The sequence below is a fragment of the Bombina bombina genome, chromosome 6, assembly GCF_027579735.1.
Source record: "Bombina bombina isolate aBomBom1 chromosome 6, aBomBom1.pri, whole genome shotgun sequence".
NCBI lineage: Eukaryota > Metazoa > Chordata > Amphibia > Anura > Bombinatoridae > Bombina > Bombina bombina.
Genome location: NC_069504.1, coordinates 734452670 through 734524758, shown reverse-complemented (window position 1 = coordinate 734524758; position 72089 = coordinate 734452670).

Below are 72089 nucleotides of genomic sequence, written 5' to 3'. Positions count from 1 at the left end.
GGGAACAGGGTCATAAGACACCCTGTCACTATAGTTAGGCTGACCATATTGCCGCTTTAAGAAGGAACACATATGAAAAATACATATGTCAGGGTTCTTATACAAAACATTTCTTTAAACAGCCCTGAAAACAGCCCTGACATATGTATTTTTCATATGTGTCCCTTTTTAAAGCGGCAATATGGTCAGCCTAACTATAGTGGATCTGCCAACTGATCGTTTAATTATTGGTAGTGATCTCCTGAAGTGATTAAGCACCATAATTGATTGCATAAATAATGTAATTTGGTCACAAGTAAAACGGCCAATAAATTATGAGCAATCCGGTATATCTCGCACCCGACATAACTGTCACGTGGTGGAAGAGAAACCAGATGCTGTGAAGATTCATTTCAGGAATAACTCTGTACCTGAAATCACCATTTTACAAATAGATGATCAGACTCCTTTAAGTGGCTCTGATGGTAATACTTTTAAAATTTCACCTGGAAAGATAGCGAATATTTCCTTAGACAGCGAGGTATTAACCATATCTCTCCACAAGGGGGATCATAAAATCCCTAAGGGGGGGGCACGCTCAATACCTCGCAGGAATTGAGAGAGTTAAAGAGGATCTATTTATCCCTATACAAATGCATGACCTTGGGAAAACCAAATATGCCAAATTGAGCTTAAAACGGGAAGCTAGCTATATAAGCGAAGGCTTGTTAGCGCAGATAGCTGAACCTAAAGTGATTAAATATCTTTCTACCCAAGACCACTGTGTCCACAGCCTGGATGACAGGTTTGAAAGCTATAACATCACAGCTAAGTGCTTATTATCTGTCTCTATAGGTAATAAGTCAGTGAAGCACCTGTTTTTAATTCTAAATACTCCCCATAATCAAATATACATTGGCAATGATATCTTACATAGATATGCCATACAAGTAGATTTGATTAACTCTTGCCTCTGGAGCAGGTTAAAGGGGGACCCTGAAGTATTTCAGGATGAAAATGCAGCCCTGAAATCAAACCAGCTATTGCCATATGCTGTAAATGTGCAGGTGTCTAACAATATTATAATTCCTGCTGGGGCTGATAAATTTCTTTTACCCTTACAGGTAAAAAGAGGTTAGAAATTAAAAACTTCTGAAACACTAATTTGCCTTTCCCATAGAATACAAAATCTGGGTATAACAATGGCCCACACTCCTTTGGTAAATATTGGAACTATTCCAATTCATGTTATTGTGCATAACACGAACCCACAGGATATAACATTATCCAAGGGAACTACCATAGGATATGCCCTAGAATCAAGTTATTATACTTTTGGATTCCAGAATAATGTAATTGGGCTAATACCTGAAGCCTCTCTAGTATTTGATCAGCCGATCAAACAGCAAGAATGCCCCAATACCCAGAGTCATGGGGGCAATGTAAATTATAATCAAAGGGATCTCACCTCTAGATTCGAAGAAGCCTATGAAATAGGACAGCCTGAAATCTTTCCAGGATTTCAGCAAATAGTTGAAGAGCAAATATCTTTAGCTAATGGCTGTTCCAGCGATGGTGAACGCCAACAGCTGCGAGAACTCCTGATGGAATACAAGGATATATTTGCTAGGGATTCTTATGACTGTGGGATCCCAATGCGCCACCTGTTTTTGTTAAACAATACAGACTTCCTTTAGCCTCATATGATTCTTTTGCAGAAATCATAAGGAACCTGGAAGAAAGGGGTATTATACGACAGGTGCACAGCTCTTATAACAATCTTATTCTAGGTGTTCTTAAGCCCAATGGACAATGGCGTTTGTGTGCTAATTTAAGACAGCTAAACAAACAAGTGTACATGTCTGGCTGGCCTGTGCCATATATTGACCAGTGCCTAGCACAAATGCAGGGATCCAAAATATTCACTGTCATTGATTGTGCACAGGGATATTGGACCATAAAGGTACATGAGGAGGACCAGTATAAGCTGGCATTCTCATTCCAAAAGGTCCAGTATGCTTTCCAGAGACTTCCTTTTGGATACATAAATTCTGGACATGAATTTGCTGTATTCATGCATAAGGCTATGCCTGATGCACTGGAAAGGGGGACCTTATCTTATGTCGATGTTTTAATCAAAAGCACAGACTTTGAAAAACACATTGCAGAGCTTAAACATGTCCTCAGCCAACTTAAAAGGGCAGGTGTCAAATTATCCCTACAAAAAGCTCAATGGTGCCGCACTCGTGCAAACTACTTGGGACATGAAGTTACTTCTGAAGAGCTAAATCCTCAGAAGAAAAAAGTGGAAGCTATAGTAAATTCTAAAAACCCAACTAACTTAAAGGAATTGAGATCATTCCTGGGTATGACTAATTATTCTTGCAAATTCATTTATAATTATGCAGAATTAGCTAAACCACTGCTACTTCTTCTAAAGAAGGATGTGAAATGGCACTAGAGTGAGTCTCAAGAGACAGCCATCAAGGAGCTGAAGAGAAAACTCACTCAAGCACCTTGCTTAGCGTAACCTGAAGGTGGTAAAACTTTCTTCTTAGAGACAGGTTACACAGATATAAGCATGAGTGCTGTTTTATACCAAAAGCATGATCATTTAAACAAAGTCATTGCTTATGCGAGCAAAACTCTATCCCCAGTAGAAATAAAATTTAGCGATTGCGAAAAAGCCCTCTTATCCACTGTATGGGCTCTACAAAATTTCCGCAGCTATATACAGGGCGAGAAAATTATTGTAGAAATGGCCCACCAGCCTTTGCTATATTTGCAAAGTGAGAGAATAAGAGATGGGAATTTGTCTAATAGCCGCATAACAGCATGGACCCTTTCCTTACAAGGCTGGCCTTTAGAAATTCGCTACAAGCAGAATAAAGAGAATCCAGTCGCACAGGGGCTTGGTGAGCTCCACGATTGTACTGCTAAGGATCCTGGGGAAGAATTATCAGAAGATGATTTCCTGGAGGAACAATTGCTTTCCCCATATAAAATGTACAATGAGGACCATTGTCAAACATTACCTTGGGTATATGTTGATGGTTGTTCTTACCATGCCACTATTGATAATGAGCGCAGATTAGTCGCTGGCATTGGTGTAACTTGGGCAAATGGATTCCAAAATATATCTATAGGTTTCAACATTAGACCAAGATCCAGTCAAGTTGCAGAACTCACTGTTGTTCTAAAAACCATTGAAATGGCTATTGAACGTGGTATTCATGAATTTGTGATCATAACTGACTCAAATTATGTACGTGACAGCTTTGTTGAATACCTGCCAACTTGGAAAAGAAATGGCATGCAGAAAAGCAATAACAAACCAGTCAAGCATGGCAAGTTGTTCTGCCAGATTGATAATCTAGTGGTATCCAATTATTTAACCATACACTGGAAGAAGACCAAGGGTCATTCCAGAGTGCTAGGTCCTGATAAGGAAGGCAATGATCTTGCGGATTCATTAGCCAAACAAGGAGCCATAACTTGTGAACTCTTTAATATTGACCACTTAATGGGTGCAATTCAGGTAGAAGCCATTACCAGAAACCAGGCAAAACAACAGAGTGAGCCTAACCTGGTGCAATGGAGTCAGGATTCTCCTAGTGAGGACCTGATCACTAGTCAAAAAGAAGACCCCATTGTAGACATCTTCTATAAACACATAGAAGATCCTGAAAGCAACCCCACCTCAAAAGATGATTGTATTGGCAAAGAAGATCTTAGAATCTTAATGAAGTCCAGATCACAATTCAAGTTACAGGATGGTTTGTTAATTAGAACCTCCAAAACTGGCATCCAGCAATGGGTAGTACCCACCAAGTTCAGAGGTCTAATGCTTCAACATGCCCATGATGCTCCCACATCTGGTCATCGTGGTGCCAAACTCACGTATGAAATATTGCATGATTATGCCTTTTGGCCACACATGTTGAAAGATGTTCAAACCTACTGTCAATGGTGTTTAATCTGTCCACAGTTCCAACCCACTACACCAACGCATAGAGCGCCATTGCAGAAAAGGGGGATGGTAATGCCATGGTCAGATATACAAATTGATTTCTTTTACAAGATATGAAGAGTCCACGGATTTCATCCTTACTTGTGGGATTTAACCTCCTGCTAGCAGGAAGTGGCAAAAAGCACCACAGCAGAGCTGCATATATATAGCTCCTCCCTTCCTCTCCCCCTCTAGTCATTCTCTTTGCCTGTGTTAGTGATAGGAAAAGGCAGAGTGAGGTGTTAGTTATAGATTCTTCAATCAAGATTTTTTTTTTTTTTAAATGAATTTTTATTGAGGATCTTTAAAAAAATATAACAAAGAGAAATGATAACATTACACATATTATAGAGCAACCTTGTACTGGTACAAGGTTATATAAAGACAATAAAGATAGTAATACACTTTTGCACTGACACCTCTAAACACATATAAGATAACGTCTCTTAAGATACAGTGCAGATTGGTACTTCTAAAGGTGAGCAAAAACGCAAAAGTGGGCAGTCCTCAACACACTGGTAGTGGGGTCAACAATTTCAGGCTACTAGGGTATGTGGAGCTCATTCCATTTACTCCATATTTCATAATATAGTTCAAGTTTGTTAATATGTCGGAAAGCAAATTCCTCCATATTTTTTATGTGCTCAATGATATTTATTATTTTTTTGGGAGACGGAGATGAGGGCTGTTTCCAATCCCTGGCAATAGCCAGCTTAGTGGCCATGAGTATATACAAGGACAGATTCCTCTCCGCCTCAGACAATTCTGGGAAGCCATGATGCAGGAGACCCACGGGAGGAGAAAATCGTAAATCAATGTTGAGGTCACGTAGGATCCCAAAAACAAATCTCCAGAGGTCTTTAATTAAGGGACAGTCCCACCATATATGGATTTGTGTACCCAAACTCCCACATTGTCTCCAGCACAAGGGAGAGGTTGTCTGGTAGAATTTGTGGAGCGCAACCGGGACAAAATGCCAGCGAGTTGATATTTTGTAGTAAAGCTCCCACAGTGTCGCGCTATGTAGATTTTTTTTAGCTCTTACCAGCTCCCCTAGCCAAATTGAAGTATCTCAAGTGGTTTTGAAATCTCTCTCCCAAGCTTTATATTGACTATGTTTGGTCGGAAGCGGGGGTGAGATCAGCAAACTGTAGTGATATGAGAGGGAGCCTTTGATTGGCTTACCTAATTCTTCAATCAAGATTTTACAGGGAGTGCAGAATTATTAGGCAAATGAGTATTTTTACCACATCATCCTCTTTATGCATGTTGTCTTACTCCAAGCTGTATAGGCTCGAAAGCCTACTACCAATTAAGCATATTAGGTGATGTGCATCTCTGTAATGAGAAGGGGTGTGGTCTAATGACATCAACACCCTATATCAGGTGTGCATAATTATTAGGCAACTTCCTTTCCTTTGGCAAAATGGGTCAAAAGAAGGACTTGACAGGCTCAGAAAAGTCAAAAATAGTGAGATATCTTGAAGAGGGATGCAGCACTCTTAAAATTGCAAAGCTTCTGAAGCGTCATCATCGAACAATCAAGCGTTTCATTCAAAATAGTCAACAGGGTCGCAAGAAGCGTGTGGAAAAACCAAGGCGCAAAATAACTGCCCATGAACTGAGAAAAGTCAAGCGTGCAGCTGCCAAGATGCCACTTGCCACCAGTTTGGCCATATTTCAGAGCTGCAACATCACTGGAGTGCCCAAAAGCACAAGGTGTGCAATACTCAGAGACATGGCCAAGGTAAGAAAGGCTGAAAGACGACCACCACTGAACAAGACACACAAGCTGAAACGTCAAGACTGGGCCAAGAAATATCTCAAGACTGATTTTTCTAAGGTTTTATGGACTGATGAAATGAGAGTGAGTCTTGATGGGCCAGATGGATGGGCCCGTGGCTAGATTGGTAAAGGGCAGAGAGCTCCAGTCCGACTCAGACGCCAGCAAGGTGGAGGTGGAGTACTGGTTTGGGCTGGTATCATCAAAGATGAGCTTGTGGGGCCTTTTCGGGTTGAGGATGGAGTCAAGCTCAACTCCCAGTCCTACTGCCAGTTTCTGGAAGACACCTTCTTCAAGCAGTGGTACAGGAAGAAGTCTGCATCCTTCAAGAAAAACATGATTTTCATGCAGGACAATGCTCCATCACACGCGTCCAAGTACTCCACAGTGTGGCTGGCAAGAAAGGGTATAAAAGAAGAAAATCTAATGACATGGCCTCCTTGTTCACCTGATCTGAACCCCATTGAGAACCTATGGTCCATCATCAAATGTGAGATTTACAAGGAGGGAAAAACAGTACACCTCTCTGAACAGTGTCTGGGAGGCTGTGGTTGCTGCTGCACGCAATGTTGATGGTGAACAGATCAAAACACTGACAGAATCCATGGATGGCAGGCTTTTGAGTGTCCTTGCAAAGAAAGGTGGCTATATTGGTCACTGATTTGTTTTTGTTTTGTTTTTGAATGTCAGAAATGTATATTTGTGAATGTTGAGATGTTATATTGGTTTCACTGGTAAAAATAAATATTTAAAAATAAAAATAAATAATTGAAATGGGTATATATTTGTTTTTTGTTAAGTTGCCTAATAATTATGCACAGTAATAGTCACCTGCACACACAGATATCCCCCTAAAATAGCTAAAACTAAAAACAAACTAAAAACTAGTTCCAAAAATATTCAGCTTTGATATTAATGAGTTTTTTGGGTTCATTGAGAACATGGTTGTTGTTCAATAATAAAATTAATCCTCAAAAATACAACTTGCCTAATAATTCTGCACTCCCTGTATTGTTTTTTAAGTAGTGCCTCAGTGTGCTACTTTGTTCTGGGGTATAGCCTAGACCAAATCCCTCTCTTTACTGCAAAAAGAGAAGCATTTGGTGGCTTCAAAGCAACGGGAACTTGTGGGATATAATTCTCACTGCGCCTTCCAGAGTGTTGCCGCCCTGCTTGTAAAGTCTGAGGGAAGGAAATAAACTCAGTACTTTTTTATGTCCATAGGTAAAATGTGAGGAGAGAATTTAGGACCTCGCAAGCCGGGTGGAATGCCTTTGCTGTCAGGCAACATGAGGTAAGTGCTGTCTTTATTTCTGGGGGGAAAGCATCTCAGAAGAAGGCTTGGGCACTTTGTCAATATTCCTCATGGTAGTACATGTAAGTTTCTCCTAGCTGTTAGGAGACTTAAGGCAACTGGGACACTGGGGTTTACATGTGTCTTATTTACCGGTGGTTTTATATTTTATATTCAGAATGACCGGGTGAGATTATAATGAGCTCTGGGATTTTTAATATCATGCTCATAGTAACGCAGTATGTGTATTGGAACGCCCTATGTTGTTCACATTTATTAAGGGCAGTATACAGGTGTTTTTTTTTTTATATGTCTCCCGGTGCCTATATTTAAAGCAGGGGTGTCCGGGAGATTGCACAGAAAACAGTTTCTCTCTATATTTTATGATAACTGCGTTATACACTTTTTCTATTTGTCCCCGGCGCCTATACTTAAAACAAAAGATGGCGACCAGGAGCTGACTAAGGTACCGCCCACGAGGGGTTGCGTTCGTCAAATGGCGCTCTGCGGTATCAGGCTATCTCTGACGACGGCCAGGGGCTTAGACAGTAACAGTCTTTGCTTCCAAAGGCGTTATTACGTGATTTGCACAAACATTATAATATACAAGTTTTTTTTATCTGTGCTGCCTCCCATCGGCTTGTATTAACAGGTCTTACGGCCGACAGGGAGGTTTATTTTATGGCATATGTAAAAAGGACATTTATGTCTTGTTTCCTGCTGTGTGGTTTTAAACCGACAGGGAGGTTTGTTTCATTAGGCATAACAGTCTTGCTCCTAGACCAGATAAAAAGAGAGGCGTTCTTACGTTGTGTAAAATATCTCTCTACTATGGGAGTAATTCGTCCCGTTCCAAGACTGGAACAGGGGCAGGGGTTTTACTCAAATCTTTTCGTGTTCCCCAAAAAAGAGGGCACGTTTCGACCTATTTTAGATCTAAAAAGTCTAAACAAGTTTCTCAGAGTCCCATCCTTCAAAATGGAGACTATTCAAACAATTCTGCCATTGATCCAAGAAGGTCAATATATGACTACCGTGGACTTGAAGGATGCCTATCTTCATATTCCTATCCACAAGGATCATCACCAGTTTCTAAGGTTTGTCTTCCTGGACAAGCATTTTTAGTTTGTGCCTCTTCCCTTCGGGTTGGCCACAGCACCTAGGATCTTCACAAAGGTTCTCAGGCCGCGGGGCTTTGCAATGGCGCCTTATCTGGACGATATTCTGATCCAGGCGTCGTCTTACCATCTGACAAAATCTCATACAGACATGGTTTTGTATTTTCTGAGGACTCGTGGATGGAAGGTGAATCTAGAAAAGAGTTCACTAATTACACAGACAAGGGTTCCCTTCTTGGGAACTCTGATAGACTCTATATCCATGAAAATTTTCCTGACAGAGGTCAGAAAGTCAAAAATTCTGAATGCATGCTGAGCCCTTCAGTCCAATCCTCGGCCATCAGTGGCTCAATGCATGTAGGTAATTGGATCGATGGTGGCAGCAATGGACATCATTCAGTTTGCTCGCTTTCATCTCAGACCACTGCAACTGTGCATGCTTGGACAGTGGAATGGAGATTATGCAAATTTATCTCCTCAGATAAATCTGGATCAGGAGGCCAGAGACTCTCTTCTTTGGTGGTTGTCGCCGGTTCATCTGTCCCAAGGGACGTGTTTCCGCAGACCCTCTTGGGTGATAGTGACAACGGATGCCAGTCTACTAGGCTGGGGTGCAGTCTGGAATTCCCTGAAGGCTCAGGGTGTGTGGACTCAGGTGGAGTCTCTACTTCCAATCAATATTCTGGAATTGAGAGCAATATTCAATGCGCTTCAGACACGGCCTCAGTTGGCTTGGGCCAAATTCATCCATTTTCAGTCGGACAACATCACGACTGTGGCTTACATCAATCATCAGGGAGGAACAAGGAGTTCCTTAGCGATGACAGAAGTATCCAAGATAATTCGATGGGCGGAGGCTCACTCTTGTTATCTGTCGGCAATCTACATCCCAGGAGTGGACAACTGGGAAGCGGACTTTTTAAGCAGACATTTCATCCGGGGGAATGGGAACTCCATCCGGAGGTCTTTGCCACTCTGATTCTCAGATAGGGCAGACCGGAGTTGAATTTGATGGCGTCTCGTCAGAATGCCAAGCTTCCAAGATACGGATCCAGGTCAAGGGATCCTCAGGCCGAACTGATAGATGCCTTGGCAGTGCCTTGGTCGTTCAACCTAGCTTATGTGTTTCCACTGTTTGCTCTCCTTCCTCTGGTGATTGCTCAGATCAAACAGGAGAGGGCTTCAGTAATTCTAATCACGCCTACGTGGCCTCGGAGGACTTGGTATGCCGATCTAGTGGACATGTCCTCTCTGCCGCCATGGAAGCTTCCATTGAGGCAGGACCTTCTCATTCAGGGTCCCTTCCAACACCCAAATCTAGTTTCTCTGCAGCTGACTGCTTGGAGATTGAACGCTTGATCTTATCTAAGCGGGGGTTCTCTGATTCGGTCATTGATACTTTGATTCAGGCATGTAAGCCTGTTACTAGAAAGATTTACCATAAGATATTGCGTAGATATCTTTTTTGGTGAGAATCCAAAAGCTACTCATGGAGTAGAGTTGGGATTCCCAGGATTCTGTCTTTTCTCCTAGAAGGATTGATAAAGAGTTATCAGTAAGTTCCTTAAAGGGACAAATCTCTGCTTTGTTGATTTTACTACACAAACGTTTGGCAGATGTTCCAGACCTTCTGTCTTTTTCTCAGGCTCTGACCAGAATCAAGCCTGTGTTTAGACCAATTGCTCAACCCTGGAATTTAGTTCTTAATGTTCTTCAAGGGGTTCCGTTTGAACCCATGCATTCCATAGATATTAAATTGTTATCTTGGAAAGTTTTGTTTTTGGTTGCTATTTCTTCTGCTCGTAGAGTCTCTGAGCTTTCAGCGTTACAATGTGACTCACCTTATCTTATCTTCCATTCTGATAAGGTGGTTTTACATACCAAACCTGGGTTCCTTTCTAAGGTTGTTTCAAATAAGAATATTAATCAGGAAATTGTTGTTCCTTCATAATGTCCTAATCCTTCTTCTAAGAAGGAGCCTCTGTTGTAACTTGGATGTGGTCCGTGCCCTGAAGTTTTACTTGCAGGCGACTAAGGAATTTCGTCAATCATCTTCATTATTTGTTGTTTTTTCTGGAAAGCATAGGGGCCAGAAAGCTACGGCTACCTCTCTTTCTTTTTGGCTGAAGAGTATCATCCATCTGGCATATGAGACTGCTGGACAGCAACCTCCTGAAAGAATTACGGCTCATTCTAATACGGCTGTGGCTTCCTCATGGGCATTTAAAAACGATGCTTCTGTTGAACAGATTTGCAAGGCTGCAACTTGGTCATCTCTTCACACTTTTTCTAATTTTACAAATTTGATACTTTTGCTTCTTCTGAGGCTGGTTTTGGGAGAAAGGTTCTTCAGGCAGTGGTGCCTTCCGTTTAGGTTCCTGTCTTGTCCGTCCCTTTCATCCGTGTCCTGTAGCTTTGGTATTGTATCCCACAAGTAAGGATGAAATCCGTGGACTCGTCATATCTTGTAAAAGAAAAGGAAATGTATGCCTACCTGATAAATTAATTTATTTTACTGTATGAAGAGTCCACGGCCCACCCTGTCATTTCTAAGACAGGTATGTACTTATTTTTATTAAACTTCAGTCACCTCTGCACCTTTTGGCTTTTCTTTTCTCTTCCTAACTTCGGTCGAATGACTGGAGGGGGAGGGGAAGGGAGGAGCTATATATGCAGCTCTGCTGTGGTGCTCTTTGCCACTTCCTGCTAGCAGGAGGTTAAATCCCACAAGTAAGGATGAAATCCGTTGACTCGTCATATCGTAAAAGAAATAAATTTATCAGGTAAGCATAAATTTCCTTTTTATTGGTCCAGTAACTAGGTCATCAAGAGGTAACAAATACATGTTAACAGTGACATGCCTATTCACTAAATGGGTAGAGTGCATTAGTGCACCTAACAATAGTGCTGAAACATGCTCAGCTTTGCTCTTCAACCACGTGTTTTCCAGATTTGGTTTGCCCCAAAGAATCGAATCCGATCGGGGAACCCACTTCACTAGCGAAGTGATGACCACAATTTGGAAAATACTAGGGGTTAAAAGAAAGTTCCATATTGCATATAGAGTTGCCTCAAGTGGTGGAGTAGAGTGTTACAACCAGTCCATTGTTAAAATCCTCAAAAAGTTTGTGAGTGAAACGGGTAAAGACTGGGATGTAAAACTACCTCTAGTCCTAATGGCATTAAGAGCAACTCCAAGTAGTGCTACCAAGATGTCACCTTTTGAATTGATGACTGGTAGAAGAATGGTTCTACCACAGCATCTACTGTACCGTACATCAGACCAGAACTTGATAAACACTGCCAATATGCATCAATATGTGGAGAACCTAAGAAAGCACCTGCAATATGCCTTTGCATTTGCTCAAAGGAACTTAGAGAAATCCGCAACTGCCACTAAAACCTATTATGATCTCAAAACATCTAAAAAGGAATATGAAATAAATGATAAAGTTTATCTTTATAACTTTGGAAGAGATCAGGTTAGGGAGAAGAAATTTCTTCCATCATAGAAAGGTCCCTTTGTCATTACTGACAAAATATCTCCAGTGGCCTATATCCCCAAAAATGAAAGTTTCATAGATAAATGGGTCCATATCAATCAGTTGCGAGCGTGCCATCGTAGTTCCCAACTACAAGTCATAGAGGGAGAAGGAAGTGTCATATCCCCAAATGCACTAAAAAAATACTGTAGTTTAATGATGCCTAGACGGACTCTCTACATAGAAGACTGTCTATGATGTGTACGGTCAACATCCTCACCAAATACCATTGACTTTAAGCCAATTTAAATACATGTGTCCTACATCTATTTAAAATTGGAAGGGGGATTTATGTCAAGGTATATGTAAAGATTAATATATATATATAAATATAATATATATTATTATATTTTTTGCTAATCAGTACCAAATGATTAATTCATTCATAAAACATTAAATGCTTTGACTGACCAAATTCAATCCTCCTCCACTTCTGTGATTACACAGGATGAGTCACAAAGTCACTTAAAATTTTTTTTTGAGATGCTCACAATTTCAAGAAAGTGGAAATTAGCCTGATGGAGCCTCAAAAATACATGCCCATATATGGGTTTCCTGCCAAGGTGAGGAGCCGATACGTCTGGGAAAAGGTTTGAAAACGCAAACATTTTCAAGAACTGTAATTTTTAACAAACACAAGTGAAATGATCCCCTGTGGAGCTCCATACACATCTGGCCCGGATTTAAGATTTCAAAATACCTTAGCCTGTGTACTGTTGACAACAGAATATTTAAGACTGTATTACATGTCTATAATGCAATTCAGATTGAAATAAATTAAATGAATAACTGCATTAATTTATATAAAATGTTTAAGTTATTCCAAGGTAAATACAATTTCTCTGTGTTCCAGGAAGATGATGGAAAATGAAAGGAAGAAATAACCAAATGTTATTTTTAAATGGATTTTAAGCTAATCAGTTAGCAGTATACATTACTTTGATATAATATAATGTTAAAAACATAAGGTGTTTAGTATTGGGGTAATCAGAAAATTGACATGATGATATCTTGTCTGGAATTGAGGTTGTAAGTGATTGATGCAAAAAGTTATGGTATGATGGATGGTCACTTTATAAGAATGTATTAAATTGTTAAAAATGTTGGATGGTGAAATGTTTGCTGGTTGTCTGCTGCCCCCTAGGGGATTGGAATGGTATGACAGCCAAATAAATTTTCTTGTAGGACACACATACAGAGCCAATGAGGGAGCGTCCCCCAAAGTATCCAATGAGAAGGGACAAGCTGTCGTGGGCGCAACCGAAAAATATTTCCAATGATTATATAACAGGAAAGCTAAATGCAAGAGAGGACGGTTTTTATGTGACTTGCTTAGACTGGTGATTGATAACTGGTGGCCATACTTGGGAACACAATCACTTAAGCAGAGGAGCTAAAACTAACCTTGATCTATGCATAATAACTTTTCTTCAAATGAGGTGATCTAAAGATATTTGGAAAAGACTGAACTACAAATTGACTCAAATTGGTGATATATGGTTGTTCTAATTTTTAATATTTTAAACAAAGGTTATTGGTAAGACCATAGTCAAATTGTAAGTAGTAGATTAAAGAGAGCAGTTTGTATTTTAGCTTATATTCATAGCCTGTGTATTTTAAACTAATCCTAAATTTTAAGTTGTTTATCTTTGCAAAAAAAATAAAAAAATAAAAAAATAATATATATATATATATATATATATATATATATCTTAGAACTGGTCTTAATTGTAAGTAACTAAGAATTTAATTCAGCTCAGATAAATTGGCATAGAGTTTGGTTATTGGCACAAATAATATATACAATTTCTGATGTTTTAAATTGGAATTATATAGGCTAAATTGTGGCTAAATAGCTGATTGTATTGCTGAATGTTTAGTGGCTTATATTATAGTCTCATTGTGTTATTTTAAATGCAACTCTGATTTGGAAAGCTATTGTGAATAAGGCTAGTTTTAAAGGTAAACTTTTATGAACTTTGCATAGCATATTTTAATAGTTTTTCAACGTGTATAGTATTGACTCATACTCTGGTTCCTACAAATATATTTCAATGTGTTTATAGATATCAACTAATAAAAAAGAATTCAGGAGTTTATATTAATTTTATTGTATTGGTATATGCATTTTTACTGGGGATATCTTTTAAAGAATAATTATTAAATATATTGTGTTAGAACCCAGCCATATACTGACAGCCCGCCTGCTCAATTTTGTTCCATTTGCCTAAGCACTGTTCTAAAGTCTTAGAAGGGAGACAAGCCTGCTAATACTCATAGCGCTATTAGTCCATCTGAGCCATCTACCTCTCAAGAATCTGTGTCCTGAGAGATTACTACCCTTTCTATACTACCCGCTCCACATGCAGTTCCCCATGGCTCAACTAATCCTCCATCTGGAGGGGGCTTTTTTCCTGCAGACTTTACTGCGCAGTTACAATCGGCGGTGTCTGCGGCCCTGCCTTACCTCCCTCTAGCAAACATAAGAAAAAGGTTAAACATAGTTCTCCTAACCTAGAGTCATCTAAATATTTGTCGGATTTAGCTACTATGTCCCAGCTATCCGAGGATGAGTTAACCTCTGTAGCTTCAGAGGGTGAACTTTCTGAGTTCGAAACTTCAGTTTCTAAACCTTCAGCGATTTAAAATTGAGCATCTGTTTTTTTATTAAAGGAGGTTCTGTCTATGCTAGAGGTTCCAGAGGCTAAACTCCCTGAGGAACCTAAGATCCCTAAATTAGACAGGGTTTATGAAGACAGGAATGTCCCTCTGACTTTTCCTGTGCCAGTTAAGATGGCGAACATTATTAATAACGAATGGGAAAGAAGAGGAACTTCTTTTTTCCCCCTCGTTTACTTTAAAAAAAATTATTCCTGGTCCCTGACTCTCAATTAGATGTGTGGGGCTCCATCCCTAAGGTGGATGGTGCTATTTCTATGCTAGCTAAGAGTACTACTATCCCTCTGGAGGATAGTTCTTCTTTTAGAGAGCCTATGGATAAGAAAATGGAAACTTTTCTGAGGAAGATGTTTCAACATACAGGGTTTTTATTTCAACTGTAGCTGCGGTTGCTGGAGCAGCTACCTACTGGTGCGACACTCTGTTGGAGCTCATTGAGGTGAAGACTCCCCTCGAGGATATTCAGAAGAAAATTTAAAGCTCTGAGAATTGCTAACTCCTTCATCTGTGACGCAAATATGCAAATTATTTGCTTAAATGCAAAGGCTTCTGGCTTTGTGGTCCTAGCCCGCCAGGCTCTCTGGTTGAAGTCTTGGTCTGCGGATATGACTTCTAAATCCAGACTCCTTTCTCTTCCTTTCAAGGGGAAGATTTTATTCGGTCCAGGGCTGGACTCCATTATTTCTACTGTTACCGGAGGGAAGGGAGCCTTCCTACCGCAGGACAAGAAGAATAGGCCTAAGGGACGGCAATTGTCTAATTTTCGTTCCTTTCATTCTGACAAATCACAATGACAGCAATCCTCATTCAAGTCTGAGCATCCCAAGAGTACTTGGAAGCTGGCTCAGTCCTGGAATAAGTCCGAACAGACTAAGAAGCCCATCGAGAACAAATCGGCATGAAGATACAGCCCCCGATCCGGGATCAGATTGAGTAGGGTGCAGACTGAGTAGGGTGCAGACTGTCTCTTTTTTCAGACGCTTGGTTCCAGGATGTACAGGATCCTTGGGTCCTGGAGGTTGTATCTCAGGGATACCGGATAGGATTCAAATCTTATCCGCCCAGGGGCAGATTCCTACTCTCCAGACTGTCTACAAGACCTGAATAGAGGACTGCCTTTTTAGGTAGCGTACGGGATCTCTCCTCTCTAGGAGTAATTGTCCCGGTACCTACAGCAGAAAGGTTTGAGATTTTTATTCAAACCTTTTTGTGGTTCCAAAAAAGGAGGGGACCTTTCTTCCAATTCAGAACTTAAAGTGCCTAAACAAGTTTCTGAGTGTTCCCTCTTTCAAGACGGAGACAATACAGTCAATCCTTCTTCTGGTTCAGGAAGGACAGTTTATGACCACCATAGACCTGAAGGATGCATACCTTCACGTTCCGATACACAGGGAACATTTTCAGTTCCTGAGGTTTGCCTTTCTGGACCAGCACTTCTATTCTCAGTCTTTTTCGATCACATGCTTGGAAGATGAACTTAGAAAACAGTTCTTACTCCAAGTACAAGCTAACTTCTGCATGTCTTGCCCTCCAGGCCTCCTTTATACCCTCAGTGACTCAGTGTATGGAGGTGATCAGACCCATGGTGTCCTGTATGGACATCATTCCTTTTGCCAGATTCCATCTCAGACCCTTACAACTATGCATGCTGAGACAATGGAATGGCGACCATTCAGATCTGTTTCAACAGATTGCGCTGGACAACCTGTCGAGAGACTCGCTCTCTTGGTGGCTCTGTCCAGATCATCTATCCCAAGGCACATGCTTCTTGAGACCGTCCTGGGAGATTGTGACTACGGACGCAAGCCTATCCGGCTGGGGAGCCGTTTGGGGTTCCAATAAGGCACAAGGGCTATGGACTCAGTAGTTGTCCTCCCTTCTGATCAATATATTGGAACTCCAGGCAATCTTCAATGCCTTGAAGACTTGGCCCCTTCTGGGTTCGTCCCAGTTTATCACATGCCAATCAGACAATATAACCTTGGTTGCCTACATCAACCATCAGGGGGGATCGAGAAGTCCCTTGGCGATGAGAGAAGTATTTCAGATACTAAAGTGGGCGGAGACTCACAGATGTACGCTGTCAGCGATCCACGTTCCGGGTGTGTATAACTGGGAAGCGTACTTCCTCAGCAGGCAATCCTTTCACCCAGGGGAAGGGTCTCTCCACCTCGAGGTGTTTGCAGAGATATGCAGCGAGTGGGGATGCCGTAGATAGATCTCATGGCACCAAGCTACCCAGTAACCCAGGTATGGGTTGAGGGATCCTCAGGCGGAACTGATAAATGCCCTATCAGTACCATGGAGGTTCAGACTCCTATCTTTTTCCTCTATTACCGCTTCTCCCTCGTGTGGCGGCTCGCATCAAGCAGGAGCGAGCATCAGTGATTCTGATTGCTCCATTGTGGCCGTGAAGTACGTGGTTTGCAGAACTGGTGGGGATGTCCTCATCTCCTTAGTGGAGGTTACCTTGTCGCAGAGATCTGCTGATGCAGAGTCTCTTCATTCATCAAAATCTAGATTCTCTGAGGCTGACTGCATGGGGATTGAACGCTTACTCTTAGTCAAGACAGGGTTTTCTGAGAGTGTTACCGACACTCTGGTTCAAGCTCATAAACCAGTTACTCGTCATATCTACCATAAAGTGTGAAGCACTTACTTGTATTGGTGTGAAGAGCAGGGCTTTTCCTGGCATAAGGTTAATTTTGCCAGAATTTTATCTTTTCTCCAGGATGGACTGGAGAAGGGTCTATCTGCTAGTTCCCTGAAGGGACAGATATCGGCCCTGTCGGCGTTACTGCACAAGAGATTGGCTGAGCTTCGGGATGTGCAGTCCTTTGTTAAGGCTCTGGCTAGGATCAGACCTGTGTTTAGATCTGGGACTCTGCCTTGGAGCCTCAATCTTGTTCTTAGTGTTTTGCAGCAGGCTCCGTTTGAACCTATGCATACTGTTGACATTAAATTGTTATCTTGGAAGGTTCTTTTTTTGTTGGCTATTGCATCTGCGTGCAGAGTTAATGAGATTTCTGCTTTGCAATGTGACCCCCCCCCCTTATCTTGTTTTCCATGCTGTTTTACATACTAAATTAGGGTTCCTCCCTAAGGTGGTGTCGGATCATAACATTAGTCAAGAAATTGTTGTTCCTTCTTCTTTGTGTCCTAATCCTTCTTCAACAAAGGAACAACAATCTAGATGTGGTTTGTGCCTTGAAGTTCTATCTTCAGGCTACTATGGAATTCAGACAATCTTCCTCTTTGTTTGTCATCTATATGGGGAAGCGTAAGGGGCAAAAGGCTACTACGATTTCACTATCTTTCTGGTTGAGGAGTGTCATCCGTTTAGCTTATGAGACAGCGGGGCGACACCAGAGCAGTGGCTTCCTCCTGGGCTTTTAAGAACGAAACCTCTATGGATCAGATTTATAAGGCGGCTACCTGGTCCACCTTACACACTTTTTTTCTAAATTTTACAAGTTTGATGTGTTTGCTTCGGCTGAAGCAGCTTTCGGGAGAAAAGTTTTGCAGGCTGTGGTGCCCTCACAATAGGGTCCACCTCTTTTTTTTTTTTGTTCTCTCCCGTTATTCCTTCAGTGTCCTCTGGAGCTTGGGTATAGTTTTCCCGACAGTAAGGAATGAAGTTGTGGACTCTCCCTGCCTTATGGAAGGAAAACATAATTTACGCTTACCAGAAAAATTCCTTTCCTTCCTGTCAGGGAGAGTCAACGACCCTGCCCGTAATTTATTTTTGTTGGGCAGCTTCTTTTTTAAAAATATTATTTCTTCTGGCACCTTTATACTTTGATGTTTCTCCTACTTTTCCTTGTTCCCTCTGCAGAATGACTGGGGGATAGGGGAAGTGGGAAGGATATTTAAGCCTTTGGCTGGGGTGTCTTTGCCTCCTCCTGGTGGCCATGTGTTGTATTTCCCAACAGTAAGGAATGAAGTTGTGTACTCTCCCTGCCAGGAAGGAAAGGAATTTATCTGGTAAGCATAAATTATGTTTTTGCAAACTCTGCTGCCATTTAGTGCTCACAAGCATTCTTGGAAAAACTGCTGCTATATTGCCCTCCTGACAAGTGTACCGTTGGGAAAATAGAATTATAGAATAATAGTGAATTGGACACTTTAAAAATAAAAATAAAATAATAAATAACTGCACGCTGTAGCTGAATCATGAAAAATGTTTTTTTAAGTTTCATGTAACTTTTATGATTAAAAATTTAGAATTCAGATTTATTCATTAATTGATATTGATTATGTACATATTTATTAATGATACAATCTTATCTGGTATATTTTAACAGGTGTGAAACACTAACAGTGTTTCAGTGGTGGGGATTTTATTATTAAACCATATATTTAACAGGTTTTAGTTGCTGCTAATCCAATATCAACTATCTGTAATTTCTCTAGTTTAGGTGTATGGAAGTATATTGGAGTAGATAAAAGGGTTAATGTTCTTAAAGGAACATTAAACACCTTGAGATGGTAATATAAAATGATAAATCTTATATATAAAAAAACTCTACAATATACTTTCATTATTTATTTTGTCCCCTTTTCCTGTATTCCATTCTGACATTGTGAGCTTTTCAGTTCCTGTTAGAAGTGGAAGTGCAGAACACTGTTATATTTCACACAGCCATTGACTGCACACTCTAGTGACCTATTTTTAACTTTCCCTAGTTGGCCACAGCAGGAATGGTAACCTAAGTTACAACATGGCAGCTCCCATTGTTTTATAGAGATTACAACTCTATACTTATTTGTCAATATTTAAACGGCTAATGAAACTTTAAAAAAAAATACATCTACATTTTATTCTCAGTCTAATCCTTTTCTTTGAATGCTTCATTCTATATAGCATTTATTTAGTGTTTAATGTCCCTTTAATGTTCATATCTTAGTGTTATGTTACTGAGAAAGATATGATTATAAATAATAGCTCAGAGCATTGTAATAGATAAGATTAGAAAATGTTTTGGTTGTACCGGACAAGGTCTTTTATTTGTTTTTCTTTTACACATTGGCATAAATAAAACATTATAGCACGTGATGCAAAATAGATGTATAAAAAAATTGGATGTGTCATGTGACAGGTAGTAGCTTGTTTTAAGATTAGAACAGTGTGTTTTCAAATTAAAGGGACACTGTACCCAAAATATTTCTTTCGTGATTCAGATTGAGCATGAAATTTTAAGCAACTTTCTAATTTACTTCTATTATCAATTTTTCTTCGTTCTCTTGCTATCATTATTTGAAAAAGAAGGCATCTAAGCTTTTTTTTGGTTTCAGTACTCTGGACAGCACTTTTTTATTGGTGGATGAATTTATCCACCAATCAGCAAGGACAACCCAGGTTGTTCACCAAAAATGGGCCGGCATTTAAACTTACATTCTTGCATTTCAAATAAAGATACCAAGAGAATGAAGACAATTTGATAATAGCAGTAAATTAGAAAGTTGCTTAAAATGTCATGCTCAATCTGAATCCCGAAAGAAATTTTTTGGGTACAGTGTCCCTTTAATAAACTCTACAGTATTATTCATTACAACTAAGGGCTAGATTACAAGTGGAGCGCAATCAATAACACATGTATTATCTTGAGTTTGGTTGTGCTCTAAGAATAGAGCAAAATCCTGGAATTAGAAGTGGATGGTAAACATGATTAACCAGAGAATCTTAACCCCTTATAAGGACCTAGAATTTTCCCAGTTTCTGCTCTTCTTTTGGCATTTTTGCTTACTATTGGTTTCTTCTTAAAGGGACACTGAACCCAAAAAACATTCTTTCGTGATTCAGATAGAGCATGCAATTTTAAGCAACTTTCTTATTGACTCCTATTATAAAATTTTCTTCATTCTCTTGATATCTTTATTTGAAAAGCAAGAATGTAAGTTTAGATGCCGGACCGTTTTTGGTGAACAACCTGGGTTGTTCATGCTTATTGGTGGATACATTCACCCACCAATAAACAAGTGCTGTCCAGAGTCTGAACCAAAAATTGGCTGGCTCTTTAGCTTAGATGCCTTCTTTTTGAAATAAAGATAGCAAGAGAACGAAGAAAAATTGATAATAGGAGTAAATTAGAAAGTTGCGTAAAATTGCATGCTCTGTCTGAATCATGAAAGAAAAAAATTGGGTTTAGTGTCCCTTTAATTATCTGCTCTCTTGTTAAGTGCACCCATACATTTTATATAACATTTTTTAACAGACATACAGGCCTTTCTTTTGATATCCTATATGGGTATATAGCATTACATCAAATAGGAATTTAATACTGCAAAATGGAAAAAAAACAAACCCTTTTTTTTTGTAGTTTTCTTTATGACCTTTTTTACATAACTAGTGTAGCGAGATACAAATATCTCTGACATAAATTCATTATGTTGTCTTGACTTTAGCAATACCCCATATGTCTAGGTTTCCAAGTTATTTATAGCAAATATAGGCCAATTGCTACAAAGGGCTCGATTTATCATTAATTTGGGGAATTCTCTTTTTTTCCCTCCTATCAGTTCTCCCCAGCTTGCCTTTGGAGAGGCGCATCGTACACTCAAATTTATTAAAAGATTTTTTTTCTTTACGTTTCTCCATAGCAGAGCTGAGGAGAACTAAAGATACATTTCCCTAGTCTGATTAGTATCTTCGCCTTATTTATCGCTGAAAATAAGCAACTATTCTCCATGTCCGTCATATATATATATACAGTATGTATGTATATATATATATATATATATATATATAGCCAATAGAAATATTTATACTGCTTTGTTAACGCCCCTCTTCAACAAACTGTCATGTAAGTAAATAGATCTACATTGTCATTGTTTTTGTGCTTCAAGTTTAGCACTTCTTCTTTTATATTTAATTTATATGCCCCAATAGATATAATTTTAGTGCTCTTTTATATATATTTAAATATATTTTATCACGCCCACATTAATTATAATTGTGCTCCAATAAACATTATTATTGAGCTTTGTTACAGACTATTTTTGCACCTTGTAGAGTCCTTTGTTTTTTTAAACATTTCTTCTACAACTGGTAGAGATTAGATTTCTAATGCTGTTCTCCACAGCAGCTACGGAGAACTTTAATGCAGGAATTTGCAGGAGAACTTTCAGCATAGGAGAATATAAATGATACATTTGTAACTAGGAGAATTAATGAGAACTACTAACCCTTTTTTTGGAGAACATGTTCTCCAAGGAGAATGAGAACAGAGTAGGAGAATTTTACAGTCAAATTTGTCCAATTTTAGGCGCATTATTTCTCATGCATTTAGGAGAAAATATAGGAGAATATTAATGATAAATTGAGCCCAAAGAGGGAATTATTGGTTTAACACTAAAATTTGCTATGCTTAGACTGTAAGCTAAATAGCGGTCACCCAATTCAAAACTGCTACACCAAAGGAAATATTTCTAGAATTTAAGGCAGCCCAGGGTATTTACCTAGAGCTATTTTGACACTTTTTGTTTAGCCCCTTTTATCGCCAAGGGTAGAAAATATAATTTTTGGGCAAAAAATACCAAAACCCTTAAAAAAAAAAGAAAAGAAAAAGAAAATGGTAACAAAAATACATTTTATTAAATATACTTTATTAAAATAAATTTAACTTTTTTTGCTTTATATTTTAATTGGGACAGAAGGAGAGGGGCGAAGACTAGCCATTTTTGACATGTGACTCCTGAGGCATCCAGTGATTGGCCAGAGTCCAATACCAGCATGCATTGCAGCATGCTGGTATCCAGGCTGCTTTAAAAGGGAAATTAAATTTAAAAAAATTCTGTTGTGATTCAGATATAACATACAATTTTTAAACTACTTTCAAATGTACTTCTATTATCAAATTATCTTTGTTTTCTTGTTATCCTTTTTGAAAAGCAGGAAGGTAAGTTCAGAAGTGTGTATGTGCCTGCAGTACTATATGGTAGCAGTTTTGCAACAATGTTATACATTAGCAAGAGCATTATTTCCTTTTATGTAGTGCCCCAGATAGGTACACGCTCGCTACCTAACAAAGCAAATTTGGTAATAGAAGTAAATTGGAAACTTTATTTTCAAATTGCCTTCTCTATCTGAATCATGAAAGAAAATTTTTGGGTTTCATGTTCCTTTAAAGTATACAATCACTGTGCCTGGCTGTCACAGTGAGTTTATGAAAAGTAACAGTCAAACCTGACTGCTACAGCACTGTTGCCGAACGTCTTACACACAGACATCCGGCAACATGAGAGACAAACTGAACGCAGCGTGTCTCTCATGTTATGGAGGCACTCCTGTTCTGAGCACTAACAGAAATGCGATCTCAGGGAAACCCTGTCCCTGAGATCACTACCCTGGGGTGGCGTCCATACTGCTATTTCTGTAATGTCTTACTCATGGGGCATGCAGAAATAGTGTGGTCTCTCCACTGTCAGAGAGACCACCGCCCAGTACGGGACTGATCCTTAAAGGGACTTGAAACCCAAGTTTTAAACAACTTTCGAATTTACTTCTTTTATCTAATTTGCTTTGTTATCTTGTTATGCTTTGTTGAAAAGTACACATAGGTAGGCTCAGGAGATGGGAACTAGCTGCTGATTGGTGGTTGCACTTATATTCCTCTTGTGAGTGGCTTACCAATGTATTCAGCTAGCTCCCAATAGTGCATTGCTGCTCCATGAAGAAAGGATACCATGAGAATAAAGCATAATTGATAATAGAATTAAATTAAAAAGTTGTTTACGTATGCTCTATCTGAACCATGAAAGTACAATTTTGGGTTTCATGTCTCTGAAGGGCTAAATGACCAGAGCCGTAGCCTGTATATAGGGTTGCCAACCCTCACGTATTTCCTGGGATCTCCCAAAATTTATTAAAATATTCTAGTGTCTCCCGGCTCCTGTAAATTTGCTGTTGCCTAATTTTCTCACGTTATATTGTGGGGCAAAAATCAAAACACCTCCGTAGGACATAGTTAATATATTTTTTTTATTTTTAATGGTGGTGTTTTTTAAGACTCCTGAGTTTCTGCAGTTAATACAGAGAGCGGGAACTCAGGAGGTAGAATACACATACCGATTGAAAGGCTATATGAATTGCAGGAGTGAGAGGTACGCAGAGGTGGGATTCCTTGTGCACACACAGCCTGTGTACGTTACAGCAGATGTCGCTTGTGGAAATTGATATACAGGCTACCTTTGAGGCTTTCTGGCAAATCTACAGGTAAGCCGTGGGAACGCTTCTATGGAGAGCATACACTTGGCTTATATATGTCAGTGAGACACCAATTTGTGTGTTTACATCCTGAGTTCCTTGGTGTATGAATGAGTTATGTGAGTGTAAATAAGAGTTATGTGAGTGTGGGTATGTGCTATGTGTGTATGTGTGAGTTAGTGTATGTGTGGGTATGTGCTATGTGTGTATGTGTGAGTTAGTGTATGTATGGGTATGTGCTATGTGTTTGTGAGTGTTTGTATGAGTTATGGGTATGTGCTATGTGTGTATGTTTGGGTATGTGCTATGTGTGTATGTGTGAGTTAGTGTATGTGTGGGTATATGCTATGTGTGTATGTGTGAGTTAGTGTATGTATGGGTATGTGCTATGTGTTTGTGAGTGTTTGTATGAGTTATGGGTATGTGCTATGTGTGTATGTTTGGGTATGTGCTATGTGTGTATGTGTGAGTTAGTGTATGTGTGGGTATGTGCTATGTGTGTATGTGTGAGTTAGTGTATGTATGAGTTATGTGAGTGTGAATATGTGTTATGTTAGTGTGGGTATGTGCTATGTGTGTATGAGTGAGTGTATGTATGAATTATGTATGTGGCTATGTGTGTGTGTGTATGAGTTATCTGAGTATGAGTATATGCTATGTGTGTATGACTGAGTGTATGAATTATGTGAGTGTATGTATGAGTTATGGGAGTATGGGTATATGCTATGTGTATGTATGAATTATGTGAGTGTGGGTATGTGGTATGTGTATATCCTGATTGCACTGTGCTAGGTTAAACTCAGGTTACACTTACTTTCTTTATAGTATAGAGCAGAGGGTGTCTAATTGTAAATATTTTTCACTTGAATGGCTTGCACACATTTTGGAGCAATTGCTTAAAGGGACATAACAGCAGCCAATCAGCATCAGCAGTGCTGAGGTCATTAACTGTTTTACTGTGATCTCATGAGATTTTCATAGTAAACTTAAACTGAATAGGGAAATAACACGAGTGTGCATGAGGCTCACTCCCTTGCCAGTCCCTGGACAGGCATACTAATTTGCTGCTTAAAGTCCTTTACAATGGGGTGTGGATACTTAGGATATTTTCTAGTCAGCTTTGTACAGCTATGCCACATCAGTTTCAAGTTTTTTAAGTCTGGGTATCATATCCCTTTAACATGATTATTGCTACAAACTTGCAAACGTGCACAGAAACGTATGGTTTGGATCCATATGATTCTTTTTTTACAAATAGAAGATGTGTAGAAGCCAGATAAATAGAATTATGGTCCTTAGTTTTTATGTTGGACAACCATTATATAAATTTAACCACATTGATTATCAGAACCACCCTGGACTGGACTGTTTTTTTATGATATAGGATGACTTCCTTATTGCACATTTTCAGGTCAAGCTTAGATTGCATTGAGTTTCTGATTCCTGTCCTGACAGCAGATTATTACAACACATTCAGACTGTTTAGGATTTATATGTAATGTTGCGTGTCCTGATTGCATATTACGTGCAAAATGGACCAAAAACCTTCTTGTTTCTCTCTAATATCAGATGATCCTTTGACTGCAGATAATCAGACCACAAGTTTATGAGGCTGGCAGCTAGCTAAAGAATCTTGGCTCCCTGGACACAGATTATCAAGACAGTATTGGATTTAAGTCTGATTTATGGTGACCTACTGACTGCAGATTATCGGGACAATGCTGAGTTGCTATCTAATGAGGCATAATTTCCTGGCTTCAGATTAGCAAATCAGGTACAGGCTGTGCTTTTTGTTTCTATCTCGTTTAGTGAAAACTTGAATTCATACTATCAGGAAGGACTGACTGCAGGAATGATGGGTTTTCTATGTAATGTAAAACTAGTGTATTAGAATCATATAATTCAGGGGTTTTATTTTATGTAGATAGAACAGATTTATGTAACAGTGCTGAGTTTTCTATAAAATGCTGTGTGACCTGACTTAATAAGATTAGGTTCAGACTCGATTTATGTTTAGTGTAGGGGCTAAGAGATTTAAATGGACACTAAAATTGCATGCTCCATCTGAATAATGATAGTATAATTTTAAATTTAAACAACTTTCCAATTTACTTATAATATCAAATTTGCTTTGTTCTCTTGGTATCCTTGGTATCTTGGTGTTGATGAGCATCCCTAGGTTGGCTCAGGAGCAGCAATGCACTAATGGGAGCTAGCTGCTGATTGGTGGCTGCACATATATGCCTCATGTCATTGGCTTAAAGGGACATGATACGCAAATGTTGAAGCACATGGAAGTGATGCAGCATAGCTGTAAATATCATCTGAACATCTGTGTTTTCACACCCCCACTGTAAAGAGACTTTAAGCAGCCAGTCAGGATGCTTGTCCCAGGACTTGCAAAGAAGTGTGCATCTGGCATATGCAGGCACAGTCATGTTATGTTCCTATTCAGTTTAAGTAAGTTCTATGAAATCTCACATTGCCTCAGCATTGCTGATGCTGATTGGCTATTGTTGTGTGTGGGGTTTGTGTTTTTTTCTTCAATTTGCAGCTGAAGTATAACTTTTTACACAGCACTTACTCTGGTGACCTGAAGAAATGTTGAGGTTAAATATCTTCTTTTTTTTTTTTACATAGAGATGCTCAGGTGATTTTTTTCTTGTTAGTTTTTGACAGTTATGCTGCATCACTTTCAAGTGATTTAGCATATGAGTATTATGCCCCTTTAACAGATGTGTTCAGCTAACTCTCGGTTGTGTACTGCTGCCCATGAGCCAACCTATATATGCTCTTCAACAAAGATGCCAAGAGAATTAAGCAAATTTGATAATAGAAGTAAATTAGAAAGTTTTTTTTAAAAGCGCATGCTCTATATGAATTATGAAAGTTTAATTCTGACTTTACTGTACACTATTTTAAATAAGTAAATACATAAGTGGACTTGATTGTAGGACAAATGTATATAAACCTGGAACCATTAAAAAAGTAAGCTCTTGATCATTTGAATATAAATATTTTTTTTACACAGACTCGGTACTCATCAATATGAAAATACTACACAAAGTCACTAAAGATGACTATAGATAGAAGGCGCTAAAGAAAATAGCAATGCAACTGTAGCATTAACCTAAACAATAATATAATATTATTAATAATATTGACAGGGTGAGAATGCTACCTATATGGATACATTTATATGTCATTCATATTAAAGTAAAACATATAACGGGTGCAATTATAGTAAAGAAGTCTCTTGGTGTGGTTTTGCACTTGTATTAATAAGTCCACTTTTTAGGACTCCTATTAAACCGGTATTTGATAGAAGGCTGCTCTCTCCTCACAAGTAGATGTCGTAAAATCTGAAGATAAATATAAAGAACAAGAGAGGCGCATGTGTGTACCAGTAACAAAATGGAAATAAGCCAAGATATGCCCTATTCAGGGTACTCACATTTGTGAGGAGCACTCATACAGTGCTATTGGAGGCAGGCCGGATGTTTTTCAGCGACCCAGCTCATTGTTCACTGTTCAATCTTGATATACAGTAACACAGGATCCCAATGTATTTAGGAAGAGCACTCAGACAGTGCTATTGGGAACAGGCTGGGTAGTTAGCAGCAACCCAGCTTGCTGGTCACCTCGATAGGCCAAAGAACAGGCACACAGGAACGAAGAACCCTAATAGTGAAAGGATAACGATCTCTGCAAAATGGGACTCCCAATGGGAGTGATTGGTAGGTTATAGGCTAATTCAGTGAGGTTCCAGAGATGATGTTGGTAAAAAAAACTAATTTATAAAAAAAAAAAAAAGGAATAAAATACAAATACACACTGAAACCCTAAGGTGGGCTGTGCTAGCTGCTCACCTTAGCTATATGCAATGCATTTCTCAGCATGTCAAAACGCTGTTTCATCAGGCATCATGCATGATGAAACAGCATTTTGACACGCGGAGAAACACGTCATATCAAGATGACGTGTAGATTGAGAAGAGAAGGGGACCGAGGACAGAGCCTTGGGTACTCCAACAGAAAGTAGTAATGGGGCAGAGGATGCCCCAGGGAAGGCTACACTAAAGGTATGGTTAGACAGATAGGAAGAGAACCACAAGAGAGCTGTGTTGCAAATGCCGAAGGATTGGGGGGTTTGGAGCAATAGAGTGTGGTTGACTGTATCAAAGGCTGAAGACAGATTAAGGAGGATAAGCAGAGTGAAGTACCCTTTGGATTTTGCTGTAAGTAGGTCGTTGGTAACCTTAACAATTGCTGTCTCTGTGGAGTAATAAGGGCGAAATCCAGATTGCAGTGGGTCAAGTGGGGAGTTTAAAGTAAGGAAATGGGATAGACGTGCATATACTAGCTTTTCAAGAAGCTTTAAGGCAAGAGGGAGTAGGGAAATAGGGTGGTAGTTGGATGGGGAGGTTGGATCGAAATAAGTTTTTTTGAGGAAAGGTGTGACCAGTGCGTGTTTTAGAGATAAGGGAAATATACCGGTGGTGAGGGAGAGGTTGAAGAGATATATATATATATATATATATATATATATAATATATATATATATATATATATATAAATATAGAAGAAAAAATAGTAACTCTTAAACCAGCACAATGGGATAAATAGAGTAATAAAATTAAATGGATTAGTAGTGACCTATAGAAAACACAGGCACATGACAGGTCAAATTATAAATCACTTTATCAGAAATCAAAATCATAAGCAACAATATATAGTATATATATTCAATATTGTTGTGGCAACAAAATTAAATCAACTGAAAGTCCCATATAAATCTGTGAATCGTATTAGGGAACCCTATATAGAGGCCTCTATTCCAGGGTATGTATAAGAATTGAATCCTGGTTTACTTTTTGAGACAACACCGTCCCATATACAGGGAGTGCAGAATTATTAGGCAAATGAGTATTTTGACCACATCATCCTCTTTATGCATGTTGTCTTACTCCAAGCTGTATAGGCTCGAAAGCCTACTACCAATTAAGCATATTAGGTGATGTGCATCTCTGTAATGAGAAGGGGTGTGGTCTAATGACATCAACACCCTATATCAGGTGTGCATAATTATTAGGCAACTTCCTTTCCTTTGGCAAAATGGGTCAAAAAAAGGACTTGACAGGCTCAGAAAAGTCAAAAATAGTGAGATATCTTGCAGAGGGATGCAGCACTCTTAAAATTGCAAAGCTTCTGAAGCGTGATCATCGAACAATCAAGCGTTTCATTCAAAATAGTCAACAGGGTCGCAAGAAGCGTGTGGAAAAACCAAGGCGCAAAATAACTGCCCATGAACTGAGAAAAGTCAAGCGTGCAGCTGCCAAGATGCCACTTGCCACCACTTTGGCCATATTTCAGAGCTGCAACATCACTGGAGTGCCCAAAAGCACAAGGTGTGCAATACTCAGAGACATGGCCAAGGTAAGAAAGGCTGAAAGACGACCACCACTGAACAAGACACACAAGCTGAAACGTCAAGACTGGGCCAAGAAATATCTCAAGACTGATTTTTCTAGGGTTTTATGGACTGATGAAATCAGAGTGAGTCTTGATGGGCCAGATGGATGGGCCTGTGGCTGGATTGGTAAAGGGCAGAGAGCTCCAGTCCGACTCAGACGCCAGCAAGGTGGAGGTGGAGTACTGGTTTGGGCTGGTATCATCAAAGATGAGCTTGTGGGGCCTTTTCGGGTTGAGGATGGAGTCAAGCTCAACTCCCAGTCCTACTGCCAGTTTCTGGAAGACACCTTCTTCAAGCAGTGGTACAGGAAGAAGTCTGCATCCTTCAAGAAAAACATGATTTTCATGCAGGACAATGCTCCATCACACGCGTCCAAGTACTCCACAGCGTGGCTGGCAAGAAAGGGTATAAAAGAAGAAAATCTAATGACATGGCCTCCTTGTTCACCTGATCTGAACCCCATTGAGAACCTGTGGTCCATCATCAAATGTGAGATTTACAAGGAGGGAAAACAGTACACCTCTCTGAACAGTGTCTGGGAGGCTGTGGTTGCTGCTGCACCGACAGAATCCATGGATGGCAGGCTTTTGAGTGTCCTTGCAAAGAAAGGTGGTTATATTCGTCACTGATTTGTTTTTGTTTTGTTTTTCAATGTCAGAAATGTATATTTGTGAATGTTGAGATGTTATATTGGTTTCACTGGTAAAAATAAATAATTGAAATGGGTATATATTTTTTTTTTGTTAAGTTGCCTAATAATTATGCACAGTAATAGTCACCTGCACACACAGATATCCCCCTAAAATAGCTAAAACTAAAAACAAACTAAAAACTACTTCCAAAAATATTCAGCTTTGATATTAATGAGTTTTTTGGGTTCATTGAGAACATGGTTGTTGTTCAATAATAAAATTAATCCTCAAAAATACAACTTGCCTAATAATTCTGCACTCCCTGTATAGGCCATACAGATCTGCAATTAATTGCAAACTCAGCCGGAAGAAGCCCAATGCTTTGTGGGTGAAACGTGCGTAGCTGCTTTGAATGCCGGTGGAATAACAGCTGATCTCTACCGAGCACACGCTGAAGTCCAGTTTTTACTGTGGAGACAAAAGGAGCCAAACTACAGCGTCCTGCAAACAAGTAAGGCGTGGGATACACCACTAAGTGCCTTGCACATTTTGGATACTTTGGAGACAGAAGGAATTCACAGGACAGGTAATATTGTTTCAATAAACAGAAGCGGAGATGTAATTACAATGGTCCCTGGAACCAACTGACCACCGGAGTAGCTGCTGTGTAAGTAGCGATATTACAGAACACTGTACAATTACCTGTCTTGCAACATTTGATCCTAAGTCGATCTTAGGTTTACTGTGAACGCTGTGATACCTGCTGTTATGAAAATTGTGATTAATAACAACGGAACTGTTCACGTGATCTGTCTCTTTCAATAGACTTTTACTATTTGCAGGATGCTTCAGATTGATGGAGACCTATATATGGGACGGTGTTGTCTCAAAAAGTAAACCAGGATTCAATTCTTATACATACCCTGGAATAGAGGCCTCTATATAGGGTTCCCTAATACGATTCACAGATTTATATGGGACTTTCAGTTGATTTAATTTTGTTGCCACAACAATATTGAATATATATACTATATATTGTTGCTTATGATTTTGATTTCTGATAAAGTGATTTATAATTTGACCTGTCATGTGCCTGTGTTTTCTATAGGTCACTATTAATCCATTTAATTTTATTACTCTATTTATCCCATTGTGCTGGTTTAAGAGTTACTATTTTTTCTTCTAGATTTATATTCAATTGTCTAACTCTCCGTGCACAGGTGGAAGGGGATTAATTTTGGGGGGTACCCCACTAATCCTTCCATTTTTGGGGAATTAATTATATATAAATGGAGTGCTGATACATTATATATTATATATACATATATATATATATATATATATATATATATATATATATATATATATATATATACATATCAGTTCAAAAGGATGCACTCCATTCAATTAGATAACAAATGCCACGGTGCTTCACAATCAATAGGCAAATAATAGTACAGAAGTCAGCACTCATTGGTCTTGTGTAATAAAACTTAGCATTTAATAACCATATTTAAAAACAGCAAACATTTCGAAACCTAAATGGCCTCTTTGTCAATGCAAATACAAAAATCTTACCTAGAGAGCTTCCCTCTTACACCCCTTATATACACAGCTAATTTCACTTACAAGCATAACATTTAGTGTTTTTGCTTTTGCGTAACATTGTTTATCCACACTGTGATGAAAGGATATTCTTGTACTTCATCGAATGCTAACTTGCTAGCAGTGCACTATAGCTTTAAGAAGAGGATTTATCAGTCAGCACCTGTATGTAAATGATTGTGGCTATGTCTATGACTACGGTTGTTACCAATGTATCAGACACCACGGTAATATGATGTGATTTGCTTTTATTATAAACTTTTAGTCTCCATGTAAAATATTTCTTAAAGGGACACTGAACCCAATTTTTTTTCTTTCATGATTCACATAGAGCTTGCACTTTTAAGCAACTTTCTAATTTAATCCTATTATCAATTTGTTTTGTTCTCTTTGTATCTTTATTTGACAAAGCAGGAATGTAAGCTTATGAACCGGCCTATTTTTGGTTTAGCACACTGGGTAGCGCTTGCTGATTGGTCGTAACCTTTAGCCACCAATCAGCAAGCGCTACCCAGGTGCTGAACCAAAGATGGGCTGGCTCGTAAGCTTATATTCTTGCTTTTTCAAATAAAGATACCAAGTGAACGAAGAATAGTTGACTATAGGAGTAAATTAGAAAGTTGCTTAAAATTGCATGCTCTATTTAAATCATGAAATATTTTTTTTTAGATTTGACAGTAGGTGTCACGCAATGAGTAACCTGGTCTACTCTGTACATAAACCCTACATGATGAAACAAAGATTTAAAATTTTGATTAATCTGTCTATAAGACCTTCGGTCTTTTGTAGTCCATTGGTGGTGCTTTATTGCCCAAGAACGCCTCTTTACCTTACTTTGCCATTTTAGTAATAGCTTTCTTACTGCCAATCGACCTGTAGACCGGCAGTAAGAGGTCTTCTTTTCAAATTGCCGGTGAGACTTGCTTACCAATAACTGGGTTATCTCTAGAGGATTTCAGGAAAAAAACTGGATAATATTAAGGTAAATAAAACTCCAGTTCCAGAGGGAATACACTCAAGGGTTTTAAGGGAATTTAACACTGTTATAGCCAAACCTCTATTCTTAATTTTTCAAGATTCATTATCCTTAGGCATAGTACCCCAAGACTGGCATAAAGCTGATGTGGTGTACTTTTTAAAAAGGGAAGCAGGGCGGATCCAGTAAGCTATAGACCAGTTAGTCTGACATTGGTAGTAGGCAAGAAACTTGAAGGGATGATATTGATGAGTATATTAGTGTAAACGAGATTATGAGTTCAAATCAGCAGGGTTTTATGAGAAATAGATCATGTCAAACTAATCTAATTAGATTCTATGAGGAGAAAAAAATAAAATATAGATAAAGGGGAATCATTTGAGTTGATATACTTGGATTTTGCAAAGGCCTTTGATACAGTGCCACATGAGAGATTAATGTACAAAATTAAGGGATTGTGAATAGCCCATGGATAAAAGAAAGGGAGCAATGAGTAGTAGATGGATCATACTCAGGTTGGACTAAGGTAATCAGTGAAGTCCCCCAAGGATCAGTACTGGACCCTGTTGTTTTTAATATTTTTTATTAATGACTTGGAGCAAGTATTAAATAGCAACATCTCTATTTTTACAGATGATACAAAGTTGTGTAAGGTCATTAGGTCAGTGCAGGATAAAATTGCTTTTTAAAGGGATTTACAAAAATTGGAAGAATTGGCTGGTAAATGGAAAATGAGATTCAATACTGGAAATTTAAGGTTCTACATTTTGGAAGTAAAACAGAGGAAGAAAGGGATTTGGGCGTACTTATATATAACAAGCTATAAAAATGGGTGCATAATGCAGGGCCGCGGCTTCTAAGGCTAATAAAATACTAGCATCTATTAAAAAACACCAATCGGCAAGCTCTACACAGGTGCTCAACCAAAAATGGGCCGGCTTCTAAGCTTACATTCCTAGGCCTAGATTTGGAGTTTGGCGTTAGCCGTGAAAACCAGCGTTAGAGGCTCCTAACGCTGGTTTTAAGCTACCGCCGGTATTTGGAGTCAGTGATTAAAGGGTCTAACGCTCACTTTTCAGCCGCGACTTTTCCATACCGCAGATCCCCTTACGTCAATTGCGTATCCTATCTTTTCAATGGGATCTTTCTAACCCCGGTATTTAGAGTCGTTTCTGAAGTGAGCGTTAGAGCTCTAACGACAAAACTCCAGCCGCCGGAAAAAAGTCAGTAGTTAAGAGCTTTCTGGGCTAACGCCGGTTCATAAAGCTCTTAACTACTGTACCCTAAAGTACACTAACACCCATAAACTACCTATGTACCCCTAAACCAAGGTCCCCCCACATCGCCGCCACTCGATTAAAATTTTTTAACCCCTAATCTACCGACCGCCACCTACGTTATACTTATGTACCCCTAATCTGCTGCCCCTAACCCCGCCGACCCCTGTATTACATTTATTAACCCCTAACCTGCCCCCCACAACGTCGCCGCCAGCTACTTACAATAATTAACCCCTAATCTGCCGACCGCAAAGCGCCGCCACCTACGTTATCCTTATGTACCCTAATCTGCTGCCCCTAACACCGCCGACCCCTATATTATATTTATTAACCCCTAATCTGCCCCCCTCAACGTCGCCGACACCTGCCTACACTTATTAACCCCTAATCTGCCGAGCGGACCTGAGCGCTACTATAATAAAGTTATTAACCCCTAACCCGCCTCACTAACCCTATCATAAATAGTATTAACCCCTAATCTGCCCTCCCTAACATCGCCGACACCTAACTTCAATTATTAACCCCTAATCTGACGACCGGAGCTCATCGCTACTATAATAAATGGATTAACCCCTAAAGCTAAGTCTAACCCTAACACTAACACCCCCCTAACTTAAATATAATTTACATCTAACGAAATTAATTAACTCTTATTAAATAAATTATTCCTATTTAAAGCTAAATACTTACCTGTAAAATAAATCCTAATATAGCTACAATATAAATTATAATTACATTGTAGCTATTTTAGGATTAATATTTATTTTACAGGCAACTTTGTAATTATTTTAACCAGGTACAATAGCTATTAAATAGTTAAGAACTATTTAATAGTTACCTAGTTAAAATAATAACAAAATTGCCTGTAAAATAAGTCCTAACCTAAGTTATAATTAAACCTAACACTACCCTATCAATAAATTAATTAAATAAAATACCTACAATTACCTACAATAAAACCTAACACTACACTATCAATAAATAAATTAAATACAATTTCTACAAATAACTACAATTACATAAACTAACTAAAGTACAAAAAATAAAAAAGAACTAAGTTACAAAAAATAAAAAAATATTTACAAACATAAGAAAAATATTACAACAATTTTAAACTAATTACACCTACTCTAAGCCCCCTAATAAAATAACAAAGACCCCCAAAATAAAAAATGCCCTACCCTATTCTAAATTAATAAATGTAAAAGCTCTTTTACCTTACCAGCCCTGAACAGGGCCCTTTGCGGGGCATGCCCCAAGAAGTTCAGCTCTTTTGCCTGTAAAAAAAAACATACAATACCCCCCCCCCAACATTACAACCCACCACCCACATACCCCTAATCTAACCCAAACCCCCCTTAAATAAACCTAACACTAAGCCCCTGAAGATCTTCCTACCTTGTCTTCACCATCCAGGTATCACCGATCCGTCCTGGCATCCGGTGCTGAAGAGGTCCAGAAGAGGCTCCAAAGTCTTCCTCCTATCCGGCAAGAAGAGGACATCCGGACCGGCAAACATCTTCTCCAAGCGGCATCTTCGATCTTCTTCCATCCGGTGCGGAGCGGGTCCATCTTGAATCAGCCGACGCGGATCCATCCTCTTCTTCCGGCGTCTCCCGACGAATGACGGTTCCTTTAAGGGACGTCATCCAAGATGGCGTCCCTCGAATTCCGATTGGCTGATAGGATTCTATCAGCCAATCGGAATTAAGGTAGGAATATTCTGATTGGCTGATGGAATCAGCCAATCAGAATCAAGTTCAATCCGATTGGCTGATCCAATCAGCCAATCAGATTGAGCTCGCATTCTATTGGCTGTAAAATAAATATTAATCCTAAAATAGCTACAATGTAATTATAATTTATATTGTAGCTATATTAGGATTTATTTTACAGGTAAGTATTTAGCTTTAAATAGGAATAATTTATTTAATAAGAGTTAATTAATTTCGTTAGATGTAAATTATATTTAAGTTAGGGGGGTGTTAGTGTTAGGGTTAGATTTAGCTTTAGGGGTTAATCCATTTATTATAGTAGCGATGAGCTCCGGTCGTCAGATTAGGGGTTAATAATTGAAGTTAGGTGTCGGCGATGTTAGGGAGGGCAGATTAGGGGTTAATACTATTTATGATAGGGTTAGTGAGGCGGGTTAGGGGTTAATAACTTTATTATAGTAGCGCTCAGGTCCGCTCGGCAGATTAGGGGTTAATAAGTGTAGGCAGGTGTCGGCGACGTTGAGGGGGGCAGATTAGGGGTTAATAAATATAATATAGGGGTCGGCGGTGTTAGGGGCAGCAGATTAGGGGTACATAGGGATAACGTAGGTTGCGGCGGTGTACGGAGCGGAAGATTAGGGGTTAAAAATAATATGCAGGGGTCAGCGATAGCGGGGGCAGCAGATTAGGGGTTAATAAGTGTAAGGTTAGGGGTGTTTAGACTCGGGGTACATGTTAGGGTGTTAGGTGCAGACGTAGGAAGTGTTTTCCCATAGGAAACAATGGGGCTGCGTTAGGAGCTGAACGCTGCTTTTTTGCAGGTGTTAGGTTTTTTTACAGCTCAAACAGCCCCATTGTTTCCTATGGGAGAATCGTGCACGAGCACGTTTTTGAGGCTGGCCGCGTCCGTAAGCAACTCTGGTATCGAGAGTTGCATTTGCGGTAAAAATGCTCTACGCTCCTTTTTTGGAGCCTAACGCAGCATTTTTTTGAACTCTCGATACCAGAGTTAATTTTATGGTGCGGCCAGAAAAAAGCCAGCGGAGCGTTAACAGCCCATCTACCGCCAAACTCCAAATCTAGGCCCTAGTTTTTCAAATAATGATACCAAGAAAACGAAGAAAATTTGATAATAGTAGTAAACTAGAAAGTTGCTTAAAATTGCATGTTCTATCTGAAACAAAAATAAATGTAGGGTTCATAGCCCTTTAAAGCCCATATACAGAGATGGCAGAAGCTCTGTTTATTCCAAGGAAATTGTTTGTGACAAGCAGTCACAATTTAAGTCTGGAGGAAAGAAAATTCAATTTCCAGCAACGTAAACTTTTTTTTCACTGTAAGAGCACTGAAATTGTGTAACTCATTGCCTAAGGAGGTGGTAAATGCCAATACATTGGATGCATTTAAAAATGGCTTAGATACTTTTCTGGGTAGAAACAGAATTGAGGGATATAATTGCTTGTGTTAAATGGGTCTCCTTTTAAATGGGATTAAGCTCAATTGGAGCTTTTATTGTGAATCAGGTTGGATCTGTATAGGTTGAACTTGATGGACTTCTGTCTTTTTTCAACCTCATCTACAATGTTACTTTGACCAGTATTAAGCTGTGCTTGACGTTGTCCTGTGAACTACCTGTCACACAAGCTTTTTTTTCCCGTAAACTTGTCTCACACTGGAAAATGGCTGAAACCCTATATCTAACCTGCAGGGCAGACCTTGGTATAGATTGCACTACTGTTGATATAAAGTGATTAAACTCTTGTACTTGGGAAAAAAATCCCTATTCTAAAACCAAAGGTAATCCCCCCACCCCTATCTTAAAAAAACCTAAAGTAAAAATTGCCCTGATAAGGCATGTATGTGCAGCCACCGATCAGTAGCTAGCTCTGAATTTTTTGTTTCTTGTCCCTTTGATTATGGGGTCAATCCAAAAATGTATTAAAGGATCTATCTTCAATACTCCCCATAGACTTTAATTATGTTTTTCTGGCGAAAATCATTAGATATAAGTTGGTATTTTTAAATCGTCCAAAATGAAAAAAGCTAAATCTATTGGCTGATTCATTTTTAAAATCGGCCAATAGGAATAAATTTAAAAAATCAATCAGTCAATAGAATTAGCTTTTTTTCCTATAGGCTGATTTAAAAAATAAAAGTACTTCTATTGGCTGATTTGAAAATGTTTTACAAATCATCCAATAGAACCGCCAGGACACCCATATAAAAGGTGGAAACTAACAGCAAAAAATGAAGACCAGACTAAAGAAGTCGCATTCAAGGTGCTGATGCCGAAGAGTCGCCTACGCCTGACCCCTTTGGCTTTCGTCTTCTGTATTACGACTGATGAAGAAAAGCACCCTTTGTTTTTTTTTTTGTTTTTTTTTCTTTGAATCTTTTTTGTCTTGTGGATTACAACTGATAAAGAAGAGAACATTATTTTTTAGCAGCTAGGGGTTAATAGTGTAGTTGGGTTGCTTTGCATTGGGGATTATTGCGCTTTAGAGGTTAATAGTGTTGTGCGGTTAGTTTGCGATGGGGATTATGGTGCTTTAGTGTAGTGGGGTTCGTTTACGGTATGGATTATGGTGCTTTAGGGGATAAAAGTGTAGGGCTGTGTAGCAGGTTTATTGGGTTGCTCTTTTTGCATTAAAAGAAAAAGGAATAAACAAATATACTAAAGATTTTCATTAGCACATTCTTTCTTTACTCTTTTAATTTGTGTAGGCTGCCGTTTGTTTATTTAGTTGTAAACCGAATGCACAAATTAGGCAATGTACAGTTGTAATGTGTAAAAGGGATCACTTGCAATACATCTTCAATGTAGGTGGCAATACTGCTTTGAAAATATCACCAGTATCAGAAAAGCATTGCCACTCACAGAAATGTATAGTAGAACGCCTCTCTGTGAGACTGCCTTCAAACACTGATTTCAGCTTTTTGAAAATGTCACTGATAATCTTGATCCCACAACCGATCCCTTTTGAATATATCAGCATTGGCCCTGATTGAAACATTGTGGTAAAGTATTGGGCTTTGATATACAGAGATAATATAAAGAAGCATGTCTTTGTACAAGATGTGATAAAATAAGGAGATCTGATTTGCCTGCAAGCTCAATTCATTTTAATGGGTTGTAGTTTCAAAGAACACAATCAACTGTTTCATACACACTTCATCCCCATATGTCTAACGAGGAGCACCATTCGAATAATCAGACTGAAAAATCCCTGTATCTGGTAACGATAGGGTCATTCAATAACTGAAAACATGTCAGAGCAACGCGCGAAGGTGCGCAATCTTGTAACGGAAGGCACAACACTCAGGGACAGATTCCCCCGCGGGGGTATTTAATTTGCTCCATTCTCTTGTTATTCTTTGCTAAAATGTTTATCTGTGAAAGCTCGGGAGCAGCAGAGAACCTAGGCTCTAGCTGCTGATTGGTGGCTGCATATATATATATACCGATTGTCATTGGCTCACCCATGTGTTTATTTAGAAACCAGTAGTGCGTTGCTGCTCCTTTAACAAATGATACCAAGAGAATAAAACAAATTAAATAATGGAAGTAAATTAAAAAGTTGTTTAGAATTGTATTCTCTATCTGAATCATGAAAGAGAACATTTGTGGGTTTCATGTACCTTTAACTATAACTTACATAGGATAGGAATTTAGAATATTCATTCTAAACTATTGTTTAGAAAAAGAAAACTATTACAATTATTGCAGGAAATCAACCACATCTATGTAATGATTAATTGTATAAGAACAATATGGAATGTTGTTTTGCTACTTTAAAATAAAGTGTATGTGGAAATGTTATACTTGTTTTTAAAATTAAAGATTAGGTTAGTGGATGTAGCTCCTCCCTATGACCCAATCTTGTCCTCAGCACTTACACAAATGGGCGGGGTTTAGTAGCACGCTACTCAACTCCTTAGTGCTGTGACAGGACTGAGCTTGTCCTGCCTGCATTATTTGAAGATCTGTATACCTTGAATGATTAAATCTTTAAGACTGTATAGTTTAATAAATAGCTTAGCATCTTTAGCACAATATTATCTAGAAGCAGAAGCAAAGCACACACAGAATCTCAGTGATCATACAATATGAAAGAACATGTTAAAGGGCCATAATACCCAAATATTTAAACACTTGAAAGTGATGCAGCATAGCTGTAAAAAGCTGACTAGAAAATATCACCTGAACATCTCTATGTAAAAAACAAAGATATTTTACCTCAAAAGTTCATCAGTAGCCACATCCCATTGTAAAGGACTTCTAAGCAGCAAATCAGTATGTCTGTCCCGGGACAGCTAAGGGAGTGAGTTTACGTGCACACTCATCTTATTTCCCTATTCAGTGTAAGGAAGTTTACAAGAACTTACTCTGCTGAACTGAGGAGATTCTGAGGTAAACTATCTTCCTTTTTTACATAGAGATGCTCAGGTGATATTTTCCTGTCAGCTTTTTACAGTTATGCTGCATCAGTTTCAAGTGATTTAGCATATGAACAGACATCCCAACTCTCCCTGAAGTTCAGGGAGTCTCCCTGATTGTAATAGCGGCTCCCTGATGCCAGCAAATGGAATGCAATCTCCCTGAAACTCCAAGTACCCTGATCCAATGTGGCCCAAATCTGGGAAAGTGTTTATTTAAGGAATGCCTTTAGTTGCTGGGACATATAGAACCCTCAAAGCATGCATCAGTGACCAAAATGCCCCCACTGATTTTAATAAAATAAAACACAAATACTACCTTATTTACTGCACGTAATTAATCTTTGTATTCTAAAATATTTACGCATTCAACAAGCGTACGATCACTAGAAAATAGGTTTGTTGTATGTGGTTGTGCAATAAAGCTACTTTTTTTAATGTGACTTTAGTGGGAAGCTACTTTAATGATAAGTCTCTATCTTATTTAGGGTTTCAAGGTGTCCAATATATAACTGGGAGGGGGGTAGCGGCGTAGTAGCGGGTGAAGCCACCTCCCTGAAATGAGTTTTTGCAGGTTGGGATGTCTGATATGAGTATTATGTCCGTTTAAATATCAAATTATTGTTAGGGCCAACATAAACGCTCCGAACATTCCATACCCCTAATTCTTTTTCACTTCACACTGTTTCTGCAATTGCACCACACAAAGATCTGCTCTTCTCTGCAAATTACTTATTTCTATCCACTCTGTGTAAACTTCTAGGACATTTCACACCCCTGTGCTAGAGATGATTTTAGTGTTTTTTTTACTTATTGCATTTACACATCCATTTCAGTGTTTGAGGTACCCACACAAATCATATGTTGTTTTTTTTACAGCATACAATTGTCGCGATCGCTCAGCTGATCGCTCTTCCGGCTCTTTGTTTTCTTTGGTCCTTTTGCACTTCCCTTGGTTGCCTAGCAACTCTGCAATCAACCGGCCCCCTCTGCTGACGTCAGAATGGCTTCTTATTCCGGCGTCTCCTTTCCTCCGGTGCATGGCTTGTGAGTACTATTTTGAATTCCTGTTATATTTGAACTGTTGGCTTATTTGACTTCGACCCTGCTTAACCCCTACCTGCCTGATACCTCATTGCTGGACTTTGCTTGCCTGATTATTCTACTGGTTAACCCCTTAATGCCTGATTACACGTTGCTGGACTTTGCTTGCTTGATTATTGTACTGGTTAACCCCTATCTGCCTGATTACACGTTGCTGGACTTTGCTTGCTTGATTATTCTACTGGTTAACCCCTATCTGCCTGATTACACGTTGCTGGACTTTGCTTGTTTGATTACTCTATTGGTTAATCCTAATCTGCTTGATTACTCATTGCTGGACATTGCTGGTCTGACGACTCTCTTGGATAAACCCTATCTGCTTGATGTTTCATCGCCTGATCCTGCTTAGCCAACTCCCACCTTATTTTCAGTGAGTACTTATTATACTGAAGCTGTCGTGGGGTCAGGTCCTGATTTATACTCACAGTGCTAGGGTGTAATTAACCTCATTCTAGCATTGGGGTCTGGTTCTGGACTTTTCCTATCCTGACATTACAAACAGGCCATATAATGGACCCTGATGGGTTATCCAGAGCTGTGGCTCTACAGGGACAGCTTCTTGGAACCCACTCTGCTCACCTGCAATCCCTGGATTCTAAATTGGATCAAATTACTTCTCTTCTGCATAATCTTACTCCTCCGTCTCAAGCCCCAGCAACCCCTGCTGTACCTGCGGCCAGTTCCAATCTAGCATATAATCCACCACAACCGGCAGAGCATTTAATTCCCAGAATTCTTCTACCTTATAAATATGACGGCAATCCTGAAGACTGCCGAGGATTCCTAAATCAATGCCGTCTTCACTTCAGAAATAACCCTCAAATGTTTGTTTCTTCCTCTTCCAAGATCACCTTTTTGATATCCCTTATGAAAGGTAAAGTCTTAGCTTGGGTTTCTCCTCTGTCGGAAAAAGATGATCCTTTGCTCAATGATATTGATACTTTTGTATCCATTTTTTCTTCCGTCTTTGATAAACCTGGAAGGTCGGCGGCAGCCGAAGCAGGACTATTAGATTTAAGACAGGGTTCTCTTTCTGTAGCACAATACGCTATAGAATTCCGGACTTTAGCTGCTGAAACTATGTGGAATCATGGGGCCCTGCGTGCAGCTTTTCGCAAAGGTCTTTGTGATCGTTTAAAAGACGAACTGGTCTATAGGGATCTTCCTGATTCTCTAGAAGAACTCATCAATTTATGTATCAAATTAGATGCTCGTTATTCTGAACGTCTCCATGAACGAGACCGTAACAGAAGATCCTTTATCAAACCAACTTTCCGTCCTATGACTCGTTCACCTAACCTTCCTGGTCCGAGTTCTTCTGTCTCTGAGTCAAGTGAACCCATGGAGGTTTGTGCTATTAAGTTATCTGAAGCTGAACGTCTCAGAAGGCGTAATCTTGGACTATGTCTTTACTGTGGTATTAAGGGACATTTGTTAAAAGATTGTCCAGTAAAAGCCAGGGCTTAACTCCAGAAAGAGGGACTGAGTTAAGCCAAAAAAAATTTCCTACCCTCAATCCTAAGCTTTTTGTTCCAGTCACCTTTCGTTTTGGCAACACCAAGTTCCAGGCTCAAGCACTCATCGATTCCGGGGCTGCAGGAATGTTTATGGATTCTGACTTTGTCAATTTCTTTCGGATTACTTTGCTTTCCAAGAGCCAAGTAATTAAGGTCACTACTGTCAGTGGTCAACCCTTCTTCATTCAATATTCTACGATAACACTTCTTATGTCTGTAGGAGTACTTCACTCAGAAACCATCTGTTTTGACATCATCTCTTCTCCTCAGTTTCCTTTAATTTTGGGACTTCCTTGGCTACAACTTCATGATCCGGTTTTCTCCTGGTCTAAAGGGGAACTTGTTGCTTGGGGATCTTCTTGTTTCAAACAATGTCTTCAAAATACTTCCAAACCTTCTAGTACTGTTGTGGCAGTTTTGGACATGCCTGATTCTTTACCTGTACAATATCATCCTTTTTGTGATGTCTTTTCTAAAAGAGATGCAGAAATTTTACCTCCACATCGGACTTTTGATTGTCCCATTGACCTACTACCTGGAGCACCTCTTCCTAAAAGGTAAAACGTACCCTCTTTCTCATCAAGAAAATGTTTCACTCGAAGAATACATCAAGGATAATTTGACCCGAGGTTTTATTCGGCCTTCTTCCTCTCCTGTAGGAGCAGGTTTTTTCTTTGTTGAAAAGAAGGATGGAAGTCTTCGTCCATGCATCGACTATCGTGCTCTTAATCAGATAACAATCAAGAATTGTTATCCCCTTCCTCTCATTCCTGAATTGTTCGATCGTCTCCAGGGTGCTTCCATCTTTACCAAATTGGATCTTCGTGGGGCATACAATTTAGTCAGAATTCGTAAAGGGCATGAGTGGAAAACTGCCTTCAACACTAGATTTAGACACTATGAATATTTAGTTATGCCTTTTGGGTTATGCAATGCCCCTGCAGTTTTTCAACATTTTGTTAATGAAGTATTCAGAGACTATCTTAATCAATTCGTCATTATCTATCTTGATGATATTTTGATATATTCTCGGACTTTGCAGGATCACGTTCATCATGCTAAGCTAGTACTCGAGAGATTACGTGAAAATTCTCTATTTGCCAAACTTGAAAAGTGCTCTTTTCATCAAGAATCTATTCATTTTTTGGGTTACATCATTTCACCGTCTGGATTTGAGATGGATTCTGACAAACTGTCAGCTATTAAAGATTGGCCTAGACCAACTTCCTTAAAGTCTCTTCAGAGGTTTCTTGGATTTGCCAATTACTATCGTAAATTCATAAAGGACTTTGCTAACATCTTGGCTCCTCTTACTGCTCTTACTAAGAAGGGTCAGGATTGCAAACATTGGTCTGAAAAAGCCGTACAGGCCTTTGAATCTTTGAAGTCAGCATTTACTTTGTCTCCTATTCTTTGTCATCCAGTACTACGTCTCCAATTCATCCTTGAAGTGGATGCTTCTTTGATTGCTGCTGAAGCTGTGTTATCTCAACAAAATCCTGTCACTAGCAAAATTCTTCCTGTGGGGTTCTTCTCCAAGAAGTTTAATTCTGCAGAATTGAATTATGACGTTGGTAACAAAGAATTGTTAGCAATAAAGATGGCTTTCTAAGAATGGAGACATTTGCTTGAGGGCACGGTTCAACCATTTCTTATTCTTACAGATCATAAAAATCGTCTGTATCTTCATACTGCTAAATGCCTCAACTTACATCAAGCCCGATGGGCTCTGTTCTTTTCCAGATTTAATTTTGTCCTTTCCTACATTCCTGGTTCTAAGAACTCTAAAGCGGATGCTTTATCCAGACAATTTTAGGCCTCTGATTCTGCGTTATTGGATTCTGAACCTATTCTCCGTCCTGCTAAAGTTCTAGCTCAGTTGTCTACTTTTCCTTTCCAAGCATTACAGTCTGCTCAAGCCTCAATTCCTTCCTCCTATAAATTACCTCCTGGAATCTTGTTTGTACCTCCTGAATTCCGTCTCAAACTTCTTCGTTGGGCTCATGATAATATTTTGTCTGGACATCCTGGAGTACGTAATACATTATGGAGATTCAAACAACATGTCTGGTGGCCTTCTATGATCAAATATGTCAAGGATTATGTTGCAGCTTGTAATTCCTGTGCCTCTAATAAACAGTCTTCTTGTTTACCTTTTGGACTCTTACAACTTCTACCTGTTCCATATTATCCCTGGTCTCATGTTTCCATGGACTCTATTACTGACCTTCCTAATTCTGCTGGAAACAAGACCATATGGGTTGTGGTTGACAGATTTTCCAAAGCAGCCCATTTTGTTCCTTTACCTGGATTGCCATCTGCCCAGAAACTCGCTGAACTTTTTATACTCCATATCAACAGATTACATGGATTTCCTTTGGACATTGTCTCTGATCGAGGAGTTCAATTTGTCTCAAGATTCTGGAAATCTCTTTGCAAACAATTCAGAGTTACCATTTCTCTATCTACTGCCCATCATCCTCAATCCAACGGCCAAACTGAACGAGTAAACCAATCTCTTGAATCCTATCTCAGGCACTATGTTAATCATCAGCACTCCAATTGGTCTCAACTTCTTCCTTTAGCAGAACTTGCTTACAATTCCTGCTTCAATTCTTCTTTACAGACTTCTCCTTTCAAGGCAGCCTATGGATTTGAACCTAGAACTTTTCCTATGTCTTCTGGGGGTTCTGGAGTTCCTGGAGCAGATCGAACTGTGAAGAATCTTTGTAAACACTGGAAGAAGATTCGGGAAATTCTTCTCCTCTCTTCTCAAAAGTATAAACGATTTGCTGATCGCAAACGCCGTAAGGCACCTTCTTTCCGCACTGGAGACAAAGTTTGGATATCTACCAGATTCATTTGTCTCAAACAACCTTGCGCTAAATTGGGTCCTAAATACATTGGACCATTTAGGATTGTTTCCAAGGTCTGTTCTTCTGCTTACAGGGTGGCTTTACCAGACAACCTGAAGATTCATCCTGTATTTCATGTATCTCTTCTTAAACCAGTAGTTTCTAACCGGTTTTCCACCAAATGTAATGTTCCTTCTCTGTTTCTTGTGGATGGTACTTCTGAATTCGAGATCAGTCAAATTCTTGATTCCAAATTACGGGGTAACCGTTTATATTATTTGGTTCATTGGAAGGGATATCCCATTACTGAACGTTCCTGGGAACCTGCTTCTCATGTCCCCGCCTCTGCTTCGATCAAACAGTTCCACGTCCAGAATCCTTCGAAACCTGTTCATGTCCCCCGGAGGGGACCTTGAGGAGGGGGCACTGTCGCGATCACTCAGCTGATCGCTCTTCCGGCTCTTTGTTTTCTTTGGCGCTTTTGCGCTTCAGTTGGTTGCCTAGCAACTCTGTAATCTACCGGCCCCCTCTGCTGACGTCAGAATGGCTTCTTATTCCGGTGTCTCCTTTCCTCCGGTGCCTGTTTGTTCTTCTTCGTGGCTTGTGAGCACTATTTTGAATTCCTGTTATATTTGAATTGTTGGCTTGTTTGACTTCGACCCTGCTTAACCCCGACCTGCCTGATACCTCATTGCTGGACTTTGCTTGCCTGATTATTCTACTGGTTAACCCCTTCCTGCCTGATTACACGATGCTGGAACTTTGCTTGCTTGATTATTCTACTGGTTAACCCCTACCTGCCTGATAACACGTTGCTGGACTTAGCTTTCCTGACTATTCTACTGGTTAACCTCTATCTGCCTGATTACATGTTGCTGGACTTTGCTTGCTTGATTATTCTACTGGTTAACCCCTATCTGCCTAACTTAGCTCCACTTCAACCCTCAATATCAGTGTTGCTTACGGTAGCGGTAAGCAGCTAAAACGTGCTCATGCACGATATCCCCATAGGAAACAATGGGGAAGTTTGGGCTGGAAAAAACCTAACACCTGCAAAAAAGCAGCGTTCAGCTCCTAACGCAGCCCCATTGTTTCCTATGGGGAAACACTATCTAAGTCTGCACCTAACACCCTAACATGAACACCGAGTCTAAACACCCCTAACCTTACACCTATTAACCCCTAATCTGCCGCCCCCGCTATCGCTGACACCTGCATTATATTATTAACCCCTAATCTGCCGCTCCGGACACCGCCGCCACCTACATTATCCCTATGAACCCCTAATCTGCTGTCCCTAACACCGCCGACCCCTATATTATATTTATTAACCCCTAATTTGCCCCCCCAACGTCGCCGCTACCTTACCTACACTTATTAACCCCTAATCTGCAGACCGGACCTCGCCGCCACTATAATAAATTAACCCCTAAACCCCCGCACTCCCGCCTCGCAAACACTAAAATAAATAGTATTAACCCCTAATCTGCCCTCCCTAACATCGCCACCACCTACCTACAATTATTAACCCCTAATCTCCCGTCCGCATCGTCGCCGCTACTATAGTAAAGTTATTAACCCCTAAACCTAATTCTAACCCTAACATCTCCTAACATAAATATAATTTAAATTAAACGAAATAATATTCCTAAAATTAAATAAATTATTCCTATTTAAAACTAAATACCTACCTATAAAATAAACCCTAAAATAGCTACAATATAACTAATAGTTACATTGTAGCTATTTTAGGATTTATATTTATTTTACAGGCAACTTTATATTTATTTTAACTAGGTACAATAGCTATTAAATAGTTAATAACTATTTAATAGCTACCTAGTTAAAATAAGTACAAAATTACCTGTAAAATAAATCCTAACCTAAGTTACAATTAAACCTAACACTACACTATCATTAAATTAATTAAATAAATTACCTACAATTACCTAAAATAAAATACAATAAAATAAACTATTCTATAATACAAAAAAAACAGAGGAGGTCCTTGATCCGGTAGAAGTCTTCATCCAAGCGGGGCAAGAAGAGGTCCCCCATCCGGTAGAAGTGTTCATCCATCCGGAGCGGAGCGGAGCCATCTTCAAAGGAGCCGACGCAGAGCCATCCTCTTCTACCGATGGACTAACGGCGAATGAAGTTTCCTTTAAGGGACGTCATCCAAGATGGCGTCCCTTCAATTCCGATTGGCTGATAGAATTCTATCAGCCAATCGGAATTTAGGTAGAAAAAATCTGATTGGCTGATGCAATCAGCCAATCAGATTGAAGTTCAATCCGATTGGCTGATCCAATCAGCCAATCGTATTGAACTCGCATTCTATTGGCTGTTCCGATCAGCCAATAGAATGCAAGTTCAATCCGATTGGCTGATTGGATCAGTCTTGTCGGTAGAGGCTCTACCGCTCACTTCTCCCAAGACTCCAAATACCGGCATTAGGCAGATCCCTTTGAAAAGATAGGATACGCAATTGGCGTAAGGGGATCTGCGGTAGCCTGGAATCGCGGTAGGGAAGTGAGCGGTAGACCCTTTCCTGGCTGACTCTAAATACCAGCGGGCGGTAAAAAGCAGCGTTAGGACCCCTTAACGCTGATTTTGATGGCTAACGCAGAACTCTAAATCTAGGTGAAAGACTTTTGTTTTACTATGGTTGCACAGTACCTTTGCCTGAATATAAATCCATACAGACTGATGATTACTAGAGCCTAAGATCTCACCCACAGACACTTCGGATACTATATCACTGTTTGTAAGTACTAAATCTAATATAGTTCCTTTATGTGTTGATTCTTTTACTAGTTGCTCAAGAGATTCCCCTTGTAAAGATTCCAGAAAATATTTACTTCTAGTTCATTTGGCAACAGATACTTCCCAGTCTACATCAGGCATATTAAAGTCCCCCACTACTATAACATTTCCCTTCATTGTAATGTTCGCTATTTCATCAATTAATAAATTGTCTGATGCTTCATCCTGTAATGGTGGTCTATATACTACTCCTGTTCTAAACACCTGTTTTCCTTCAGTTTCTATAGTTACCCAAACACTTTCTACATTGTAGAAAAATATGACAATTTCAGTTACTTTAATATTTTGTTTCACGTACAGAGCAACTACGCTCCCTTTTTTTCCTACTCTATTTTTTTTAAACAAGATGTAACCAGATATGACTTTTTCCCAGTCATGAGAGTCATTTTACCATGTCTCTGTTATAGCTACTAAATCCAATTTATCTTGAATCATTATTGCAGTAAGTGTACAAAACACAAAAATGCACTCTCAAACCGGACTAGGTACACATCACATGTCACTGTAAACCTCACAGCCCTGGGAACTCACCAGCACTCACAGACAGCTGCAAAGCTCCCAGTGACTCAGGCAATTAACGCCAAATCAGTCTAAGTGTAAAGCTTGAATTGAAAATTACAAAATAAAAATATTAACGCAACACATACAACGTCTGACACTTGCAATTATACAACTAGACTAAAAACCAAAATAAAAGAGTTAGTTACAGCATTTGGACAAATGGTGATAGGCCCAGAACCACATCAAGGTCTCTTCATTCCAAGATAGATTGATTAGATACAGACAGACAGACACACACTATGCAGACAAAGGTTTTTGGAAACCTCAACATATGAACATGCATTTTTGCATACATGGGGTGTTCTGGGTGCTGTATAACATCTGGCAGACATGTAAAACCACACTGGAAGCAACTATACTGGCGGAGCTGAAAAGGCAGGCTTTGAAAGAGGCATGGTGTTTCTTCTACATGTCCCAATATTCACTGTTGCTGATGTTGTTGGAATCAATGTATTTGGATATGACATTTCCAGACAGACTACTTTGTCCCTACAGTCAAGTTTGGAATGGGATCTGTAATGGTGTGAGGCTATTTCTGCTCGGAAGGACTCCTTTAGTGGTGGAGTCCTCCAGCATAAGAGCTGACAAGTCCCAAGACATTCTGGACAGTTTCACAGTGCCTACACCATGTCAGTACTTCTGCACAGACCAATTTTAAACAAGATCAAGCACCTTCTCACATTCCAAGGTCCATTAAGGCCTGGTTTAATGATCAGGACATTCAAGTGGTGTATTGGCCAGTCCAAAGTCCTTATTAAAACCCAATAGGGTATATGTGGGTTGAACTAAAACCCTGAATCTGATCAAGACCAGTAAGGCTTTTATCAGCACTAGCAGCAGCTTTGCAGGAGCAAAATTCCTATACAAACCAATTGGCATCTCATGCAAAGCATGCCTAGAAAGTAACCAAAGGTGGGTCGCTATGTATTGATTTTGGTAATAAATGCTATAGTTTCTGTCATCTTAGGTGTCCGAATACGTGTATTTTTATACGTATCATAATAACAAGAGTATTGGTAGAAAGAACTAATACCTCTTTATTGGCCCAATCATTGAATTAATAAAGACAAGCAAGTCTAAACAACAATTTTGCCACTTATTTGAAACTTTGGAGCAACACTACTATAGGACCTACTGATCACATTACATTACAAAACTGATGTATACTTCCCAACTATGCCTATATGACATAATCATTTTGGGAGTTTGTCCCACATTGTGAGGTGTGGTCTTGGCAAGGATAGCTGTGACTGCAGGAATTAGAGATGAGGACTTTGTTGGCCTTATGCATATATTTGTTTGCATAATGTAGCATCTGCACTTTACATTAGAACAGACAAATGTTAAAATAATAATATATCTAATTTAGTGAACTAGCGTCTATGAATGTGCATCAGTTTACAAATCAGACTAATTAAGAAAAAAATACTTTGTAAATATTGTGCGCAATGTACTTTGGTGTATTGGGCAGAACTATAGAAGCTATAGATGGTTAATTGTTTACTTGATAGCTTTGTTGTGTCCTTGGCACAATGGGAACCCAGATGCAGTACCGTCACCAGGGGGACACTAGCTCCCCAGGCTTAAAGGGACATGAAACCCACAATTTTTCTTTCATGATTCAGATACAGCATACAGTTTTAAAAAACTTTCCAATTTATTTATATGATCTAATTTACTTTATTCTCTTGGTATCCTTTATTGAAGAAATGGCAATGCACATGGGTCAGCCAATGATGAGGCATATATGTGCAGCCACCAATCAGCTCCTGGGCCTACCTAGATGTGTTTTTCCACAAAGGATAGCATAAGAACAAACCAAATTAGATAATAGAAGTAAATTGGAGAGTTGTTTACAATTGCATGCTCTCTCAAAATTATTAAAGAAAAAAAAATTGGGTTTCATATCCCTTTAATTGCTGCCCCCATGTTGCACCCTAAGCTGCTGAACTTTAACCTTTGAAACTTCTAACTATGGTTGGTTTTAGACTGTAGTTGACAGAGAGTTGGGGCTCATCATTCCATGTTTTGACCATCGCTGGTCACTGGAATATTTTTTAAAAAAATGTTGGCATTCATGGTAATCTCCGATCAGGGCTAAATACATTCAGCAGAATGCAACACTTTAAAGAAAAAAATCCAATGTACAGATTATTTTCTTGCACAAAATACTTTACTGGAGGGTTTTGTAACAGTCCTAGGGTATCAACAATCTAATGATATCAGTGATCAAATACTAAATATTTGTTATACTTTTTGTTTAAGTAATTGTAATAAAAAATATCTGAAATTCTATATATCAGAGAGAAACACTAAGTGGAGTGAATTGTAACACAAGAAGTGTTATAGATAAATATTGTTTGAAAACCAGTGTAGTAATCAGGTCTTCTGTGGTTCCTATCCACGTGGACAGTGACATCAAGTGGCTTGGATTGGAACTGTGTTTGAGACAGCAATTTTTAACAGGTTCCATAGCACTATTGCAAGAGTTTTAAAATACCTTAGAAATCTAATACCAAATCCAGGATGACAGGATCTCCACTGTTTAAGTCAGACCCCAGGATGAAGGCTGAATAGGCCTAGACAGTTGACAAGTCAGGAGCACTGAAGATAAATATATAACTGTAAAGAAGTTGCCAATGCATGTTACCATTTTTTAATGGTGGGATTTTGAGTTTTCCTACATACACGAGTATTTAAACTGGGGCAGAACAAAATTACACATATATTACACATATAGGATAGCATTTGGCAGAAGAGCTGCCACTCATAGGACTGATATTTTTTAATTTAAAGGGACAGTAAAGTCATAATTAGACATTTCTGAGTTAGACAGAGCATACAAGTTTAAACAACTTTCCAATTTACTTATTTTATTTAATTTGCTTCCTTTTCTTGTGATCCTTTGCTGAAAGGTTTATATAGATAAGCTCAGGAGCAGCAAAGAACCTAGGTTCTAGCTGCTGATTGGTGGCTGCATATATATAGCGATTGTCATTGCCTCACCCATGTGTTCAGTTAGAAACCAGTATTGCATTGCTGCTCCTTCAACAAATTATACCAAGAGCTTGAAACAAATTTGATAAAAGAAGTAAACTGGAAAATTGTTTCAAATTGTATGTTCTACCTAAATCATGAAAGAAAATGTTGGGGTTTCATGTCTTTTTAAGCTTAGGGGGATTAGGTGTCAGTGGATTGCTACTTATGGGGATTTAGAAGGAGAAGGTTTACAAATGGTGAGTTTCTTGGGCAGAGGTTACATTTAGTGAAGGGGAATTTGCAAATAATAGAGATATTTGCAGCTAGGCGTGTTAAAATCAAGGGTGATTGGCATGGGGTTAGGGTTAATTGCAGGGGAGAAGTTTTGTTGAGCCATTATATATCATTGCTGTGGTTGTGGATAGGGATAATTGTAATGGGGGATTCAAGTCAGCCATTACAATTAAAGGGACATTAACAAACTGATATTATTATATATATTAACATAAATTAAGCACTGCGTTGCCATAGATCTGCATACTAAATAAATGTTTTTAAAAACATTTAAAACTGTACTTTTCTTAGCAAAATGTGCATGATTTTGTAATTCAGGGGACAATTCTTGAATGTTGTTTATCTTATCTCCTTGCTGTGTCCAGTTAGATACAGATATATATGAACTTCTGCACATAATTATATTGTGATATAAAGGGTTAACCAACCCTGGAACTGTCACCAGTTTGTGATGTAGAGGGTTAACCAATCCTTTCTACTTTATTATGATAGTTACAGTCAGGCCACTTCAGGCAAGTAACTTAGTTTAGTGGGTGCAAGCATTAACAAAACATTCTCTAGCCTGCACTAAACCCAGACAAATGCCCAAACTCTCTCAATGCCACCCACACTAAACTGTCTCTGCTGTCACCACATAGAAATATTATATGGGGAATCCTAAGGGGAACTCAGACTAATAGATGAAAACTCCAAAACACAACTTGGCAAACATCAATCTAAAAACACAATCGGCTAGATTACGAGTTGTGCGTTAGGGTAAAAAAGCAGCGTTAACAGGTCCTAACGCTGCTTTTTTACGCCCACTGGTATTAAGAGTTTTGAAGGTTTAGGGTCACCACACTCTTCTTTGGCCTTACCGCAAAACGACTTACTTAAACTTCGTAAAGTCTTTTTTCTATGGGACTTCCATAGCGCCGGTATTACGAGTCCTGGGAGGCCAAAAAGTGAGCGGTACACCCTACCCCGTCAAGAGTCCTAATGCATTGAAAAGTCAGTAGTTAAGAGTTTTATGGTACAACGCCGTAACATAAAACTCATAACTTAAGTGCTAAAAAGTACACTAACACCCATAAACTACCTATTAACTCCTAAACCGAGGCCCTCCCGCATCGCAAACACTATAATAAGATTATTAACCCCTAATCTGCCGCTCTGCACATCGCCGCAACTATAATAAACATATAAACCCCTAATATGCACTCCCACCTTGCAAACACTAGTTAAATATTATTAACCCCTAATCTGACGCCCCTAACATCGCCGCCACCTACCTACATTTATTAACACCTAATCTGCCGCCCCCAATGTTGCTGCCACTATACTAAATGTATTAACCACTAAACCTAAGTCTAACCCTAACAGCCCCTAACTTAAATATAATTACAATAAATCTTAATAAAAATTAATATTATTACCTAAATAATTCCTATTTAAAACTAAATACTTACCTATAAAATAAACTCTAAGCTAGCTACAATATAACTAATAGTTACATTGTAGCTAGCTTAGGGTTTATTTTTATTTTACAGGCAAGTTTGTATTTATTTTAATTAGGTACAATAGTTATTAAATAGTTATCTATTTACTAACTACCTAGCTAAAATAAATACAAAAGTACCTGTAAAATAAAACCTAACCTAAGTTACAATAACACCTAACCCTACAATTAAATAAATTAACTAAATTAAAAACAATTAAATAAATTAAAAACAATTAGCTAAAGTACAACAAAAAAACAACACTAAATTACAGAAAATAATAAACAAATTACAAGATATTTAAACTAATTACACCTAATCTAATAGCCCTATCAAAATTAAAAAAAAGCCCCCCCAAAATAAAAAAAACCCCTAGCCTAAAGTAAACTATCAATAGCCCTTAAAAGTGCCTTTTGCGGGGCTCTTTTACCTGTAAAAAAAAATAAATACAAACAACCCCCCCCAACAGTAAAACCAACCCCCCAAATAAAATACTATTTTAAAAAAACCTAAGCTCCCCATTGCCCTAAAAAAGGGCATTTGGATGGGCTTTGCCCTTAAAAGGGCAGTTAGCTCTATTGCAGGCCCAAACCCTAACCTAAAAATAAAACCCACCCAATACACCCTTAAAAAACCTAACACTAACCCCCTGAAGATCGACTTACAGTTTTGAAGACCGGACATCCATCCTCAAGGAAGCGGCAGAAGTCTTCATCCAAGCCGGGCCGAAGTCCTCAATGAAGCCGGGAGGTCTTGATCCAAGCCGGGCGAAGTGGTCCTCCAGACAGGCAGAAGTCTTCATCCAGATGGCATCTTCTATCTTCATCCATCCGACGCGGAGCGAGTCCATCTTCAAGACATCCGACGCCGGGGCATCCTCTTCATCCGGAGTCGTCTTACTGAATGAAGGTACCCTTAAGTGACGACATCCAAGATGGCGTCCCTTAGATTCCGATTGGCTGATAGAATTCTATCAGCCAATCGGAATTACGGTAGAAAAAATCCTATTGGCTAATCCTATCAGCCAATCAGAATCTAAGGGACGCCATCTTGGATGTCGTCACTTAAGGGTACCTTCATTCAGTAAGACAACTCCGGATGAAGAGGATGCTCCGCGTCGGATGTCTTGAAGATGGACCTGCTCCACGTCGGATGGATGAAGATAGAAGATGCCGACTGGATGAAGACTTCTGCCTGTCTGGAGGACCACTTCGCCCGGCTTGGATGAAGACTTCTGCCGCTTCCTTGAGGATGGATGTATGGTCTTCAAAACTGTAGGTCGATCTTCGGGGGTTAGTGTTAGGTTTTTTTAAGGGTGTATTGAGTGGGTTTTATTTTTAGGTTAGGGTTTGGGCCGTAATAGAGCTAAATGCCCTTTTAAGGGCAATGCCCATCCAAATGCTCTTTTCAGGGCAATGGGGAGCTTAGGTTTTTTTAGATAGTATTTTATTTGGGGGGTTGGTTGTTTGGGTGGTGGGTTTTACTGTTGGGGGGTTGTTTGTATTTTTTTTTTTTTACAGGTAAAAGAGCTGATTTCTTTGGGGCAATGCCCAGCAAAAGGCCCTTTTAAGGGCTATTGATAGTTTAGTTTAGGCTAGGTTTCTTTTTTTTTTCGGGGGACTTTTTTATTTTGATAGGGCTATTAGATTAGGTGTAATTAGTTTAAATATCTTGTAATTTGTTTATTATTTTCTGTAATTTAGTGGGGGGGTTTGTACTTTAGCTAATTTAATTTAATTGTTTTTAATTTAGTTAATTTATTTAATTGTAGGGTTAGGTTAGGTTTTATTTTACGGGTACTTTTGTATTTATTTTAGCTAGGTAGTTAGTAAATACTTAATAACTATTTACTAACTATTGTACCTAGTTAAAATAAATACAGACTTGCCTGTAAAACAAAAATAAACCCTAAGATAGCTACAATGTAACTATTAGTTATATTGTAGCTAACTTAGGGTTTATTTTATAGGTCAGTATTTAGTTTTAAATAGGAATTATTTAGGTAATAATATTTATTTTTATTTAGATTTATTTAAATTATATTTAAGTTAGGGGGTGTTAGGGTTAGACTTAGGTTCAGGGGTTAATACATTTAGTATAGTGGCGACGACGTTGGGGTGGCAGATTAGGGGTTAATAAATGTAGATAGGTGGCATGATGTTAGGGATGATAGAGAAAATACAACAGAGAAAAAAGTAAATTGCGCTATATGAACGGACTCAGTATCCACAAGGACTATAACTGTATGTGTATCTTGACAATAATGAGCGGATGATAAATATAAAAAGTATATAAAAATATATATATATATAGATATTAAAAATTCTAAAATCACATAAAAACAAATTGCATATAAACAAATTGCATAAAAACAAATTGATCAAATGTAAAATCCACAATAGCACCTTTGATATAAATATAAATATATATAGCAAAAAATATATGTAGAACAGCACCTTAATTTAACAGCTTAATATATACGAATTGATTATAAGGAATTTTAACATTAAAATAGAATTGCTTGACCTTAAATTAAACTTGTGTAAAAAAAGATTTGTCAGAAAACCACCTGTAAAACAAAGATATTGCACACTGTTTATATTCAACAGTACCTCTAATATTTTCCCATGAACATTCTCATTACTTTCTTTTACAGAAAGTAAAACAACAAGTGCAAGGTGATATGTCCCTTTAAGATGAGTAAAACCTTGAGTCCCGTTCTGTGCAGCTCCAATCAGACAGGGTAAATCCAAACCTCAGTCGTAGGGATAGTAGTACATACAAAAAAGAAGAGAGAGAGAGCGCACAAAGGATTCAAGTGTAGATTTTTATTAACAACATTAGCACACATAAATTAGATGCACTTACTAGAAGTGAGATTAAAAAGGGCAATCAGAGTTCAACTCTCTTTCCTCCACTTGTATGGCCGCTCCACACTGCTACCTAGGAAAGTCAGTGTCCCCGGATGTTAATGCACAAAACCGGCTTCTGTAGCGGGGCTTTCCGGATGCCCTTGCTAGCTGCCTGTCTGCCAATGGGAGGGAGCGGATCAAAATAGGAGTCTGAGCGTCGGACCTGTTTGCCGGTTCCTAACGCATTTCCCCCAGTCAGCGGCTGGGCTTTTTCAAAGGATAAAGTCAGATATGATTTTTCTTACCGCCCTCTATTTTTAAAGGGCAAGTGTCCAATTGGATTCGTGGGTGTGCCTATCCGGCCAATCATAACGTCCATATAGTCCTCTGTGTTGTTACACACCAATGGCCAACCAAATAATAGAGGGAGTGTTTTTTAGAACCAAATGCCATACTCCATATGTATATTTGTTTGTTAGCCACATAACAGAAACATAACAGAAACGCTGCCATTTCTCAGCAGCATATGTTATAAAAAAACGATCAAAGTATACCTTATTAAAAAACACAATATGTAACTCACATGTAAAACAAAAATATAACATATTATATATATATTTTTTTTCAATCAGAAATATAACATATTAGCAATCTGATATATTGTGATATTCTTGCAAAGTTACTGAATAGTAGCTCTGGATCAAATTATGTTATAATTAGGTTATATTTCCTATTGACTATCAGAGCATAAATTCTATACCTAATTAAAGATAACATCTTTTATTTTCAAATGCCCATGGTTGCTCTAAAAAATGTATATATATATATATATATATATATATGTATCTCTATGAGCTGAGGTGTTATTGATATTATTAATATTTACAGTTTATATCACATTGTGCGTTGGCAGTCTATTTTATGCTCCTGCTCCTAAACGTTTTTTTAAACCATGATGTCCCTTATTTAAAATATATTACAACTACCTGATGTGTACCATATTATAGATATTAAAATTGCACATTCCTATAGATTTGATAAGTTTAGATCGTAATAAAATTATTTAAAAGCACATATTGAACTAGTATTGTTAGACATACACACATAATCTATCACACAATGAATTACATACCTAGATATAAATTTAATCTAATTTTATATTAAAAAATTTTAATCTAATTTTCTACAATAAAAACATGTTATTATTATATTAAATATAATTAAAAATTAAAAAATTAATTAATTAAAAAATTGATAAGAAACTTTAAAAATTAATAATTAAAAATCAATTGAGAAACAGTGTAAATTAAATATTTTAAGCATTGTATTTATTTTCATTTGATTATTTATATAAGTTTTTATACAAATGCTGCTACGTCTATATCTATATTAAGACCATATGGTTGTAATGTGTTTAGTTTATAAATCCATTTAGTCTCCAACTTTCTCAATTCTAAAAGGCGATTAGGTTTAGTTATAGGAACTCTATCTATAACTTGAACTTTGAGAGAGCTAGGGTTATGTCTGTGGCATTCCAAAAAATGTTTAGGAACACTGTGATTTGTCATCTTTTTTTCTATATTATATATGTGTTCATTAACTCGCCGTCTTATTTGACGTTTCGTACGGCCCACATAAAGTAGGCCACACCCACATTGTAATAAATATACAACATATATAGATTCACAATTACTTCTAAATGAAATGTTAAAAGTTTCAGTTAATGAACTATTAGAAAATGTAGGGGCTCTATTGACATGTTTGCACATGTTACAACGGGGTTTTCCACATCTCATGGTTCCCTTCCATTCACTCAACCAAGTTGTTCCTATTTTTTCGGTCCCTGTTTCACTAGCCTTATTTTTAATAATAGGTTTTATTTTGCTTGGAGCCAGAATATTCTTAAGGCTTTTGCCTTTCCTATAATTAATAGTTGGTTTGTCCCCCAATGATGGCCCTAAAACAGGATCTAATTGAAGTAGTGGCCAGTGTTTTTTAATTATTTTTTCTAAACTTTTTGAACCTTCATTAAAAGTTGTTATAAATCTCGGTGGATCTAGTTTCGCTGGTTCTATTAATTTATTATGTATATGAGACCCTATTGCATTTGGTTTATCTATTTTAATATTTATATTTCTCTCTTTTGCAATAGCCCTATTTTTTGCAGCTTGTATTAATTTTGGTTCATAGCCTTTTTCTAGAAATTTTTCTTCTAATATTTTTGCTTCTATTTCAAAGTCATTTTCATGTGTGCAATTTCTTTTTATTCTTAAAAATTGACTATATGGAACATTGTCCAACCATGATTTTTTATGTGCGCTTTTAGCTTGTATATAACTATTTCGATCTGTGCTTTTTCGATAGTTTTTTACTGCTATTTTTCCTGTGTTATCTGTGAACAATACCAAATCTAAAAATTCTATTTTATCTTTCGAACATGAATTTGTAAAAGTTAAATTAAGAATTTGTAAAAGTTAAATTAAAATTATTACTATTGATATGTTTCATAAAATTATCTATTTCTGTCAAATCCCCTTTCCACAGGATGATGACATCATCTATGTATCTACCATATGATACTATATTACTTAAAAATTGATTATTTTGCCAAATATATTTATTCTCGAACGCATTTACATAGAGATTTGCGTAGTATGGGGCAAATGTTGTCCCCATCGCTGTGCCTTGGGTCTGTAGATAATATTTATCTTCAAACATAAAATAGTTATGATGTAAAATAAAATTAATACTATCAATTAAAAAAGATATATGTTTCATTGGGATTGACCATTTTAAAAGTTCTTCTTTTATCTCATTTGTGCCATTGATATGAGGTATACACGTATACAAGGAAGCAACGTCGCAAGTTAGCCAATACATGTCTTCTTCCCATTGTTGATTTTTACCTTCAACCAATAGTGAAAAATATGGAAGCATATATCAAAGATACAACGGAGGTAATTAGAAGGTTTGAGGGTAAACAATGGGAAGAAGACATGTATTGGAAATATAACCAATCAATTGGAAATATAACCTAATTATAACATAAGCTACTATTCAGTAACTTTGCAAGAATATCACAATATATCAGATTGCTAATATGTTATATTTCTGATTGAAAAAAAAAATATATATAATATGTTATATTTTTGTTTTACATGTGAGTTACATATTGTGTTTTTTAATAAGGTATACTTTGATCGTTTTTTTATAACATATGCTGCTGAGAAATGGCAGCGTTTCTGTTATGTTTCTGTTATGTGGCTAACAAACAAATATACATATGGAGTATGGCATTTGGTTCTAAAAAACACTCCCTCTATTATTTGGTTGGCCATTGGTGTGTAACAACACAGAGGACTATATGGACGTTATGATTGGCCGGATAGGCACACCCACGAATCCAATTGGACACTTGCCCTTTAAAAATAGAGGGCGGTAAGAAAAATCATATCTGACTTTATCCTTTGAAAAAGCCCAGCCGCTGACTGGGGGAAACGCGTTAGGAACCGGCAAACAGGTCCGACGCTCAGACTCCTATTTTGATCCGCTCCCTCCCATTGGCAGACAGGCAGCTAGCAAGGGCATCCGGAAAGCCCCGCTACAGAAGCCGGTTTTGTGCATTAACATCCGGGGACACTGACTTTCCTAGGTAGCAGTGTGGAGCGGCCATACAAGTGGAGGAAAGAGAGTTGAACTCTGATTGCCCTTTTTAATCTCACTTCTAGTAAGTGCATCTAATTTATGTGTGCTAATGTTGTTAATAAAAATCTACACTTGAATCCTTTGTGCGCTCTCTCTCTCTTCTTTTTTGTATGATTTTAGGGATGGCATATTAGGGGTTAATAATATTTAACTAATGTTTGCGAGGTGGGAGTGCAGCGGTTTAGGGGTTAATATGTTTATTATAGTGGCGGCGACATTGGGGGAGGCAGATTAGGGGTTAATAAGTGTAGTTAGGTTGCGGCGACATTGGGGGAGGGATATTAAGGGTTAATAAATATAATGTAGGTATCAGCGATGTTGGGGGCAGCAGATTAGGGGTTCATAAGTATAATGTAGGTGGCGGCGGTGTCCGGAGCGGCAGATTAGGGGTTAATAAGAATAATGTAGGTGTCGGCGATGTCGGGGGCGGCAGATTAGGGGTGTTTAGACTCAGGGTTCATGTTAGGGTGTTAGGTGTAAACACAACATGTATTTCCCCCTCCCGCATAGGCCGCAACCAAGCTAAAGTTTGAAGCGCCCGGCACTCGCACTTTCAGGACCCACTTAGAGGCGAACCACTCTTGACCTACTTAAAGATATTTAAAAAGCACAGCGGACACACCTGGCAACAGTACCTTACAGACGCAGCTGCAACAGGGGAACTACATCTTGTGGCGATCCCGGCAAAACCGAACAGGTACTTCACAGCGCAGCTGTGCGCCATAGAGGCCTAAACAAAAACAAAGGAGTGGGTAACCTGCTTTTTATTTTTTCACAATAACACTGTGCCTGAATAGCCATGTAAATGTGACCGTTCTCACCATCCCAAGCAAGTTATTTTATAAGGGGTGAATAGTGTAGCATATTGCAAGCCATTAAATATTGACCCATTGCCGGACTGAAATTAGGGGAAAGTTGGTGGGGCATTGCATAATCTGCCTGGTGTGTGCTCTTACTGAATGTGTTTCATCTGGTGCACATTATTGATAACATTCCGTTGACTTTCAAATCTCAGCTACTAGAGCAAGGCTGCATTCTACACGTTACCAACCTGACCAGATTGTTCTGAGGTGGAGCCTTCCTTGTTCTTTGTCTTATTTTATTATCAACCATATACAAAATGGCGCTGAAAAAAAGTGGCCAACAGGACAAGGGCTCTAAAACAAGAAATATGAATCACTACCTTAAAAGTGCTGATGTACAGCCAGATGATAATATGGCGTTACAGCATACAAATATGAATGAAGCAGCCCAGCTTCCCTCACAGTCTAATACAATACCTCAATATGTCACAAAAGATGATTTGAAAACCCTTTCCTCTAAGGAGGACATCAAAGAGGTAGTCACTGAAATTAAAACTCTGTTTAGCGAGCTGCGCAGAGACCTGACAGAAGTTACGCAAAAAGTAACGGTGGTAGAGAAAAATCAAAATGATATGCAGGAGAAGTTAAGGGAAACCGCCTCACAAGCGCTGCAAAATACCAACATGATACAGAGCTTACAAGACCCCATAGAGGACTTAGACAACCGCAGTCAGCGGAATAACCTCCGTATCAGGGCGCTTTGCAGGGCTATCTGCAGGACCTATTCAGACTGATTAAAGGCACCCCTATGGCCCCTGAAGTGATGATAGAAAGGGCTCACAGGGCGCTCCGCCCTAAACCTTCAAGTAAATCACCGCCGAGAGATGTAATCCTTAGGCTCCTCAACTATAAGGACAAAGATACTTAGGAACAGCAGAAACAAGCACCCGGTACAACACGCCGGCATCACCCTGCAAATCTTTTCGGATCTCAGTCCGGCGACCCTGCAAAAACGCAGTGACTTGAGATTCCTCACCATAACACTTCAAGATAATAAAATCCCCTACAGGTGGGGTTTCCCCACGTGCATCATCACCACTAAAGGAGAAGAGATGGCTCTGTGTAGGTCACTACCTGATCTGGATCATTTTTGTGCCACCTTAGGGGTTGCAGCTCAACTCCTGACAACTTGCCCCAACAAGCTTCATTGAGGATTGATGATCAGTCCCAACCATAAGAAATAATCAGTTTGTAAGACTCCCTATCAATGCTAACTATTCATGCTCAAGAATGACTCATTCCCTCAACGAGACGGAAAGATGGTTAGTGTGGTGTGCTGACCAGGTCTGTATGAAACTTTACATCTATGAGTACTGTTTGTCACTCGCTCCTTGCGACCATACCTCAATATAAACAGCTGGGAATGAAAGCTGAGCTGTTTTCTATTCTCTCTAGAATACAACATGTTACCCCTCGGTTTTGCTGTTTTTATACTATGTTAATCTGTTACACAAATGTCTTTAATTTATCAGATCAGTTTTTACATGATCTGAATGGTTTAAAATGTATTTGAGTTTAGCCATATCTTAACATCTAAACATGGGCCGGTTTTTGGCACATACCTCTCTAAATAGACCCTTTAAGAATAAGATTTTATTGTGGAACACCTTTTGGTTTTCCAGTGTTTTATCTTATCTCTTTTACCCCTTCACACCTTTGTTCTCTTCTCCTGCTCACACCACACATCCAGCCCCTTATAGGACTGGCAAATTGGTTTCTGTTGGTTGCATTGTTAGTTTCACTGCTTAAAAGACAAACCACATCTTCTACACCACTCCCTGTTTTTTTTTTTCTCTTCCCTCCGAGCCTTCCTCCTCTCCTCTACCACGCTTCCCTCTTAGCTTACTCATCCCCTTATTCCAGCCCCATTTCCTTCCTGCTCCTCTACCACGCCCTTGCTCTATCCTCACAAGATTATTCCCTTGTAGCACAAGCCGAAAGTTCATCCTTTGAAGTTTATAACAATCAATGTAAAAGGCCTAAACAACCCGGGCAAGCGCTCTATAGTCTTCAGAGACTTACAGAAAATGCAGGGCGACATTATATTCATACAAGAATCACACTGTGTCCGTAATAAGGAACCTAAATGGCATAATGTTAAATTTCTAATAGCTTACTTTTCCTCAGGACCTGATAAGCGGAATGGGGTGGGCATAGTAATACATCAAAAAACACCCTTCCAACTTCAGAAGCTGGAAAAAGACAAAGAGGGCAGATTTATTATAGCAGTGGGCCTGCTCCACAGCAGGCAGGTTACACTTGTGAACATATATGCCCCTAACACAGCTCAACACATATTTTTCAGAAACCTCTCCGGCAGGTTGCTCGAGCTAGCTAAAGGGGTGGTGTTCTTGGGGGGTTACTTTAACGCCCCATTAAACCCCAGACTGGACACGTCAAACGGCATCAATTAATACAGTTTTAAAAGACAACATGCTCCATGACATCTGGAGGACCATGCATCCCACAGACTCTAACTACACGTTTTACTGCAGCCCACATAAGAAATATTCCTGTATTGACTTTTTCTTTACAGACTCACAGGGTATTGCTTATATAACACGCAGCGACATAAGTGCTATCACATGGTCGGATCATGCCCCAGTCTCATTTGAAAGGATTTGGCCGGACACACCGGCCACGCCATTTATTTGGCGTTTAGACCAAACGCTTCTAGACGACCCCCTGATTAGAGAGGATATTTCCTCAAATATAACTGAATATTTTGAACTAAACAAAACTGAAGAGATAGCCCCGCCCATCATTTAGGAGGCCCATAAAAGTGTTATCAGAGGGCATCTAATAAAGCATAAGGCTAGGTTAGCGCGACAACATAAAGAAAAATATAACCTGATCCTTAACAATATTATGTTGCTCGAGGAAAGACATAAGAAAAGCCTGTCTGACTCGGAAGTGGAGTCATCCCTTGGTCAAGCTAAAACAGAATTTAAGCTCCTTTTACAAGAGGAAAATCAATATAAAGCACTTTATATGCAACAAAAATTTTATGAGGGCGGAAACAAATCTGGCAAGTTGCTTGCCAGAGCATTGAGACACTCCCAACTGAAATCTAAAGTCCATACTTTAAGAGATAGCGAGGGAAGTATTCATAAAGACAGCCCCAGTATTGCCAACACGTTTCGATCTTACTATGGCTCCCTTTATAATTTTGAAACAACCTTAGCGGGGACACACTTAGGAGACACTACCTTTATACACAAAGTTCAGGACTACCTTCGCACCACTGACTTACAGAGACTAGACCAAGATGCAGTCGACTTTCTTGAGACGCCTCTGACACAGGAGGAGATTCAGACAGCCTTGAAAGACCTTCCTAATGGGAAGAGTCCTGGCCCTGACAGCCTAGGGACAAAATATTACAAATATTTTTCTGCTGATCTACTTCCATTCATGCAGGAATTGTTTAACCAGATAGCAGACATAGGACAACTTCCCTCCTCCATGTTGATGGCCTACATTACGGTTATCCCAAAACCGGGGAAACCAACAGACCTACCACAGAGCTACAGGCCAATTTCGCTTCTAAATGTGGACGTCAAGATCTTTGTGAAGGTCTTGGCGAATAGAGTAAGTTCCTCCCGGGCCTGGTTTCGTCGGATCAGGTGGGGTTTATCCCAGGAAGGGAGGCAAGGGATAATACCCTTAAAGTACAACAGCTGATTGCTCATGCACGAAGGGGGGGGGGGGGGAGTGCCGCTTGCCCTGTTATCAACAGACGCTGAAAAAGCTTTCGACAGGGTGAGCTGGCACTTCCTGCGTACAACTCTGTCTAGGATGGGATTTGGTGAAAGATTCCTTAAAACAGTCTTTGCCCTGTACTCTTCGCCTAACGCGCAGGTTAAGGTGAATAATGTCTTATAAGACACCTTTACAATAACCAACGGGACCAGACAGGGGTGTCCACTTTCACCCTTGCTGTTCTCATCTCGATAGAGGCACTAGCGAGTAAAATAAGAACTAACCCTGTCATAAAGGGAATAGAAATAGGAGGTAAGGTAAACAAAATAGCGATGTATGCGGATGATCTGCTGTTTACAATCACGGAAGTAGAGGGGACAATACCAGCCTTATTAGAGGAATTTAGAAGATACGGGGAAGCTTCCTACTTTCATATAAACAGTTCTAAGTTCGAGCTTTTGAACATTTCTTTACCCAGCTCCGCAATGGATTGGCTCAAATTGTGTAGCCCATTCACGCAAAAAAAAAGTGTCTCACATACCTGGGTGTTAACTTAGCTACCTCTGAAGCTGATATCTTCACAGAAAACTATGTAAAACTGAAGACTCAGATCTCAGCAGACCTCTCCTCGTGGAGACGTAAGCCTATCTCCTGGCTAGGCCGGATCCACATTATTAAAATGAATGTTCTCCCCAGGGTGCTGTACTTGCTTCAAACTGTCCCGATCCCCTTACCTCGTGCGTTTCTCCCCTCATTGCAAGGTTTGCTGGAGGATTATGTCTGGCAGGGCATCAAACCTAGGGTCAATAAGAGAACCATGTACTTGCCCAGAGAGTATGGTGGTTTGGGTCTCTCAGACCTCCTCCTATACCGTAGGGCCACACTGCTCCAGAGAGTGGTGGAATGGTGCCAAGACAGCGATCAGAAAGTGTGGATATCTCTAGAGAAGAGTGCATTGCACGCCAAGAATCTATTTTCCCTCCTGCGGTCTGAGAAACAGTTTAAGCATACTGACCTTACACACTTTCCTTTACTAAACAAAATGCTTATAGAATGGGACAAGACACGACAGACTGACACACATATCTAGACAGTCTATTCGCCACTGACGCCCATATATGACAACCCAGGACTTACTGTACATCTAAACCAGACTGCTGCCCCAGACCTAAAACAGAGCAACCACGTGAACTGCTTCGTGTCCAATGGCAAGATTAAGACTCACAAGGAGATCGGGGAGGCCCATCCGGAATTCCCTGTCCCATGGTATGCCTATTTACAAATATGCCATTACATTTCTACACATCGGCATAAACACCAATTCATGAGAAAACTCCCACCATTTGAGCAATTATGTTCTCGAAAATCAGCTGTCAGGCATCTGATCTCTCTGATTTATAAACTCCTTCTAGTGCCGGAGGGAGGCGCATTGCCGAGCTATACTAGAATGTGGCATAGGGAACTAGGGGTAGAGCTCTCGGCTGATGACTGGTACGGGATATTTCGAACCATCAAGGCCGTGTCGGTCTCCGCGCATACACTGGAGATGCAGTATAAACACTGCGTGTCTGAGAGCAATATACCCAGGCGCTTCTGACAGATGCTGGAGAGGTTGTGGGGAACAGGGAACCATGGTTCACATATGGTGGAGCTGCCCTCCTTTAGACAATTTTTGGTCCTCAGTTTTGGACGAGATGAGAGGGGGTCTTGAAATTGAAGTTCCGGGAGGTCCCTGGACTCTGCTCTTTCACTTGCCACTCCAAATACATGACCCGGTTAAGAGAGCCCTCTTGCTTTTAATGATAACTGGAGCAAAAAATCTGATCCCACTACATTGGAAATCCCCACAGGTCCCTACTCTGGCTGAATGGAAGCAAAAAACTCAGAATTTACTTACACTTGAAAGATTCCATTACGCCCGAGTTACCAAACTGGATACATACGAGCTTCTTCTTCAATTGTGTGGAGACCTTAGATGATAGATAGCATTATACGAGAAACAGTGGCTTTCTGCGAGCTGAGTCAGGTGTTCCGATGTCGGACCACCCACCCCCATCCTTTTCCCTATTAAACCACAGGTGTTCCCTTCCGCCCCTTCCTCTCGTATCCCCCTCTCACTTCTCCCCCCCCCTATATTCGTGTAGTTTTTAATTAAAAGACAAGAAGTGAGCGTTGAGCAAAATTGTGCTCCATACCGCACTCCAATACCAATACTAATACTAATTAATACTAATTAAAAGACAAGAAGTCAGCGGTGAGCTGGTCATACGTGCTCATGCACGATTTCCCCATAGGAATCAATGGGGAGAGCCGACTGAGAAAAAGGCTAACACCTGCAAAAATGCAGCATAAAACTCAGTAACGCAGACCCAATGATTCCTATGGGGAAATACATTTTTTTTATTTTTTTTATTTTTTTTTTCTCTCTCGGTATTACATAGATACCGGGTTTTGGAGTGGTAATCAAACACTATACAACAAACTGATATTTTTAAACACCACACAGTGTGCAACCAATGCAGGATAATCTCCTACGACTAGATTTAGAGTTCTGCGGCCAAAGGGGTGCGTTAGCTGCTTTTTTTCCCCCGCACCTTTTAAATACCGCTGGTATTTAGAGTTCACAGAATGGCTGTGTTAGGCTCCAAAAAAGGAGCGTAGAGCATATTTACCTCCACTGCAAGTTCAATCCGATTGGCTGATCCAATCAGATTGAGCTCGCATTCTATTGGCTGATCGGAACAGCCAATAGAATGTGAGCTCAATCTGATTGGCTGATTGGATCAGCCAATCGGATTGAACTTGAATCTGATTGGCTGATTCCTTCAGCCAATCAGAATATTCATACCTTAATTCCGATTGGCTGATAGAATCCTATCAGCCAATCGGAATTCGAGGGACGCCATCTTGGATGACATCATTTAAAGGTACCGTCATTTGGCGAGTAGGCGTCGCTTGAAGAGGTTTGATCCGCGTCGGCTGGGAAGAAGATGGCTCCACTCCGCTCTGGAAGAAAGAAGATTGAAGATGCGGCTTGATAGAAGACTTCATCCCGATGATGGACTTCCGACTTCAGCCCGATGATGGAGTTCTTCAGCCGCCGCTTGGATCAAGACTTCGGACCCTCTTCTGGACCGATCGCTGAACCCGGTGAGGTGAAGACAAGGTAGGGAGATCTTCAGGGGCTTAGTGTTAGGTTTGTAATGTTGGGGGGGGGGGTATTGTATGTTTTTTTTTTTTTACAGGTAAAAGAGCTGAATTCTTTGGGGCATGCCCCGCAAAGGTCCCTTTTCAGGGCTGGTAAGGTAAAAGAGCTTTGAACTTTTTTAATTTAGAATAGGGTAGGGCATTTTTTTATTTTGGAGGGCTTTGTTATTTTATTTGGGGGCTTAGAGTAGGTGTAATTAGTTTAAAATTGTTGTAATATTTTTCTAAGGTTTGTAAATATTTTTTTATTTTTTGTAACTTAGTTCTTTTTTATTTTTTGTACTTTAGTTAGTTTATTTCATTGTAGTTATTTGTAGGTATTTTATTTAATTAATTTATTGATAGTGTAGTGTTAGGTTTAATTGTAGGTAATTGTAGGTAGTTTCTTTAATTAATTTATTGATAGTGTAGTGTTAGGTTTAATTGTAACTTAGGATTTATTTTACAGGTAATTTTGTAATTATTTTAACTATTTTAGCTATTAAATAGTTATTAACTATTTAATAGCTATTGTACCTGTTAAAAATAATTACAAAGTTGCCTGTAAAATAAATATTAATCCTAAAATAGCTACAATATAATTATAATTTATATTGTAGCTATATTAGGGTTTATTTTACAGGTAAGTATTTAGCTTTAAATAGGAATAATTTATTTAATAAGAGTTAATTTATTTCGTTAGATTTAAATTATATTTAACTTAGGGGGGTGTTAGTGTTAGGGTTAGACTTAGCTTTAGGGGTTAAAAAATGTATTATAGTAGCGGTGAGCTCCGGTCGGCAGATTAGGGGTTAATGCTTGAAGTTAGGTGTCGGCGATGTTAGGGAGGGCAGATTAGGGGTTAATACTATTTATTATAGGGTTATTGAGGCGGGAGTGAGGCGGATTAGGGGTTAATAACTTTATTATAATAGCGGCGTGGTCCGCTCGGCAGATTAGGGGTTAATAAGTGTAGGTAGGTGGCGGCGACGTTGGGGGGGCAGATTAGGGGTTAATAAATATAATATAGGTGTCGGCGGTATTAGGGGCAGCAGATTAGGGGTACATAGGGATAACTTAGCTGGCGGCGGTGTACGGAGCGGCAGATTAGGGGTTAAAAAATTTAATAGAGTGGCAGGGATGTGGGGGGACCTCGGTTTAGGGGTACATAGGTAGTTTATGGGTGTTAGTATACTTAAAGCACAGTAGTTAAGAGCTTTATAAACCGGCGTTAGCCCAGAAAGCTCTTAACTACTGACTTTTTTCTGCGGCTGGAGTTTTGTCGTTAGATTTCTAACGCTCACTTCAGCCACTACTCTAAATACCAGTGTTAGAAAGATCCCATTGAAAAGATAGGATACGCAAATGGCGTAGGGGGATCTGCGGTATGGAAAAGTTGCGGCTGTAAAGTGAGCGTTAGACCCTTTCCTGACTGACTCCAAATACCAGAGAGCGGTAAAAACCAGCGTTAGGACCCTCTAACGCTGGTTTTGACGGCTACCGCCCAACTCTAAATCTAGCCGCTAGTGTTGAAGGAGCGGAAGTACTCACTTTTCGGCTGTTAGAGCCTTAAATCTTGTTGATAAACTATTATTTGTCAAGAGACGTGTTTATTGTCATATATAACAAGTTGATAAGTTGGTCTCTCGGGACAAAATTATGAAAAAAAAAAAAAAAGACAAAAAATTGTGGAGCTTTGTTGTTAATTCCTACGCAGGAAGAGTTAAATGGGTTTGAACTTTATCCACCTTTCTACCCAAAATGGACAGATAGAAATAAGTAGATGGACATGTATGGATGAGAGAGGTACATCCTACCAAGGACTTCACCTATATTTACTTTTTTGAATCTTGCCTGTATGTATTCCTTTCTTGCAATATTTCTGTGTATTTCCCCATAGGAATCAATGGGGCTGCGTTATTGAGTTTTATGCTGCTTTTTTGCAGGTGTTAGCCTTTTTCTCAGCCGGCTCTCCTCATTGATTCCTATGGGGAAATCGTGCACGAGCACGTATGACCAGCTCACCGCTGACTTAAGCAGCGCTGGTATTGGAGTGCGGTATGGAGCACAATTTTTCTCAACGCTCACTTCTTGTCTTTTAACGCCGGATTTGTAATACCAGCGCTGTAGGTAAGTGAGCGGTGAGACAAAACTGCTCGTTAGCACCGCACAGCTCATAACGAAAAACTCGTAATCTGTCCAAATATTTTTTATTAGTAGTCTCTTCGATAATGTAGCAGAGTTATCAGACAAAGGCAAAACTTATTAAAGGAATATTTATTATGAACAAATATTATTTACAGTACATTTTATATAAAAAAAGGAATCAACAAACATAATTACAATTAATCTCTATCCCAAGTTAATCGTATGAAAATGGTCACACACTATAGTAGCATCCCATGTGAAATGACATTATTGTCAGTTTACACATTAAATACATTTTTGGGCTGAGGTCAGGTTTTTGGCCATTCTCATTCCAGAGAGGGGGCAAGGAATGTTGCCACTGCCTTTAAGGCAGCCCATAAACCAGCTCCCAAGCCTTGGCTGATATTATTGGATACCATGTATTTTTTTGTATTTATTTATCATTTTTATTGAGGTTGTTAGAATTCACAACATAAAGCATACAATTTATAATAGTGAAAAAAGTATACCATCAATTATAACATTCTAGTAGGATATAGAAATATGACTTTGCTACACAAGGCTAAGGGATGCCAAACATAATAACAGTAATTGAAGTAACCATGAATGAGTTAAAGGAACAGTCTACACCAGAATATTTATTGTTTTAAAAGATAGATAATCCCTTTATTACCCATTCCCTAGTTTTGCATAACCAACACAGTTATATTAATATACTTTTTACCTCTGTGATTATCTTGTATCTAAGCCTCTGCAAACTGCCCCTTATATATGAAGCGCCAACATATCCTGCAGCGCTGTCCATCTTAGTTCTTTTGATAGACTTGAATTTTAGCCAATCAGTGCTAGCTCATAGGAACTCCACGTGCGTGAGCATAGTGTTATGTATATGAAACACATGAACTAACACCCTCTAGTCGTGAAAAACTGTCAAAATGCCCTGAGCTAAGAGGCGGCCTTTAAAGGCTTAGAAATTAGCATATGAACCTCCTAGATTTAGCTTTCAACTAAGAATACCAAGAGAACAAAGCAAAATTGGTGATATAAGTAAATTGGAAAATTGCTTAAATTACATGCCTTATCTGAATAATGAAAGGATCCACAATAAAAGCATAGTCTCAGTCTTCTTCTCTGTCTTTCAGACTCTGAATGGATTATACTGTCCCTTTAAACATAATAATTTTAAGCAATATTAATTCCTCTCGATCCTCAAGAGGTCACTCATGGACCCAATTGTACATCAGTTACACATAGAGGAAGCTAAATGATACACATGGTCATTCTTGGACCTTAAAAGTAATATATAAACTAGTAAAGATACAACGCTTAACCATCGCTATAGGCTTGTAAATATACTAATGAGTGTTATATTAGAGCTATAAGCTATTTAGTGCTTATATATGCTGGAGTAAATGCTGAGGAGGACAATCTCACAACTAAGCCTAAGGGCTTTATGATCCTAAGGAAACCCACAGATAATAAATATGAATGCAAACTTCCACTAGGATAAAAAACTATATAGGTGTCATATGTGCTCATGAAGTGAACATGTCAACTCTGAACTTCATTGTGGTGAAATATGGACTAAAGTAGTGGTACTGTACTTAAGTTGGGATCTTCTAGCTTGAGTTAGCCTTGGTAATAAACATATACTGTGACCAGTGATTGTTGTGGGCGGTTATTGTCACGCTGCACCGCTCTAGCCTTTGCTAGGGGCGCGGCGTCTCCTTGCGTCTCCTTCCCTGCTCGTTGCCAGGGCTGGTGCTGGGTCCGGATGTGTGCGGCGCTGACGTCATCCCCGCACGCTCCTGATGCCGGTTGGACGTCTTTGAATCCTGCGCCTATGTAAATTCTACTACAATGATCTGTCACTGCCCAAGTATAGGTGTTACTTTGTGTGCTCCTGGGTGTGACAGATCATTGTATCAATTTGCCTATCTTGTGTATGATCCCTGTCTGTCTGACTACTCTGCCTGCTATACCCCTTAACTACTGGATTGATATACTGCTGCTGAACCCTGCATGTCTGACTACTCTACCTGCTATACCCCTTAATTACTGGATTGATATACTGCTGCTGAACCCTGCCTGGCTGAGTACTCTGCTTATTAACCCCTTTTTTCTGGATTGCCTCTTTGTTGTTGAACCCTGCCTGACCATTCTAGGTGGTGTGCCCTTGGACTGCTTTACTGTTGTCAAATCCTGCCTGCCCGACCATTCTAGTGGTTTGTCCTTGGACTGCTCTGCCGTTGCCGCTGGGAACTGTCCTGCCTGTGGTGAGTGCCGCCTTCCTCAT